This window comes from Apium graveolens, chromosome 3, assembly GCF_009905375.1.
Source record: "Apium graveolens cultivar Ventura chromosome 3, ASM990537v1, whole genome shotgun sequence".
Lineage (NCBI taxonomy): Eukaryota > Viridiplantae > Streptophyta > Magnoliopsida > Apiales > Apiaceae > Apium > Apium graveolens.
Window position 1 is genome coordinate 129,839,698 of NC_133649.1, and position 72,089 is coordinate 129,911,786.

Below are 72,089 nucleotides of genomic sequence, written 5' to 3' on the forward strand. Positions count from 1 at the left end.
CCCTTATGACCCTCTATCGGACAAAAGTTTATTATCTTCTTGTGCAAGATCCAATTTTGATCAATGTAATGAGCCGTGATACACATATAATTAATATTTTGTATTGAAGTCCATGTGTCTGTGGTTATATTTACTCTTTGACCCGACATCTTAAAATATGTGGTCAACCTTTTCTTTTCCTCCAAATAAATTTGATAACAATCTCGTACGACGGTAAAACGAGATGGGACCTTAAAAAGTGGTTGAGTAGTTCGCATAAAGTCAATAAACCCCTCTCCCTCAACAAATCTAATTGGAAGCTCATCAATTATAACCATAGAAGCTAATTTTTGTCTAGAGGCTTTTTGATCAAAAAACCATTTCTCAAGAATGCTCTCATTTTCTCTTATGGGTTGTAAATATAGTTTTGTTTGTTTCGATTCATCACTAAGTGGAAGTTGTTTATAAACTTTAAGGTGTGCATTAAGTGATGATGTGCCATTAGAACTACTATTAGTGCAATATTCCTTACCACATTATTTGCACCTGGCTTTTTTAGTACCATCGGTATCCGTAAATTTGTCGAAATGATCCCACACCATCGACCTTACTTTCATGGGCTGTCTTTTCCTTTTCGCAGATGTTGCTTGACTATTCGGATCATTTGAATCTTTCATCTCAGTTTCAAAAGTTTGGGGGTGCGATTCCGACATTATTCAGTCTTCCGAGCACAAATTTAACTGCAGCATATACAAATTACAAATAATTAAAACTCAGCAAGCATCAAGCAATTCAGAAACAAGAAACAAAGTAGTGAATATTATTGAATATGACATTATTCAGTCTTCTGATTACCATTTACGCGTGTGTATATATTATATATATACACGTAAATTATTAGACATAAAACAAGAAACAAAGTAGTGAATATTGAATGAACAGAAACAAGATACGGTTGATAGTTGATACCTGGATACTTGGATTCTTAGAATGGAAATTGGAATCTTGGATTCTTTGGAATTAGAATTTAGAAGAAATTCGATTAGGATTTAGGGTTTTGATTATTCAAGCAGCGACATAAGCAGCATAACACAGAGTCACATACTTCACTTCGGTTTAGGGCTGAAGTCTGAACATTAACTGAATTATATTATATATATAATATATTTAAAAAATATAGGTATATTTAGTTCGGTTAATTCGGTCAAAACCGAATTAAAATTCTGATAAACCGAACCGAACCAATTTTAATTCGGTTAAAACCGAAATAACCAGAATTTTTAAAAAATTTAAAACCAAATCGAACTGAAATGTACCGATTCGGTTCGGTTTTTCGGTTTCGGTTCGGTTTTGCTCACCCCTACCCTAGATTGTCCACCGCCCTGGCCAACACTCTCACTCGGGGCCTTTCCGAATCCGGGGCCTCGTGCAGGTTGGGACGCCGCTCCCCTAGCGAACCTGCTTGGAAGGCTCCTGTTCCCAGTTCCTATTCCTTGGCTTCCCATCTTTCTCTTCCTATTTTCCTTTTCCTTCACACTCTGTTCACTGCCAGCTTTAACAATCGAGGCTTTCTACACTAAGGTGGCATAGTCTGTCAGCTCTAACACCGCCACTCGGTTCTGTATCCACTGTTTCAGACCAAGCTGAAACCTTCGTGCTTTCTTCTCTTCGGTATTCACAAACTCAGGCACAAATCTCGATAACTCAATAAATTTGGCCTCATATTCTGCTACAGTCATCTTATCCTGTTTCAACTCCAGAAACTTAATCTCCATATGGGTCTCCATAAACCTAGAAAAATACTTGTCTAAGAACAGTCGGGTAAATCTATCCCATGGGATCACAGCATCGGTCTCTAGGTTTCGTTTGGACTCCCACCAGTATTTAGCTTCTCCTTTCAGCATGTAAGAAGTGAAAATGGTCTTGTGTCGTTCCTCAACACCTAGTATCTCGAAGGACTTTTCTATCTCTTTGAGCTAGGCCCGTTCTTTAACGGGGTCGGCCGATCCTAGAAACTCTGGAGGTTTGAGAGAGTTGAAGGCCCTAAAGGCAGTAGCTGCAGTCTATTGGGCAGCATGTGGCTGTGGTGGAATAGGTTGTTGGTTCAGATTTGCTCCTAACAGTTCCATAAATTCATTCATGGGGTTCCCTCCTTGATGGGTATCCTCAGCCTCTTCTTCTATATATTCTTCCTCATCGTATTCATTATAGTCTAGATCCTCTTCACTTTCTTCATTTACTACAGGGTCAGGTTCATTCCATTGTTGGTTAACAGATTCAGCGAGCTGTGCCCTGGTTCCTCTTCTACGGGGTGACATTGTTCTGATAATGAAAATTGGTAAACACAGTTGCAATATTTTATAATTTATTCATATGTAAGCATGTCATTTATTACCTAGCAGGTTTTTATAAAGTGCAATAATATGGACATCATTTTCTTAATAACTATTTAGATATATATTCATAAGATCTCCCACTTATATCTTGGAGACGAAACAACTAGCTGAGTTCATACAAGCCTGATTATAATACATTACTACTTGTCCTGAATACTGGAATGAAAATACATAAGCCGTGTACCCTGAAGGGCTAGGAACGCTATCTACTACTAGCTATCCTATCAAAATTGGTGACAAATCACCTAGCCTTCTTCAAGGTCCATATCTAGTCACTAGTCCTTCAGTCACTGCGCGTAAGGTCACGCACCCTCCTCATCGCTCCTGCCAACATCAGTTCTGCATCAACCACCGGGATGTATCCTCCAAACGATGTCATCCTCATCTGAACCCTGGTACGGAGCTAGATCTCATCGATCTCTCTACGGGCTATGGCTGGGGAAGCAGCTCTGAAATCCCCTGCGTATCCTAGTCGGGTGGCTCTCTCAGTTGTCAGTGCCTGGCATAACTCCACAATGCGAGCAAATGTCGCAGTATTCTCAGCGTTAAGCTGAGCCACCATTCAGTCGTGTACAGCTACATGTATGGTCGTCGGGGGTGGTAGATGTGAATCTGGGTCGCTAGAGGATATGTCATAAGCCTCGTAGATCTGTGGACGTATCCCCTCCTCATCATCATCAGTATAGGGCATAGGGCTCTGAATCCCTAGGGGTGGGGTAGGAGAGCGAATAGTCGGGTGAGGGTACATCTCTACATCCCTCCAGCCTATGCCATCTCCCTGAGTCATCTCAACGCTATTAGCTATGAGGACATGAAGGTCAGTCTCCTCCTCCAGGACATCCTCAGTAGGGTCATCGTCTGAATCATCAATGGGTGGGTTCTCTGGCTCGGGAGTAGGATCATGCTCAGGAATCATAACATCATCAACAGGGTCAACCTCCCTCATAGGCTCCACTGGTACACACAATAGACAAGGTGTTACTAACTTAGAGTCGGAATTCCCTTGCGGGTAAAACTGTCAAGACTACCCGTGTAGCCTGACGATGAATCGACTTGAGCTCTAATTGATTATTTTATTATTCCTATGTCTATGTATTTTATATCCTATTGTTTCCAAGATTTGATAACCTAAGGCTCTGATACCATTTCTGTGGCGCCCCAAAATCCGGGGTCAAGAATCTCGAAGACCACGCTATCTAAACTACTACAACCACACAACTTACACCACAATATATAAATACTCATGCTTCACGACCCCACACTTATCACACACACACACACACTTACAGGTTATTGTCTTGGAAACGAACCATTTATAACTAGAGTAATTTCAACCATCAAGTGATAATTATTACAACCCAAAAGTGATTAAGTCTTACCAGGGAGTAACCTTTAAGTAAGGCTGGTCCGCCGGCCAAATATACGCTTCTTGTTTATAACCTTACATAAGTCATACTTATAAATAAGCCAAACTAAAAATAATTGAAAACTAATCCAGCTTATTCAAACTACCTATGGTAGAACACCAAACAATCTACGGAACAACTGGCCATTTCCTACCCGTTTCCTGGCTGTGGTTCTCATGGTAGGCATCTTGATTCAGTGTTGTGTTGTGTCAATTTAAGAAAACAAGTGAGAGCTATAATGCCCAACATAATAAAGTACAGTATGAAAATGATTGTATGATAACCTACGTAAAACATTATATATGATAATTATGTTTTATTCGAAAATAGTTTTCCCTTGGTGATACACACTTTCTTATGAAAACAGCTCTTTAGGGGATTTTATTATCCAGCGAATACCTCAATAGGAAACCCAGCACCTAAGCTTGGGTTACGGTATTGCATCACAATTCCAATTGGAAGAAATTTGGACACTGTTGGAGCCACCGTATATGATGATCAGTCGTAATACGTTAATAGTAACCTTTTCTACTAGTAGAAGGACGACACCTTCGTATCCCGGTTATCACCCTTGCCGCATTCGGGCTACGTGTCCCATTTTTGGGTATACACATACTTCACAAGTTCCTGAGTACACAGAGTACCTTCGCCTGCAGTACCTTTGGTAGTCCATCTAGCACACATAGTACCAGAGTCTACCCCTCCCTTGTCCTTTAAAAGAATTCTATCAATTTCGAGAACTCGAACCACATCGAAGTTCCCCAAGTATTTTGCTTGTTGATAGAAACAGCTTATCTCACTAAGATATAAGTGTATATATGTATATACGTACTTCCGAGATTTTCGGAGGAAGTACTAAGGATGTGAGTTGACCGTTGTCAACAGATAATTAAATAAGGGGGAAAAGTTTCTCCTTGAAACTATATTCAAAATATTAAATAAGTCGGGATAATATTCACCGACGATCTGAAATTATTCGAATGATGTTCCGAAATCAGGAAGTATATTTTAAATCAGGATCTATGATTTTTAAATCAATAATAAACCCTTTATGAATAATAATTAATTAAATAATAATTGATAAATAAATAAATCTCGAATGAGTTTACTCTCTAAAAGAATATTTAAAATAGTATTCCTCAACTAGTTTATGTCTACGTAGTTAATAATCTTTAATGTTTAATCAGGTTTGAAATAATCGTTAGAGTATACTACTCCCATAATAAAGGAATAGGTATATAGTATTTATTATTCGAACAATAAAATATAGTTGAGGGAATATGATCGTTGGGAAATCGTTTTAATAAAAGTTCGAGGTATTTTTAATGTTTCGTAAGTGGACGTTAAGTCCCTTTTAAAATGTACTATTATGGACTTGTAATCGTCCTATAATATAACCGGAATGAATCTCAGGTTTTCATCTTAAAATCCCGACCGACTCTCAGTCTTATACTCATACGTCACGCTTAAAGCAGAATTAAATATTTTACAATATATACTTATCGTAAAACATCGCTACATTATGCGAAAATTCAATAACTACGTATCATGGCAATCATGGTATTTATGCAATGATAGTAAAACAATCCTTTCACAACACAACAGTAAAATGGAGTTGGGTTCGTAAACTTGCCTGGGTATCTCGAGGTGGAGGATGCTCTAGGTTCCGCTCGGAAATCTATAACCATAAACACAATTCGCTTCGTTAGGTCCCGTTCTAATTTACAGCGAATCATACTCATGTGCTACTTATTATGCACCCTCTCAACTTGTATTACCCTTATTATTCCTTTATTCACATCATGGTCGCTTTATTTTTCTAAGTATCTTAGGTTCATTTTCATTTTCGTCGTCGGCTCCGCTTATGGATTCTACGTTTTCTAGTCGCGCGGCCTCGGCTCCTCTATTTTTATAAAACTGAAAAATCATTATTTTTACTTGAAATTTTTATGGCAGTTAGAAAACTCAATATGTTATTCTCTGTAAAACTTTCATGATTTATGAACACTATTAAGTCGACCCTTTATATTTTCAAAGTTCATAATTCGTAGTAGTTTTTGTCACGTAAATCACTTTTAGTAAAACCACCATAACTTTTGATCCGTATATCGGAATGAAGAGATTCAAGCGCCTAAAAGATCCTTATAACATTGTATATCATAAGCAAGGGTTAGTTTTGAAGAAACTACAGTTTATATCTCCGGGACTTTCTGCAGAAACTTAAAGTTACGATTTGTTGGTTTTAACGGAATTTCATTTACAATCGGGGTTTCGTTTACGCCCTAACTCTTAACACAACCACCAACAATCATCATTTCATCATCAACACACAAAATCCTCTCAAGAACATCATATTCTTAAGGCAACAACAATCAACCTTAAATCTACTTAACTAAATATCAAGATTTCATCACTACCACTTCTAAAACTAGGTTTATAACTACATACTAAATGGATCTTGAAAATGAATCTTAAATAAAGTTGGGCCAAAGATTTTTACCTTTCTTGAAAGCTTGAGATGTGTTCTTGAGGATGGTGGATTCTTGGAAGTGCTTGGTATGATTTTTGGAACGTAAAACCACCATGGAAATCAAGAAACCAAAGAGGAGTTACTATTCATACTATTCACTAGTGGCTTTCTTGATTTTATTTCACCCATCAAACTTTGATAAAAAGAGATGAAAGAATTTTATTACCTTAGTTTTATTGTTAGGAAGCTTGAGAATTAATGGGATGATTTTATCATGGCTAGAACTTGAGTTTTGATTTTGAATTTCTCCCTTCTTTCTTGAAAAGCCGAATGGAAACAATGAAGGGGTGGGGGGTTTTTATGCTTGCTTCTCTTGGTTGCTTCTAGGAAAGGGGGTGGTGATATCTTTCACTTGATTTTTATTCTTCCTAGTATAGAATCCTAGGTTTATTCCTTATTCCAAATCTTGGGGACAAATCTAAGTAGCTTGCTAGTTTACAAGCTAAACTACATGTGTTAGCTTCCTTAGCACACTATTTGGCTAGCTTGCTTGATAATCCTATGGTTAGCTCACTATTTGATGAAGTAACCATGGTTACTTTATTACCATGGTAAGTTAGTGTGTTACATTTCTTTAATCGTTTACACGTTCGCTCGGGCGCTTAAGCGTTTTCGTAATACTTACTCGTAAATGATTCGCGACGTAATTCATTTCGTATTTATTCCTTATATTTTGAATTATCATACTTGAATATAAATCCGTAGGGTTTTAATTTTGTAATTATATTGTGATTCCCGTAATCCTTGATGAGTCATAAATACGGCCATTTTTCAAAGTTCGTTTACTTCGAAAACTAATAGCGTTTACATACACTCATTTGGTACGTATAATCATAATATCAACTCCGAAACTCCTTTTCTCATGCACTACATAGTGTGGGATCAAAAGTTTTTCCCGTCCGTCAGGGTTACTATTCATTAAACGTTTTATAAGGTCTCAAAAATTCGAGTTATTACACCTACCATGCATATGAATGTTATGTCTGCTCAGAATATGAATGCACAATTTGCTAACATGCCATTTGCACCTAATCCTTATTATGCTGCATTTCGTATGCCTCAAATGCCATTTAGCATGCCTTACTGGAATAACATGTTTGCAAATAACATGCATTTCCCTATAAATCAAAATGTGCATGATAATTTTGTTCTAATGACTGGTTTCAAAGGTCCAACTCAAATGACTAAGGTTGAATCAGAAATCCCCAAGTCAAATGAGATCAAACCTAAGAAACCAAATAAGAAAGCTAACAAGGCAGGACCCAAGGAAACTTGGATACCAAAATCAACTTGATTTGATTTTGATGTGTGCAGGGAAATAGAAAGAATCTTTGGTATCTGGATAGTGGTTGCTCAAGGCACATGACTGAAGATTCTACCCTGTTCACTGAGTTCAAGGAGAGAGTTACTGGTCCAAGTATTACTTTTAGAGATGACAGCAAGGGTTATACTGTGGGATATGGCTTGATTTCAAAAGACAATGTCATCATTGAAGAGGATGCCCTAGTGGATGGTCTCAAGCATAATTTGTTGAGTATCAGCCAGCTTTGTGATAAGGGCAACTCAGTAACCTTCAATTCAAAGGCCTGTGTTATGACAAATAAAATGAGCAACAAAGTGGTTCTCATTGGAGTGAGAAAAGGGAATATTTATTTAGCTGACTTCAACTCATCTAATGCAGAATCTGTCACTTGTCTTCTCAGTAAAGCAAGTCAAGATGAAAGTTGGCTATGACACAAGAAGCTGTCCCATCTAAACTTCAAGACTATGAATGAGCTTGTCAAGAAAGAACTGATTAGAGGTATTCCTCAAGTTGAGTTTATTAAGGATGGATTGTGTGATGCCTGCCAGAAAGGAAAGTAGATCAAAGCATCATTCAGAAAGAAGCTGGATTCAACAATTGAAGAACCTTTGCAATTGCTATACATGGATTTGTTTGGACCAGTCAATGTATTTTCCATCTCAAGGAGAAGATTTTTCCTAGTAATTGTGGATGATTTCTCAAAGTTCTCTTGGAAATATTTCCTAAAATCTAAAGATGAAGCTAGTGAAATCATCATCAATCACATAAGGCAAGTCAACAATCATCCTGATTTTAAAGTAAGAAGAATCAGGAGTGACAATGGAACTGAGTTCAAGAATTCTGTGATGAGATCATTATGTGAAGAGAATGGGATTATGCATGAATTTCTTGCAGCAAGAACTCCTCAACAAATTGGAGTGGTGGAAGGAAAAACATATCTCTTATTGAAGCTGCAAGGACAATGCTTGAAGAATCAAAGTTACCAACATATTTTTGGGTTGAAGCTGTGAATACTGCATGCTACACTCAAAATATCTCTTTGGTTAATTAAGCAAAGTGCATGACACCCTACCAATTGTTCAAGAATAGGAAGCCAGCTCTAAATTTTCTTCATGTCTTTGGCTCCAATGTTATATCCTAAGGAATCAAACTGATCAACATGGGAAGTATGATGCTAAAGCAGATGAAGGAATTTTTGTTGTATATGCTGTGAGAAAGGAATATAGAGTCTACAATCTAAGAACCAACATTGTTATGGAATCAGTACATGTTAGTAATGACAGTGATGATGAAAGTGATCAAGAGACAGTGAATAAGGATAATGCAGAAAAATCTACAACTAATGAAGCACATAATTTAACATCTGTCGAGTTACAAAATGCTCCATCCGTCGGGAGACAATCTTCCTTATCCGTCTGGAGACAATCAGCTTCATCCTTTGGGACACATAGTGCATCATCCGTCGGAACATTAAGAGAAGCTGAAAGTCAGAATAGATCACCTACTAAAAGTTCCCCTTTCTCAAATCAAAGATTCACAAACTCAGGGGGAGTTTCTCATAATCAAAACTCAGTCATACATCAAGACAACAATGAGGCCTCTTCATCTATAGCTAATCTACCTCAACAAAGAAAATGGACTAAAGATCACCCTTTTGAGCTTATCATTGGTGATGTTTCTTCTAGAGTTCAAACAAGGAGAGCAACTCAAAAAGAATGTCTATATAGAAGCTTCCTATCCTAGGAAGAAACAAAGAAGGTAGAAGAAGCTTTGTTGGATCTTGATTGGATTTTAGCTATGCGGGAGGAGCTAAACCAATTTGAAAGGAACAAGGTATGGAAGCTGATACCCGAACTTAAAGGAAATAATCCAATTGACACCAAGTGGGTATTCAGAAACAAGATGGATGAAAATGGCATAGTGGTCAGGAACAAAGCTAGATTGGTTGCTAAGGGCTACTGTCAATAAGAAGGAATATATTTTGATGAAACTTTTGCTCCTGTTGCAAGACTTGAAGCCATCAAAATCTTCTTAGCCTATGCAGCTCATGCCAATTTCAAGGTCTATTAAATGGATGTCAAAAGTGCCTTTCTGAATGGAAAATTGGAGGAGGAAGTCTATGTCAGTCAACCTCCTGGTTTTGAAGATCCAAATTTTCCAGGATATGTCTACTATCTTTTGAAAGCACTTTATGGACTGAAGCAAGCACCTAGAGCCTGGTATGACACTTTATCAAAGTTTCTTTTGGAAAATTACTTCACAAGAGGTACTGGTGATAAAACTTTATTCTTTAGAAATGTCAATACCTCTAGTATACTTGTTCAAATTTATGTAGATGATATTATATTGGCTCTACAGATGAAAAACTTTGCAAAAAAAATTCCAAATTGATGCAAAGTAAGTATGAAATGAGCATGATGGGAAACTAACTTACGTTCTTGGTTTACAAGTTAAACAAGTTAGTGATGGAATATTCATTAGTCAAACTAAATATATTCATGATCTTTTAAAGAAGTTTGAACTAATGGATTGCAGATCTGCAAAAACTCCCATGGCCACTGCAACTAAGCTTGAATTAAACACTACTGAAAAGTCTGTGGATATTTCAAGCTATAGGTGTTGGATTTTTAACGCAGCGGGGCATGGTAAAACACTTTTTCACATACAAAATCCAAATAAAAGCATATAAATCGTGAATAAAAATTCGAGGGATCGAATCTAACCTTTTAAAATAATTCGGAGACAACGATCAGAGATCCTTAGCAGTTGCTCCTCAAGTGTGAAGCACTCCACCGGTATCCACCAAGAAAACGACTTTTAGGAGGAGGAGGAGGTGGAGAGAATTTGGTTTTCTAAAACTTTTGGTTTTCTAGGGGTCAGAATAAAAATAGGGTCTATAATAGTGTATTTATAGGCAAAATTTTCAGATGAAATTTTCCCATAAATATTATTATTATTATCCCATTTATTATTCTCATTAATAATTAAAACACCTTTTAATTATTAATCCTTTTTCTAAACACTTTAGAAATAATTCTCTCTCTTGATTTAATTTCCAAAAATTAAATCCTTAATTAATAATATTAAGAACTTTTCTTAATTAATTTATAATCAATTAAATCTCATTTAATCAATTATTAAATTTGCCAATTAATTATTTATTTCACAAATAAATAATTATTAGCCATTATTAATTAATTCCTCCACCATAAAATCATTCTCTTTTTATGGTGTGACCCAGTAGGTTCAATATTAAGCCGGTAGTAGAAATAAATAATAATAAAACTATTTTATCATTATTTATATAAATTCTCTAATTTATTAAATATGATTAATTAATTAATCACATTTATTATACATCGTGAGTGATGCTTCTCAACATATCACGACTATCCGGATAATATGAATTCACTGCTTAGAATACCAAGAACCTGTCAGTGAATAGTTACCATACAATAAACTCCTTCTACCCTATAATGTCCCGATTAAATACAAGGTATGGATCTCGTGTCAAGCCTATCTAATTCAATCACTTTGCTTACCATTTACTATGCGTAGTTCTATGTAAATTAGAAACTCCTTTCTAATTTCATTTACTCTGGCCAGAGATTCCTGAACTAGCATAAGTGGATCAGCCTTGAACATTCGCTTCCTTCACTGGAAGGGGTAGATCCTTTATTGATCATACACTATCTTCGTGTATAAATTTCTATACCCAGAAGAGCCCTAATAATTGTCCCTGGAGACTAAGAACTAAACCAAAGCATAGTTCAGTGTACACAAGATGACTATGATGACCTCAAGTCTAAGGATACTTGTACAACTATCACTATGTGAACAACTGCTGACACGTGAGTGAACTCCATCAGTTGTTCAGCTGTGCGAGTCATGTTCAGTGAACTTATTCCATAATAAGCACCTACATACTAGCTATAGTGTCACCACACAAATGTCTATGAGAACAGACATCCTTCATAATGAAGCAAGCATAGTATGTACCGATCTTTGCGGATTATTAATTACCAATTAGTAATCCTATGACCAGGAACTATTTAAGTTTAGAGTTATCATCTTTTTAGGTCTCACTATTATGATCTCATCATAATCCATAAAAAGCTTTACTCTAAACTATGGTATATCTTATTTAAACACTTAAATAGATAGAGCCCGTAATAAAAACAAAACAAGTCTTTTATTAATATCAATGAAATCAAAACAGATTACATAAAAGTTATTCCTAAATCCTAATACATGATTGGACTTAGGACATTTTCCTTTCAATCTCCCACTTGTACTAAAGCCAATCACTCTGGTATCTAATACCCATCTTATCTTCATGACGATCAAAGTGACTTTCATAAAGTAGCTTTGTGAGTGAGTCTGCTATGTTGTTATGTGTGTCAACTCTAATTCAATACAATATAAGAAATGTTACCACGCTCCCACTAACCCTTTTGTAGACGCATGGTTCATCTACGTTTTTGATAAAATCAAACTCTTTGATTGTCTCATCAAAACGAATGTTCCATCTTTCGAGAAGCCTGCTTTAAACCACATATGGTTCGCAGCAGCTTACACACTAGGTTTTCATTTCTTTTGAAAAGAAAACCATCTGGCTATATGCCAGATCACATAGTCGTAGTAAGCAGCAATCGCAATCAAAATCTGAACTGATTTTAACAGGGCTACAGGTAAAAGGCTTCATCAAAGTCAATCCATTGCCTTTGTTTGAATTCTTTTGCCACAAGCCTGGCCTTATAGGTCTCCACCTGGCCATCTGCTATAATCTATCTTTCGTATACCGTATACATAGATTTCATTCCGGATTTCATGGCACTATGTCATTTCTCTGAGTCAACACTACTCATAGCCTCATTATAGATCACAGGGTCGTCATCATCAATGATCGACAACTCATTGTCATTCTCAATGACAAGGCCATATTACCTCTCAGGTTGGCGAGACACTCTCCCTGATCTATGAATGGGCTGTTCCATAAAAGGTTGTTCAGTTAGAACAGGTGTTTCCACTTGATCCGTAGTAGTTTGTGCTTCTTGAACTTCATCAAGTCCAATTTTGCTCCCACTGTTTCCTTCAAGGATAAACTCCTTTTCCAAGAAGGTAGCATGTCTGGAGACAAACACCCGATGATCGGTGTAAAAGTAATACCCTATAGTCTCTTTAGGATATCTCACAAAACTACATTTTACGGATCGATATTCCAGCTTATCTGGGTCAACTTTCTTGACATAAGCTGGACATCCCCAAATCTTAACGTGTTTAAGACTCGGTTTCCTTTCTTTCTATATCTCATACGGAGTTTGAGGAATAGATTTGGAAAGCACCTTATTCAATAAATATGCTGAGGTTTCCAATGCATAACCCCATAGGAATACTGGAAGATTTGCATAGCTCATCATGGACCGAACTATGTCTAACAAAGTTCGATTTCTCCTTTCAGATACTAATATGGAGGAGTCCACTGGGAGACTATACCATTTACTTTGAGATAATCTAGAAACACTCCATTAAAGTATTCACCACCTCGATCTGATCGAAGAGTTATAATACTATGTTTGGTTGTTTCTCCACTTCATACTTATACTCTTTGAACTTTTCAAAGGCTTCAGACTTGTGTTTCATCAAACACATATCTGAATCTAGATCTATCATCTATGAAAGTAATGAAGTATGAAAATCCACCCATGGCTTGCGTAGACATTGGTCCACATACAACTGTGTGTACCATTCCTAGCAAATCTGTAGCCCTCTCTCCATGTCCACTAAATGGAGACTGCAGTGCCACTATAAAGTGAGATTTTCATCATCCCTTTTCTTTTATTAGTTTGTTCAATCTGAAATAAATTATGTCACATACATACAGACCATTATTTAAAGCACCACGTCCATAAAGAATATTATCTCTAAGAATAGAACATTCATTATTCTCAATAATAAATGAAAATCCAGCCAAGTCTAACATGGGAATAATATTCCTCACAATCGAGGGAACAAAATAACAATTATTTCAAACAATAGTCTTGCCCGTAGGCCTATGTAAATAAAATGATTCTACATCTTCAACAGCAACTCTTGCTCCATTTCCATCAGTAGAATCACCTCCTCTTCCTCAATAGTCCTACTTCTCCTTGGTCCCTGCAACAATTGCAGATTTGAGAACCACAGGCGGTATCTAATACCCAAGTAGAAATTTGATTTAATGACATATTCACTTCTATCATGAACATACCTGAATCAGAAGCGGTAGTCTCACTACCCTTCTTCTTCTTCAATTCTGCAAGGTAAACCTTGCAGTTCCTCTTCCAGTGCCCCACCTTGTTACAGCGAAAGCAAACAACTTTGCTCTTGGGGTCTTCAGCTTTTGGTGGAACCGGCATTTTCTCACCTACTTTCTTCTTCTTGGAAGAGTTCCTCTTCCTTTTCTTAGGATTGGAACCTTCACCAATTAGAAGAACAGAACTCTTCTTAGGGGGAAAATTCGATTCCGCAGTCTTCAACATGTTGTGGAGTTCAGGCAGGCTGACATCCAACTTATTCATGTGAAAGTTCACAACAAACTACGAGAACGAACTCGGAAGCGATTGCAAGACCAAGTCTTGGCTCAGCTCCCCATCCATGGCAAAACCAAGTTGTCCAAGACGTTCAATCAAATTGATCATCTCAAGTACATGGTCATTCACAGATGATCCCTTAGACATCCTACAACCGAACAGCTCCTTCGATATCTCATATCGAGCTGTCCTCCCTGCCACATCATACAACTCTTGTAGATGCATGAGGATAGTGTGAGCATCCATATGCTCATGTTGCTTCTGTAGCTCAATGTTCATGGAAGCTAGCATGATGCATTGAGCAACATTTGTATCATCTATCCACTTACGATACACAACATGTTCATCATTATGTGCATCACTAGCAGGTTCAGTAGGCTTAGGTGAGTCAATCACGTATTCCAGCTTCTCAATCCTGAGAACAATTCTCAAGTTTCGAAGCCAGTCAGCATAATTAGGACCAGTCAATTTGTGAGCATCTAGTATGCTCCTGAGTGATAGTGCAGAAGACATAACGTACAAAGTAAATCTGTAAATGATAAACACATAACAACACTTAGAAAATATTCGATTTCATTTTAAAACACTATATGAATCGGGTCTTTATTCATAAGTGGCTCCCACTAGTTTATCTAATTTATTCAACCCTCTACGTGAAAAATTAAGCATTCATAATGCTAGTGGGAATAGGGATCCTACATTCCATTACACAACCCCGGCTGTGGCACGAAACGCCATGTAATGTTCAATAGGCAGACAACTCTTGTCAATTACATCTTATGTTATTCCCTAATCAAACTTTAGCCTCTTGAATAATTGAGTCACGGCTGTGGCACGACAAACTCAATATTCTAAGTCAAGTCAAACCCAACATTCCGTACAAATGAATCAGTCCCCAAAGGCCCACGGCTGTGGCACGTAACGACCTTTAGATTTTTTTCAATGTACACATCTCTATGTAATAGAAAAGTATTTCTTATTTTGAAATCAAATCCCTCGGCTGTGGCACGAAACGATAATGATTCAAAAATAAGAACTACTTTCTATCATGTTGGAAGGCTATGACCGACACAAGCCCGTTGTGTCATTGGCCAATTACTACTTGATATTATTTAATTTTAGAGGGATTGTATTACATTACAATCATAATCATATTATAAAGAGATTCTTCCTTTTAAATTAAATATTTCAAATCAATAATCAATAATCAGACGATTCCCAGATCGGGTGGAGCATTGTCAAGAGGCGTCACTTAATAACCCTTTCTTATAGATAGAAATCTGTTGTTGACAGAATCATACTTTCTCTCATATCGAAAATTCATATTCAATTACGTGTTTCACAAACACAAGAATCTCATGATTGTATTCATAATATTGTTCTTAAGGTTATGAAACAATTTCACTATACTAGGTTGTCTAACAAACGCCTTATGTTTATTTAAGTTCACCTAAATCTATCATCGCATGATAAACTAAGCATATATCACATATATCAACATGAATAAACATCAAGGTAGGCATGTTATATCATCTAGCACATTATTCTAAGCAATATACATCTCTATGTATCACATGAAGCATTTAAAAGCAACTAAAACAGTCAAAAACAGCTTTAAAACACTTCATGGAAATATAAACAGTTCAAAACTTTTATATAAACTAAAATTGATCACTCCATTAGATCCGTCTCGGAAAAATGAATCCAACGGTATATTGCACGCCTAAAACGGAGTTACGAAACTCCCAGAAAATCAATTTTAAAATCAACAGACGGGCTGTAACGCATTACAGGAACGCGTTACAATCCCTGTAACGCATTCCGGTGATGCGTTACACCCCTTTTAAGCCATTAAAGGGTGTAATGCATTCCGTGAATGCGCTACAGGTGTGTAACGCATTCCCGGAATGCATTATACCCCTATTTTTTTTTCAGCAGCCGTCTTCTTTCCTCGGTTTGCGCGCCTGACACCTCTGTACCGTGTCTGTCTTTCTGTGCTTCTCCGTACAGCAGAAGTAGTACAGCAACTTACAGATGTACAACAGATGAATATACAAACATATATATACTATATATACATATATTTACTTATTTAATTATGAATTTAAATGCAAAAACTTCAAAAATTCATAATAAAAAATCTATACATCATAAAATTATGAAAACAATACCCAGACGATCTACAACACTTGTAGAACCCAGATCAACATTCAAAATTATTATGAGAAACGATTTCTCATCAGAAAAAATTAATCCATAATATAACTTGTAAAAATCATAATTAATTCATACAAGCACATAAAATTCTGAAATTTTTACCACAGATATATATGCATACAACCTATGCTCTGATACCATTGTTGGATTTTTAACGCAGCGGGACATGGTAAAACACTTTTTCACATACAAAATCCAAATAAAAGCATATAAATCGTGAATAAAAATTCGAGGGATCGAATCTAACCTTTTAAAATAATTCGGAGACAACGATCAGAGATCCTTAGCAGTTGCTACTCAAGTGTGAAGCACTCCACCGGTATCCACCAAGAAAATGACTTTTAGGAGGAGGAGGAGGTGGAGAGAATTTGATTTTCTAAAACTTTTGGTTTTCTAGGGGTCAGAATAAAAATAGGGTCTATAATAGTGTATTTATAGGCAAAATTTTCAGCTGAAATTTTCCCATAAATATAATTATTATTATCCCATTTATTATTCTCATTAATAATTAAAACACCTTTTAATTATTAATCCTTTTTTTAAACACTTTAGAAATAATTCTCTCTCTTGATTTAATTTCCAAAAATTAAATCCTTAATTAATAATATTAAGAACTTTTCTTAATTAATTTATAATCAATTAAATCTCATTTAATCAATTATTAAATTTGCCAATTAATTATTTATTTCATAAATAAATAATTATTAGCCATTATTAATTAATTCCTCCACCATAAAATTATTCTCTTTTTATGGTGTGACCCTGTAGGTTCAATATTAAGCCGGTAGTAGAAATAAATAATAATAAAACTATTTTATCATTATTTATATAAATTCTCTAATTTATTAAATATGATTAATTAATTAATCACATTTATTCTACATCGTGAGTGATGCTTCTCAACATATCGCGACTATCCGAATAATATGAATTCACTGCTTAGAATACCAAGAACCTGTCAGTGAATAGTTACCGTACAATAAACTCCTTCTACCCTACAATGTCCCGATTAAATACAAGGCATGGATCTCGTGTCAAGCCTATCTAATTCAATCACTTTGCTTACCATTTACTATGCGTAGTTCTATGCAAATTAGAAACTCATTTCTAATTTCATTTACTCTGGCCAGAGATTCCTGAACTAGCATAAGTGGATCAGCCTTGAACATTCGCTTCCTTCACTGGAAGGGGTAGATCCTTTATTGATCATACACTATCTTCGTGTACAAATTCCTATACCCAGAAGAGCCCTAATAATTGTCCCTGGAGACTAAGAACTAAACCAAAGCATAGTTCAGTGTACACAAGATGACTATGATGACCTCAAGTCTAAGGATACTTGTACAACTATCACTATGTGAACAACTCCTGACACGTGAGTGAACTCCATCAGTTGTTCAGTTGTGCGAGTCATGTTCAGTGAACTTATTCCATAATAAGCACCTACATATTAGCTATAGTGTCATCACACAAATGTCTATGAGAACAGACATCCTTCATAATGAAGCAAGCATAGTATGTACCGATCTTTGCGGATTATTAATTACCAATTAGAAATCCTATGACCAGGAACTATTTAAGTTTAGAGTTATCATCTTTTTAGGTCTCACTATTATGATCTCATCATAATCCATAAAAAGCTTTACTCTAAACTATGGTATATCTTATTTAAACACTTAAATAGATAGAGCCCGTAATAAAAACAAAACAAGTCTTTTATTAATATCAATGAAATCAAAACAGATTACATAAAAGTTATTCCTAAATCCTAATACATGATTGGACTTAGGACATTTTCCTTTCAATAGGGGCATCGTTGGCTCACTTATGTACTTAACAGCTAGTAGGCCAGATGTAATATTTGCTATTTATCTTTTTGCTAGATTTCAGGCTGATCCTAGAGAATCTCATTTAGTAGCTATTAAGAGAATTTTCAGATATCTCAAGGGAACACCAAAACTTGGCATTTGGTACCCTAGAGATTCTGGTTTTGATCTAACTGGTTATTCAGATGCAGATTATGCAGGTTGTAAAATAGACAGAAAAAGTACAACAGGAACCTGTCAATTTCTAGGGAACAAGCTTATGTCCTGGTTCAGTAAAAAGCAAAATTTAGTTTCTACTTCTACAACAGAAGCTGAATATATTGCTGCCGGTAGTTGCTGTGCACAGATTTTGTGGATGAAAAACCAATTTTTGGACTATGGTCTACAAGTGGATAGAATTCCCATTTTCTGTGATAACACAAGAGCAATTGCCATCACTGAAAATCCAGTACAACATTCAAGAACAAAGCATATAGACATCAAGTACCACTTCATTAGGGAACATGTGATGAATGGTATTGTGGAACTTCATTTTGTTCCAACTGAAAAGCAGCTTGCAGATATCTTTACCAAGCCACTTGATGAATCCACATTTTCAAGGTTGGAAAGTGAGTTAGGTATGCTTAATTATTCTTGAATTATTTCATATATTTTTCCAAGTTTTAATGCATCCAGAAACTTAATTGATTTTTCTGTTTTGGATGAAATTTTGGCTAAGTCAAAATTTACATCCCGACGGATGCTCATTATCCATTGAATTTGATCATTCGTCGGAATATTATTTGTTAATTAAAATCATTTACTTTTCTGGATTATTTTATAACCCGACGGATAATTGATTTATCCTCATCCGTCGAATTGTCTCAATCTTAGCCGTTAAAACTCTGAACGTTATCCATCTGGTATACTTATAGTTTATAAGTATAACACGACGGATAAGTGACAGAATTTTCATAGTTTATTTATTTATTTTTAAAACGGCTATTTTGAGCTATTTTGATTGGTTACTTTACTTCACTTTATTTTTTTGACAGTTTATTTATGAGATAGTACAAAAGCAGAATTCATTTTTATTCTACTCTTTTATCATTCTCAAATCAATTACTCTAACTTCCTTTTTTCTCCAAAGTAAATATTCTCTCTGCAAATTTCTCATTCTCTAACAATGGCACCAGTAGTCAAAATCATGTCTCAATCTGGATATATCTATGAAAAGAACAACTTTGAAGCACTTGTGAATAAGGAGATTCCTCAGTCTGGAGACTTTCACAAGATGATGGATTTTGTGAAGAGCTGTAAACTCAGTTATGCTATGCTGGAATCACCCACAATTTACTGTGAAGTTGTGGAGGAGATATGGACAACCGCCCTGTACAACTATACTGAAAGACCATAACTTTCACTCTCAAATGTAAGCAGTTTTGCATTAATAGTGACATTATCAAAGCATGCTTTAGAATTCCAGATAACACTGCTACTGTTCCACACACAGACACTGATATAGTTAACATGCTAAATTCTATGGGCTATGCACTTTCTATTTCTAAGTTAAATGAAATTAGGAGGCTAGGTCTTAGAAAGGAATGAAGTTATCTGTGTGATGTGGTAACTAAAGTATTTTCTGGTAAAATTAGAAATTTTGACTCTGTTAACATTTCTATGCTTAACATGCTTTATATGCTAGTTAATGATAAGTACTTTAATTTCAGTGACTTGATCTTGTTTGAGTTAGGTTATAAGTTAGGAGAAATTAATAAGAGAGGTAGAAGTGTCTATTATGCTAGATTCTTTATGATGCTTGCTAACCATCTTATTGAGAATATTGCTATTGAGAACCCAACCAATAAACTGAATTGTTGGGTTCAAGAAAGGAAAGTCATTGCTGATCTCAACAGGGCAAGTCACCACAAAGAGGTGGCCCTCCATTACTTTCCAATCATGGAATAGGGTGAAAATCAAAGAAACCCTAAGGATAAGGCTGGTGAGATGAGTGTACCTAAGCCTAGACACACCACAGTTTCCCAACAAACTATGGTTGTTAATAAGGAAATAAGCTCACTTCTAGTTTCATCCTCCCAAAAGGATGTTACTATTGAAACAAGCTCCCAACCAGGAGCACAGGTCAAGAGGGTTAGGGACACAAGTTCACCACAGACTTATGCTAGAAAGAAAAGATCTAAAACCCTTGGGGATGCACAGGGAACACACACAGTACAAACTGAAGCAATAGACTCAGTCACTGCACCATCTCAAATTCAGGTTGATGTGGCTCCAGTAAATGTAGAGTCACAACCAAAATCTTTAGTGATAGAAGCACCTGAAACACCAAATTCACCCACACACTCATTGGATGTAGACATGATTAATACATCACTTCTAAATTCTCCATCTTTAACTCTATTGGAGAAGCCAAAAATCCAAGCAAGTGAGCATCATCTTTTAGATGATTTTTTGGCTCACTTGCCAATTTTTTCCGAGTCTATTGAGACATCTGTGCCCAAATTTTCATCAATCTGCACAGAGTCTACAATATTCTCCACTCCAAACTCATTCATTTCTTCTATCCCGGTGGATATCATTCATCCGTCGAGTAGAGATTGTATCCCGATGGATGTGCCTAACAGCAGTCATCCGTCGGATAGCCAAACTACTACCCCGATGGATATTCCTCATCCTTCGGGAGTCTCTGCACAACTTCAAATTTCTTCAATTATCACAAGTGCAGAGGACTTAGTAGTAGTACAATCACTCTTAGGACTGAGGGAATGGAGTGAACCGAGTGAGAGGCTGGGTTGCTCCCAGGCAAAAGGAGAGAAAATGAGTGAACCTATGCAGTCCATTTCTTCAGGACTGGCAAAAGTGAGTGAGGGGAGTCCCACCTTAGATGGTGAAGGTGACGGTGTGAGGGTGGGAATCCAAGGGGAGCCCTTGATGCAAAAACAGAGAGAACATGAGAGAAATGCAGGTACTGGAGAGATAAGGATGGACACCATTGCTAGTGAGTCAATGAATGTCAGTGATGCAGAAAAGGGGAATCTATCTCAGCAAGCACATCAAACTGTCATAGAATCTATCCCCCGGATGCTGAGACATTTACTCATCCTGTTCCAGCATATCAAATTCTAGCTGGGCAGGGCAATGAAGAGGCTAAAAGAATGCTCAACTTAGTGCACACCACTCAATCTATACAAATAGAAAATGATGCCATCACAGCCATGCCACCTAGAGCTGATGATGAGGTTGACTATAGTACTGGTGAATCTGTAGATTTCTTTGGAGATGATGGTGATGATAGTAAAGAGCTCATGGATATAGGGGGAGAAGCATGCACCAGCTCTAGATCTGGCATGCCATCATGGGCATTCTCCAAGGACTGTGATATTTAACACTTCAAAACCACTCTCATCCATCAAATTCAAGACACACATAATGTCTTCAAGCCACAACAAATGCTAGCACCAGGAAGCTCTTATAGGCACATCTCAATTCTCTACAATTGCATCAAATCCAAGGCTTTCAACACAATTAGGATGTCACTTCTATCAAGACTAAGATTGATCAAGTGAAGAAGGATATTTTTGAAAGATTGGATGCTAAACTTCCAGAAGCAACAATGCTTGATATTAAGAGACAGCTAAGAAAGAACTCTGATCTTGCCACTAAATTGGATTCCTTGATATAGATGAATATCTATATCAAGTACAGTAAACTCAACTGCTGCAAAAGATGGTGGCTGCACAATCTTCTTCCTCCACTCTACTTGATAATAACAAAAGGGGGGGGAAATCATTATCTCAAGACAGTCAAGCAGAGCCAAATAGTGAGGGGGAGCATGTGGTAAATGTACAAATCAACCAAGTAATTATTCCAGAAATTACTCTGCCAAAGTCACCAGTATTGGACAACATTGATCTGATCCAAATAGCAGCCGCTAAGCTAGAGTCAAAGTCAATTCTAAGATGCTTGATGTTGCAGCTGTGGAGAAGGAACTAGATGAGAAATGGAGAAAGATATATGCAGAAATTCAATAGAAGTTTGGGCCATTTCAGAAACCAGACAAAATCTTCATTCATCACTCTCAAGTCAAGAATATTTATGTGAATGAAATGAGTATGAATTATCTGGAAAAAGGCCAAACATTTTGCATCAAATCTCCAAAGGCAAATCTAATAATGAAGCCTAAAAGAAACTACTCAAAGTTTTCAGACAAAAATCCTATGGATATTTTGTATGAAACACCTAGGCCAGATGAGAAGAAGCTGTTGGCTAGGTCAATTGCATTTTTCAAAGATCCAGCTGATTCAACACTTAAAAGAAGAATTGCCAAGATTTACAGAAATGGTAAAGAAATCTGTGTGGTGGCTGGACACCCTCAGTTTGTAGAAGCTAACAAGGAAGAGAAGGAAATAATCAGGCAAGAAAAGAAGCAAGCTGCCTTAGATGCTAAGAAGCTCAAACAAAAAAAGGAGCAACCTGATATCTTGGCCAAACTTCAAGCTGTGAAGACTACAACTGAGAATTCTGCACAACCATCTGTGATTGCTGAACCTTAAGATCAGAAAATGCAACAGAAACCACAATAGAAAAGAAGATTCAGATACAAGCTCCACTCTAGAAGAAAATTGGACTTCAGTGATGAGGAAATGGAAGACTACATTCACAAAAAGTCTACAACTTCAACTTAGACATCAAAACCCTCAATGGTATTTGAAGAATTCAAAGTGGTGGATCCAACAAGGAATATCATGGTGAGCCCATAATTCCAAAGGATGATCCAGTAGACTGGGATAGTTTGCCAATTCCTGAACTAAACTTTCCAATCTTCAACAAGCTAAAGAAAACAAAGACTAGAGCAATCAAGAAAGTGAAGCCTGTGACTCTTAGATCCAAGACCCTAACTAAATCTCAACCCACAGTCAATAAGGAGGATCTCTTATACATCTGTGATATCAAGGAGTTCTCTGAAATAAACCTCTACTTGAAAGAATTGGAAGAAGTAAGAGGGATTGATGCATACAGACATCTTCCTGAAAGGCTAATGTTCAAGTATAGGGGAGGGAAAGAGATCACATGGCCACTTCACATGATTCTTCAAGAAAGCCAATCTGTACTGATAAAGGTCTATTCAACTTTCAAGAAGAACTTTGGATTTAATGTGACCGCAAGGAGAATAGTCCTAAAGAAAATAGAGGAGCTAAGGAGCATTAGAGCCAAAGATGCAATTCCAAAAACTATGTATATTCCCTTCACAAGAATGAGGGTGCATTTAAGGCCTTATTGGATGATGGAATTCATGGATGATAAGGAAGTTAGAAGATTCTTCATATTGGATCACCAACTAAGTATCTCTAGAAATGAGATTCTTTTGGAAATGCAAGAAATGTTGGATTTATCTGAAGATGATGAACTTGAATTCCATAGACAACTCCAGAGTCAAATAGAGGAAAACAACGGGAGGCTTGGAAAGAAATCCAGACAATCAAGGAAATAGATTTATCTGCTCAGACTAGAGGAGCACCTTGAAAATTGATTGTGAGAATTCTTTGTATACTTTGCTTTGTTCAATTTTAAGTAAATATTGTAGCATTTATCAGTTTTATCTACTACCTTTCAATCTGTATCATTAGGGTGTTTTGTTATCATCAAGTTTCTCTTAATTTATGGCTACAATTCTAGTAGACATAAATTGGGGGAGATTGTTAGGAATATGTTGTGAACTTGATGATAAATTAAACAAAACACCTTAGTAGATTTAATTTAGTGAATTTTGTAGCACTCGATGGATAATCAAATATAGTCCCGACGGATGATTTAATATAGTCCCGACGGATGACAATTTGACATCTACCGGGTGAGTAGCTTATATAACAAATAAGTATTGTAGCACATTTCTGCAAACAACTTTGTGTAGATTCTGTAGGAGTATATGAGTCATGTTGACTACTAGTGGATATGCAGAATATGTTGATTAATTATAAATATGGAATGTCTTGTAATTCTGTATAAGTGAAATGGAGCCAAGTGACAAATAGCTATCCGACGGATGATCAACAAAGCTACCCGACGGATGATCAACAAAGCTTCCCGACGGATGACAAACATGTACCCAACGGATAATCAAATTCAAATATCTGTTGACAGTGATAACACAGTCACATGCGTTGGGTGTTTGCAAAAGGAATGTGGCAGCCTGTTAAGCAGAAATTTGGGAACAAAGAAGCATTACCATTTCCATGTGATTGTGAAGATATTCAAAGATGCTGGAATAGAGTAGTGAAGCAGCATGAAGTTAGACTAGATATGTTTTGTTTTATTATCTTGTCTTCTTGTCATGTAAACTTGGTGATATATAAACCAAGTGTAGCTAGTAGAACATTCAACTAAGCAAACACATTTTAAAGAGAGATAGAAAAAGTTGTACTTGTCAAGAATTTCTCTGTAGTTTATTTGTTCTACTTGTAAAGCAGCTGTGAGCCATTTTAAGCTACACAGAGTTCTCAAACTGATATATATCTCTGGTGGATACATTCAAATCCACCAGAAAGTTTTAAAAGCTTGTGTTTTTATTACTTTGTGTTTTGATTTATATAATCCTTTCATTCCGTACTATGCAAATCAAACACTTATACATATTCAGTTAGAACAGTTTTATAATCTTGAAAAAGTAGCCAGAATTACATTCAACCCCCCTTCTGTAATTTTTGTTGTATTGGTAGGGAATAACACACTTGCTGAAGCATAGTTCTGGATTTCATACTCAGACAATGTTAAATAAATGTTATCTGAAATCTTGCGCCTCATATAAAAACATCGATTGACAATGCTGGCCAGTGTTTTTCCCATAGCGCAAGCGGATCAAACACAGAATAATTTGCCATGATGTTAACAAACATAGCCCGAATTTGGATTGGCATAGCTGAGAATGTATTTTCTTCCAAAGCATCATACCACTGCTTGTCATTATTTAACAGACCAAGAGCACCACATGCTTCCTTAAATGTATCATATGTAGTTCCATCAATAGTTCGCAGCTGAGTGAAAGATAAAGCACCTTTACATCTAAGTAACAACATTTGAAGATACAATAATTCACCAGTTGTTGCATGAACCTCTGCTAACCTCCCAACCACATCACCTCTTTGTCTAAACTTCCATTTAGCAGTTTTCTTTATCCATGTAAAATGGGTTGGAAAGTCAGAATACGTAAAATTTCGAGCTTGTGGAAATTCACTGTCAGCTACAAACCAAGCCTCTAGTTTACTTTTATTGGAAGTAGCGTTATTGCACACATTCTCCAAATCTGCAGAACTCTGAAAATTCAAGTACTTCTGATCGGGCAAATGTATTGGTAAGCGTTCAATACTTGGAAAATGATGGTGAATGTCAAACCCAAAAATCCTCCAGATGCCTCAGATGCACAAACATATTTACCATCAAGAAAATTCTTTACCTCATCCAAATTCTTCACAGATCTTGTAGTTTGTTCATTCCCTGATTTGTTACTTTTCTTCTTCAACAACATTATAGCAGTGTCATGACCCTTCAAACAATACTTGAAGAGATATTTCAACGATCTTGAACTGTTGCAAATTTCCAGATTTATATGACACTGAAACCGCAACATAAGATTCAAACAATACTTGAAGAGATATTTCAACGATCTTGAACTGTTGCAAATTTCCAGATTTATATGACACTGAAACCGCAACATAAGATCTCGATTGTATGGAACTACAAATTGATTGTCAAGGTTGATCCCTTTTTTGTTGATAACTCAACCAGTGTTACGCCTCCGATAAAAGGAAAACCACAATCGTCAAAATAGGTATTACCATTAAATCTGCAAAAAAAAATTACATGCGTCGACATTAATAATAAAATAGACTTATTACGGAACATATGTATCATTCTATTTATTCACACCTCTTTGAGAAATGACGCATGTATTTTCCTTTCACCATATATGGAGATGTGTATAAGTCTTTACCACAGGGTCCATGCATCATGTAGTTTTTAACAGCTTCATATGCTATTGGATCAGAATTCTTATCTAGTATTTCAGCAGAAACCAACTGGTCAACCTTTTTAATAGAATTAGGTATGCTTTCCGGGCTCAGCCAAATTAGCATATCACGTGTGGCAAACCACGCTTCTGAAATTCAATTACATGCATAACTGTGCAAAATATAAGTAAAGAAAAAATATGTCATTAAATCTATGCATGTGTAGATATGATTCAAAAAATTAAATGTAAAATTGTCGGTGTCCAATAAAATAAATTTACCTCCTATACATTTTCCAAAGTAGTTATTCTTTTTAATCAAATATAATAGCTGATCAAGATTCAGTTTAAACACGCGAGAAACAATATCCGATGCATCAACAGGATCAATATTGGGCAACAATTTAAGCATTTCTTGTATCTCTGGCCACTTTAAGTTGCAAGTCATGGTGAGAAATAAGGGTGGATGACCAATTACACGACATATCGCCAAGGAATCCTTAAAGTATTTAGACATGTATCGTTAAGATCCAGTAAATGAAGCAGGCAGTATAACAGCTTTTCCAACATGCATTGGATCATGGTCTCCTTTACTGAGAGCATCACGTACAAAATTATACAAATCAGCACGGATGGTAGTTTGATGCGTTGAAACCCAGTCTAATCTATATTGTTCAATGGCAGCAAACTGACCTACAACGTATTGTTGCCACAAACGTCCGGCAAGGTGTGGCACTAAACATGAAATTAATGACACGATGGTGAGAATACGCACTAATTCATTACGAATTTTATATTCTAATCACATTGCTTACTTCTAAAAAATACCTTCAGAAGTGCGTATCATAATCTTGTAACAATAATACTCTCTTAGTGAAATATGTCGCCTCTGTGTTGAATCAGGATCAAGGTCTTCATTATCTAAATTCTCTATTTCAGAGTATTTATTGCTTATCAGAGGTATACGTTTATGATAACCCTCGGTTCCCCAAGGAAACAGTAGTGGATATTGTAACTGCATGAAATGTGGATCTGTTTCATATATCCTCTTCAATCCTGTTTATTTGGAATTCACAACCGTGTCTCTAAAACCATCGGTATCTGTATCATCACTAACAATGAAAGCGACAATTTCATCAGATAGAGTAATATGGTTTGGTCTCCTGCTAGAAGATTGAGATGATATGAGGACTAACTTAAACTCATCCAGATCTTCATTTTCAAACCGATTCCGAGCCATGCGAAAAGCTTTGACTAACTCATTGTTCTTGTCTAACATACTTAAAAGTTCATCGACAATATCTGGATCAACATTGTCAGAAGCACCTCCCATTGTATTGATTCTATTCTCAACCTCATTCCGCGTGTCGTATATGTAGAGCTGGCAAAATTTGGGACAAGATCCATCCAGCGGTACTAAACTCCCAACCAAATGATAGTTTTGACCTTGTAAGCGAAAACAATATGGTGAACTACCTCTGTTTATTGAGTTATCAATCTTACCACCAGTGGAAGTGAATTGGAACATGCAGTTGTACACTTTTATGTATTGTTTAAAATTCCTCGATTTCTCACCACCGAGTAACAAAGAAGCTAGTGGTTCTGGTGGCGGTCTTTCTTTTGGCAAATGTATCTGACCATTCCGACAGCATATAGAAAATGTTGGCTCTTTACGCGAACATGATTTATTATTACGCTCTTCGTTCCACATAGTATCACCACATTTATTGCACAACTTTGACGGAGGACCTAGATCCATATATCCATGCCACAAATTCTGATTCAATATCACACCATCCAGGTCATTATGGTACATATCATCAATTCCAACATCTGAATCACTGGACTTTGAATTGTCAATTTCAACCACATTTTCAAAATTTGAAATCAAATTCCTCTTCTTAGGAGATACTTGACATTTATTCTTTCCTGCACTGTTTCTTAACTTTGGTTCATGGGGATTATGACAACTTCTACATAAATGAGACGTCCCAGGTTGGCTCATTCGCCCATGTTCAAAGATGGGATTAGAGTTTGAAGATGCGTCATCGCTATTCACAGAGGACATATCAAGTCCTTTACATTTCACAGCTGCATAGTAAACAAATACTTGAGTACACATCTCCTTTGTTAAAGAAAGTGGGATTAATCAATTACATTCTGTAAAGTTTTAAAAAAAATTAGAAAACAACATATTCTCAAAAAAATGTACTCATGGCATTTGTATACATCTTCTCAATATTAGGACCACGTAATCTACATTTCTTATCTGCAACAAAATACAACAATGGAAATTAATTATTTTCCCATCAAAATAAACATAAAATCTTACAATTTTATTAATAAGTAACACACACATGGTACTGTTCATATCTGAAGGCGTGGAAGATGGTTTTGTGTTCTTCACCGCTACACTGTTATTTTCCACACCTGTAATTCCCGATAAAAATGATTGATGAACAAAAATAAAATAAAATACAGAGTTATTAATATACATTGTTAGTAATGGAAGAAACTGATTAGGGGCGATAATGAAATAGAAAATCATAACAACTTATTTAAAACATAATTATTAGAAGACAACATACAGATGGGGTTTGCAAAAATCTTCTCAATATTGCGACCACGTATTCTACGTTTCACGGCTGCAACCAATAACACAATGTAATGTTAAACATATAGCAAAGGCAACAGAACATACAAACTTCGTAATTTCAGTATCAAGTTATAATATAACGTACACGACGCATTGGTAATATCTGACAATGCAGCAGCTCCTTCCATGTTCTTGGCTGTTGGAGTGTTATTTTCTTCAAGTGTAATACCCGAAATAGGTGAAACTGATACACTGCAAGGAGTGTTATTTGATCCACCAACAGGTCTCAATCCCACACTTCTGCTCATACGTTTCAAATCTAGCAATCAACAAATATCACAGACAATAAAATTATACACAACAACATACATCTGCAAAGAACATTGGTACAGAAAGTGAGCATCTGCACAAAATATTTGTAAAGAAACTACACATACATGTGAAGGAATATTTACTGCTTCTATTAGATGATACATCAACAATAAAGTTAGAATGTTTAAGGGGAATCACGCAAAATATTTGTCTCATTTGATAAAGGCTGTAAAGGAGACCTAATTTCCACTACAAAATGCATATGTTACACATGAGTTTCAAAATTAATTTATGTAACAGATAAGATATATATGATATGAAAAATTTACCAGACGATACTACAAAACCCGGTGTCTGTTGATTTGAAACTGTAACATTGGGACTGAGATTTTCTTGGGCAACACAAATATTTCTACTCTTCACAACTAAGTTCATGAAACGAATATAAGAACATGATTTATATTCAAATCTACATACGAATAGAAAAACAAAGAAAGATACAATACCAGAAGAGTCATGAACATTCAAACTTGGGATGGGCTGCAACACAGAAGATTGATTTGCGTCCTGATTTGATGAATCTCGGCTACGAATCAAACGTTTCAAACCTATGGATAAAGACACAAACCAACCAAATCAGATAACAGTTAACGTGCATAATGATTAACAGGACTTCATTATGAAAACAAACCTGTAAGTGAAGTTCTTGAAGAGGTTGTTTGAGAGCGTGGATCCATGATTAACAACATATCAACAGAGCATAGAACGAATGAAAAGATCAGAGGAGGATGGAGTTATGCAGCAGCCTGAGAGAAACAATTCAAAAAATTCAAACGTACTATTCAGTTGCTACAGTCAAGGAGTGGGTTAAATGTATTTTAGGGTAGTTTCTAAAATGGGTTATAATTGATATAAATGTGAAAGATCCATGGATATGTATATAATATAAAGTTTTATGTGTAAAAAAATAAAATGAGTCATGAGTCATGGGTCCTGGGTCATGGGTAAATTTATGGGTAAATCTTATATGAGTAATAGTAGTCTTTAACATTAAATAGATTTTTCTAGTTCTGATAGTTTAGTTGGAAATTGTACTAATAATATCTCCGAAAAATATCTGAAAAGAATAATAAAAAATTGAAAATTTGACAATTTTTATTGTTTTTCAATAAAAATCTGGAAAGAAAATAAAAAGGCCTGCTGCCCCTGGTTATTGATTTGGCATTGAACAAAAAACAGGATGTGTGCAGCAGCAGCAGGGTTTGGCGTCCTGAATTTACAAGACTCTCCGTCGTGTGGCTCTCGAAATCTTGAAGATTCTTACCACAAATTGCAACAAATTGGCCAAGGCACTTACGGGTATCACCTATAATTTTGACTCTGTTGTTTCAATAATCAAAAAGATTTATTTGTCAATGCGTTCCTTTTGGTTTCCTTCTTTTTAGCCTAGTGTACATGGCCAGAGATTGTATTACTGGAGATATTGTTGCTTTGAAGAAAATTCGCATTGATAAAGAGAAACAAGGGGTATTTTCTTTAACTCTTTATTTATTATGAATTTTTTTGTGTAAAAGTTAAGTGCTCGTCGTAGAGGTGGCCAACCGTGCGGGTTCGGGCAGTCCGGGCCGGGTTGGAAGCGGGTTGTAACCGGGAAAACTGAACACTGAACCGGCACTTGAACTGACCGAATCGGGCCGGGCTGTGCGTGAACTTAAAGGAAGTAACTCGGATTCGGCACTGAAATCGTGTGCGTGCCAGGCGGTTCATGGGTTGGCAGGTTACTCGGTTCACGGGCTGAAAGCTCACGGGTTACCCTTGAATTGATTTTATTTATATCTGCTGTCTGCTGACATCTGCTGTCCATGTGACATATAAGCTCATCATCTCCCCGGGCCGAATAAATGCATCCCTATCCATCATGTCACATAATCTGTTTTTTAATTAAATGTGTGAGAAAACTCGAAATTATTTACATAATTTATTCGAAATTAGTATATCAATATTTATTAAAATATAAGCTCATAATATAATTAATAAAATGTAATACTTAATAATTTTATTATTTTAAGTTTTTGGTTAAAAAGAGGACGGTACCTCTTATAAATTTTATTAATTAAAAAAATTACAAATGATGTGAGAGGACTCCTCTCTAAAAAAACGGAACAAACCGTATCAAACATTAAAAAAATTACAAATCAAATAATATTAAAACATTAAAAAAAATACATTAAATATTTGTTCTACAGCGCGTGACGCACACCGTGCGGGCTGTGCGGTCTGCATAGTTCGTGCGGCTCGTTTCAATTAATTATCTCATTATGTTCTTTTCTTCTTTTTTTTGACCAAGTTTCCCATCACTGCAATTCGTGAAATTAAGTTACTGAGCAAGCTACAACATGTAAATGTCACTAGATTGAAAGAGATTGTGACATCTACAGGTATGTCATTTCTGATGAGTTATATGCAAATTTTGTGTTAACATGTCAATTTCATAGTTGCTTTTGCTTTTTTCCTAAATTTTGTAATTCTTAACGCTCTAAAATGTTTACTATGGGATCTTGGTTGTTTTGTGGTTTCTTATTTTCAATTTGATAAATGTATGGGACTGACACAAGTTGTTTATATATATATATACATATATATGTATATATCTATAATTACAGGCAGTGATAATAACTATAAAGGAGACATTTACATGGTTTTTGAGTACATGGTTCATGACCTGGCGGGACTTGCTCTTCGTTCTGGAACAAGATTTACAGTTCCCCAAATCAAGGTATGGCACGAAAGATGATGCGCGACGATATTTATCATTATCTTTACTAGCTTGCAGTTTGCTGATAGTATCTGTTTGCAGTGTTACATGAAGCAACTACTGACGGGGCTTCATTACTGTCATGTAAATCGAGTTCTTCACCGGGATATTAAAAGTAATTTCTATCTGCACTGTTATTATTACCTTGCGTAATTTAGGTATCTGTTAAGAAACTTTCCCCGTCTAATACTAGTTTTTCTAGGTTCGAATCTTCTCATTGATAACCAGGGAAACCTAAAGCTTGCAGATTTTGGTCTTTCTAGGTCATTTTCTTATGATCACAGTGTAAATCTCACAAATCAAGTTATTACGCTCTGGTACAGGTAGATATTTGAATATGATAATAATTTCCCGTGCTTTTGCTAAATTGGGAAACTCTTTCCAGTTTTTGTCCTCTGATTTTGGCTTGTTTGAGCAGACCTCCCTTGCTTCTTGGTGTTACCAACTATGGCCCAGCTGTTGATATGTGGTCAGTTGGTTGTATCTTTGCTGAGCTTCTACAAGGGAAAGCAGTTTTACCTGGAAAAGCTGAGGTCTGCTTGTCTTAACTTAGTTTTTATATTTTAATGGGCGTAACGTTTTTATGAAGTACACAGCATCAACTAGCGAAAATATCATATATTCTTAGAACCTGCGATGACATGCAGCTTGCAAAACTTTTTCTTCTTTTACTAATTACTAATTAGCTAACAATCTTTTAGTCTTAGGTAATTATATATTTTTCCTACTTGAATGCATTCAAATTTTTTCAACCTCGGTTAGACCATCATTCAAATGATAACTCAACTCTGTTAAGAAACTTCCTCAATGAAATCTTAAATAACTTGAGTACTTGTTTCAATCAACAAATGTGGGCTGGTATATGCTGAATATTATTATCTGTCTTGAGCCAGCAACCACGGAAAAAATAACAAATATACTCTGAACTGTTGTATTCTCATCTTGCAACCGAGTTTGCTAAAGCCTGAAGGCTGAAGCCTGAAGCTGTGAGATCTTCTGAGTGATTAATTGTTATTATTATTTTTTCATACATATCACGCTGCAAGTAAATCTATTTGTGAAGAGGCATCATTTAAAAGATTTTTTGCACAAGCTTTTATGAAAATCCTTTATAAAATTTCCATTATGTCCATACAGTGTCTATGTTGATGAAAGTCTGCTGACTGATCCATAGAAATATTACATTTTAGAAGTTCATCAATATTTAATCCATCACTTTAATGGTATCCCCGTAAAGATGATACATAAGTTTATAGTTCTTGTGGAAATTTTGTAGCCTGACCAATTGAAAAGGATATTTGAGCTCTGTGGAACTCCTGATGAGATTAACTGGCCTGGAGTGTCTAGGACTCCCTGGTATACTAAATTTGTGCCTTCAAGGCCTATGAAGAGGCGAGTTCGGGAGCTGTTCAGGCAGTTAAGTATATGAAATTACAAATGTAATTGGTTTCATCTCATAGCATGAAGGATTTAAATTGCTTTAATTCTTCAAATTTCTTGCGGTTTTGACCGTCATGCTATTGATTTACTGGAGAAAATGCTCACTCTGGATCCGGCACAGGTATTTTGTTTGGTAGTTCTTGATATGTATATTGAATATTCGCAAATCCTGGCCAAAAAACTTAAAAGTCAAATCCTTTGGTTGCGTATTCAGATGAAATCCATTGTAGACTAAGAAAAGCTTCTGTTATTTAGTTATATAAGCATGTGAGGCTACGAAGTAAAAGCAAGCCAACGTGGTCTTATTACTGATCTGGAATATTTCATGCTACTTCTTTTCTCTGAGTTGCTCAAAAATAAATTGTATACTTTAATTGTAAATGGAAGCATGTCGAGTTTTTTATGTGGAAAATTTGTATTGAGAATTTGGTTGAGGATAGATGATTAGTTGTTTAAGGGTTAGCTCGTCCAAACCGCTAGTCTATTGTAGGTAGATTGAATATGAGCATTTCAATGTTAGGCTTCAAGTGATGGTATCGGGAAGTTAAATGAATGCGTGCATATAAATTGATTGCCCTGTTGGGTTTTTAGAAATTTTAGCATCATGCAAGGTGCTATGGTGGTGCATAAGTTCCACATTTCTTATATGGCCTCTCATTTTATTTTTATTTGCTATTAGCATGGAATAGGTATCGTCAGTGAGAAATTGTAATTTAAAGGACGTTTTTATTGTTTATCTTAAAGTTGCCATTTTAAGTGCTGAATAAGTGTCACCTAGGTGATGGTTATCCAGTGATTTATTATCATATCTAGATTTATGTTCTACAATACCTAGTCATTCCGCTAGTTTAATATTTTCTAAGATATATCCCTAGCTTTATATTTTAAGTTATTTTCTCAGTGTATCATTTCAACTTGTGTAGAGAATATCTGCTAAAGATGCGCTCGATGCTGAATATTTCTGGACTGATCCCTTGCCTTGCAATTCCAAGAGGTAACTTAATATAACTTGAACTTTTTAGGAACCATGTTTTCATCTTCAGGTAATGAGGTATATGCTTATTAATAAGTTCATCTCCAGCTGATTCTAGGAAGATCAAATCTGCTTGCTTTTTTTTTTCTTGGACTCGTAAAAGATCTCTCAGAAAATTAGCTGCAATTCGTTACACCATAATTTACTCTGGGCCTATGACAAAATATTAGAATGTTATCTCTTTTCTCAGTCTACCTAAGTATGAGTCTTCACAAGAGTTCCAGACAAAGAAAAGTACAAGTTTCATTGTCTCAAGTATGTCAAATTGTCTTTTTAAGTTATTTTATGCCCCAACATGTGTAGAGAGAATATTTGCCAAAGATGTACTAGATGTTGAATATCTCGAAATAGATAATGTTACTACAAAGTCAATGTCAGTGTCCCGCTTTTCATTTATTACTGATAATACCTGATTACTCATCATATCTACATCTTAGTATGCGTATTTGGTGTCATATTTAACCTCCCTGTTCAACTTCGAACTACGGGTGTGTTTGGTATTGCTGTTGCAGACAGCAACAGCAGCTTTTCGCTGAAAAGCAGTTAAAAAACTGTTTGGTAAAATTTAAAAGCTGTTTTTCTGAAAAGTGCTTTTGGCTTAAAGGCTGCTGTTAGAGAAAGCAAGTCCCCCCATGCTTTTAGAAAAAACTGATTTTCAGCTGTTGCGGGAAGCAGATGCTGATTTCACCGTCAAACCTTACCAAAAGCATCATTATTTTTAATTTTTTGCATCACAACATATACGAATCAAAAAAATTACCAAACAGTCATCTGATTTTTACAACAGCACTTTTTCCAGTAACACTTTTTCTAACAGCACAACAATTTTTAACAGCAATCCCAAACAGAGCCTACAGATGAAGTTTGACTTCAGATTTATCCGAAGTTTAATTGAATACTGTATATATGTATAAAGATGTAGATCTCCTGGTCTTCCACGTATAGAGAGAAAGAGAGAAGCTCTTGAAACTTAATCAGAATAGAGTTCATGTATGCATCATTTGTGGAAATCCATTTACATATGTAGAGAAAGTGACTAACAAGCTGGAGAGGCAATTAAAAGAAAGAAGATGACAGAGATAGAGTATGAATAATTTGTTTAAAAAAAAATCCTTTTACATTTGTAGAGGACTTGCCAGCTAAAGATTCAGTTGCTGGAAAGATAGATGGGAGTATAAATGTATGTATATGAAAGGATTGGAAACATGATTTGGTAATGTGTGGGAGTATAAATGTATGTAACAGATGTGTACATTAAACGATGGGAAATGCAATTTGGTAATGTTTGTCCATAGACAAGCCACACCCTTTTCAAATGTGTGGCTAATTTTTTTCTAAAGTTGCATCTGATGAGTGTATTGGATATGCTAACGAAACATGCATGGCTGTGAAAAGGGCCCCTTCTATTCTCATGTGGCATTCTCGAATGTTTGTTGGGAATAGGTTAAAGAGGGCCAAGACCCAAATATTTCTGTAATGATCCCTTGCGAGTGGTACCTTCCGGCACATGTCTAAATTAATAGATATATTGTGGATTCCATCTTCCGTTTCTTGAGGTATTCATTTCAGTAAATGCAGCTCTAACTTATATTGGAAAGCTTAATTCTGCATGTTTTGTTTCAGAATTCACAATGGTCTCTCATTAATGTAGTTCACTAGTTCTTATACGTTTATCTAAAAGATTGCTCTAGCCTTTACCAGACTTTGTTAAATGATTATATATTTCAGCCTGCCCAAGTACGAGTCTTCGCATGAGTTCCATATGAAAAAAAGACAGCGGCAGTATTAGGACCAGACTTGCATTTTAAAAGAGAACTGGCTTGGAGTGCACTTGGCAGAGGAATAGAGGATAGAACAATAACTTTATTTTGTGTTGGCTTTTCTAGTTGTAACCAGCGTAATAACCTGTGCCGCACGGGTTCGGTTTCTAGATTTTTTTTGTGTATCCTTCAATTATTATATTCTTATTGGTAAATATAACTTGATTGTTTATCTATATTCATATAAGACAATAGATCGAAGATACCAACATTTCTAATATAGCTTATTAAGCAAATTATACATTTTCTTTTTTGTGCTAGATAATTTATATTTACCGAATAAATATAAACAGGATAAGGATAATCGATGTAGGTTCAAAAAAATCATTAAAATTAATCCTTTGAAGAGTAAAGTGTAAACATTAACAGATATGTTGGATGGAGAATATGTTAAATGAAGAATTGAGCAAAATTTTTGAGTTTGTCAAATAAATTATGAGCAAAATTTATGAGATTGTCAAATAAATTATGAGTAATGTGACCTTTTTTTGTTTGGCGAGTAATGAGATATTTTATTATTTAAGGCAACACCAACTTAAAATTACGTTGCTCAATTAATAAAGATTAAAAATGCATAACTAAAATGGTAAAGAATTGTAATAATAATGTTTAACAAAGTAAAATTTACACTATAATTTATATAAGTTGATTTTAATGAAAAATATTATTTTTTAAAATTATATGTCTAGGTTAATATTATATTATTGCCCATGACATAATTTATTAATTAAAGTTGACTTGATGTTCTTAGTTTTCAATCTATTAAAAAAGTCTTAATTTTATAAGATGTCAAATAATTGTCAACGTCACAAGTAATCAATTAAAATTGATATAATTCACCTAGTCTTCAATATATTGAATCTGAAAATTAGCACATAGTGAATCCGAGACCATTCTCACTTTCACGACATAAAAAAACTTAGCTTATTTTATTATAGTGTCTCAAATAATTCGAATACTACATTAACAATGAATTTTTAATGGTTAATAAAAATAAAATAATGTGCGGGTGTATGTATGTAAATTTTTATTTCTTAATTTTAGAGTAAATTATGTTGATCTCTTTTATTTATATGCTAAATATTTTATAAATTTATATGTTTTATCATTATTTACCTCTATTAAGTTAATTGATTACTCCAATAATATGTATTTATAATTATTCAAAAATTACAATGATCTAATAAATAAATTACAATTATTTATATAATGCAGTTATAGTAGCACTATCAAAAATCCATATCTAATTAACTCAATTGATGGTTATGGCATAAAAATAATTTATATATTGTAAATACTAACTATTTATATTGATTGTTTTTAAGAATTCGAAGGAAAATTTGTACTAAAATTGTCATTCAAATCGTTTTCAAATATCTTTCGTTAATGATTCTAATCACTCTTCTAATAATAATGTGAAGCCATTAAATATTATATTCCTAGAATTAAAAAAAAAATATCAGTTGAACTTGTTATAAAATTGATTAAGGGTGTGTTTGGTACTATTGCAAACAGCAACAGTAGTTTTTCGCTGAAAATTAGTTAAAAATTGTTTGGTAAAATTTAAAAATTGATTTTCTCAAAAGTATTTTTGATCTAAAAGCTGTTAGTAAAACTAAGTTCCCATTCTTTTGAAAAAAAACTGTTTTTTCAGTTTTTGCAGGAATTAGATGGTGATTTCACCATCAAAACTCAACCAAAAATATTATTATTTTAAATTTTTTACATGAAAATATATACATATCAAAAAAATTGCCCAAAGTCATCAGATTTTTACAACACTTTTTTACGAGCATTTTTTTCTGACAGCACCACTTTTTTACCATCATTTTTTTCTGACAACACCACAATTTTTAAAGAAATTTCATACAGAGTCTCAATCAAATGGTACAATATGGCATAATTTTATTTTTTTTTCAAAAAAATTTAAATGTTTAAATAATTCAAAGTTGTACGATACTTTCCAAAAATTAAAAATTAGCTTATTCAAATAATATTGATCATTTAAACTATTTTTTTAAAAAATAATACTATAATTTTTCTAAGGATTACTTTTAATAATCATATCAAATTGAACAATTATGTAAAATTTAAAATTTTATTCACAAATATTTGAATATAAATATTTTTAATTAAATCATATAAGAAATCATCCATATTTTTTTAAGAATCATCAACTTCTTACCATTTTCCTAATAACATAAATCAATAAAAAATCTAAATTTGATTTCATAATTTTAGTTTTTTTTAAAGAAATGAAATAAAGTAGTACTTTGCTATTAACTCTTTACAAATTCTCTATCATCGAACATTATTATAAATGTAGTTCTTCTTTAGAAGTGAAATGTGAAAAATAGGTGAGTTATATTGTGGTAGTTTTAACAATTTAACAAATCGTGTGACAGTTCATGTGAAATTTCGAATACTTTTAAAAATAGGGTCAAGTCCGAAAAATAATAATATACTATCGGTAAAATTAGTATGTTTGATGCATTTTATTATTTGAATACTCCTATAAAACCTCAAACACATCTTTTTATTAATATAAGATATCACAAATATTTGACTTTATTAGTAAGATGTTCTCGTCAAGATTTTATTTTAAATTTACTAAATCTAGACAGTGATGATATTTTCGGCTCGATATGTAGTCAAATTTTGAGTATTTTTTAAAAATGTGTCAAGTTTTGAATATTAATTCAAAATAAACTGAGATATGTTGACTCTTTATAACTCTAATCAGTCGAAATATGTAGTACACATATTGATAATTTATTTATAAGCAAATCTATTTTCAGTGTTTTCTTTAAAAAAGTTAATATGTACGTTTTAGTTTTTTTATATTTGAAAGGTATAAAATATATTTTAAAATTAAAAAATAATTAAAAAATAACCTAATAATTTTTTTATGTATTATACCTAACCATAATTTTTAAATACAATTATTTAAAATTAATTTTATAAATATGATTCATTAATTTCATTTAAATTTAAATAAAATGTTAATTATTAACATTTTATGGTAGTAGTATGGAGATATGCAACTGAATGTAAAACTAAGTTCGGTTTCCGAGGTGTATCACTTGTATCAGTATGTAAATACTAGTAATAGACTGGTAGACACGTGCTCTCGGAAATTGATATGCCATTAATCTCAGTAATCTTTAGGGACAATCATCGGGTGCAACCGGGACATGGCTCGTATTTTGTGATAGCATGTGCAAAAAATGCCATTAATGAATAAAATTGACGATGATATACGAGAGGATCACTAATACTATGCAATACAATGCAAAAAGAATGTAATAATGTCCAAATATAACAATTCCATGCATGTTGAAAATGTTGGTATCGTAAAACTCCACTAGATTAGCTATTTGATATCTTAAATTACAATATAAAAAATAAGGGTGAAAAAATGTATTTTAATAATATCCTAGAAGATTTTTATTACACTATATTTTATCCATTATTTATAAACTAACATAATAATTCGAACGAGACACATGTTGTTTTTTAGCAATATCGGAATTTCGCAAAAGTTTAGAATTTTGTAAGGATGGTGAGTATAATGAAATTTTACAATATTGAAAAATTTAGAATTTTAGGAGAATGAGAAACTGAAAATTGAATAACTTCGACCACATTTGAAGCAAAAATGATCGTGTTCAAAATAAACCTAAATATATAGGTCTAAATCAAAAATTGAATAAATTTATGAATTATGTATACATACAACACTATTCCAATTATACCATGATTGTTGACTTATTTGATTTTTTACTGTCAATTTGGTCAAATTACTAAAATATAGTATTTTATTTTCTTAAATTTATATTACGTTACATTCTAACAATATAATTTTTATTGAATAAATACGCATTATAAATTTCATTTGTTTATTTTTCGTATTAGTGTTGACTTGATTATTTGGCATTGTTAATTAATTCTTATATATATTATCAAAGATTTTAATAAGACGATTACTTGAAAATATATTAAATTATTTATCAAATACATGTTATATCTTAATTTATTTATATTTGTCGTATAATGATTGTGTTAGGTCACACACACTGTAGAAGGGGGTTGAATACAGTGTTTACTACAATCAAATCGAATATAAGAACTCAAGTAACAGAAAACAGATTTTATTCAACACAATAAACTCTGTTACAATATGGAACTGTCCTCTCTCAGTGATGAACAAATTATCACGAGAGTTGCTAGGGTTACAAAGAATAATAACTTCGATTAAGATAACACTAATAGTGTAAACCCTATGCCAATGTTTATATACTACACAGTTACAAGATAAGCTCTAATTGATATGGAATATAATTCTATTTCCTAAAATATATCAATCAGATATATTTTCTTCCAAGTATTCTATTCTTCATAGAATTCTTTCTTCATGCATATTTCTTACTGTCTTAGTCTCGATCTTCTTTCCTTTCAATCAGCCGCCTGTCTTATCTGAAAGTCTTCTTAAGTCCTGATATTATCTCCTGATAAATATCTCCTGATAACTTAAGTTCTGATAACTTAAGTTCTGATATTTTAAGTTCTGTCTTCAGTATAAGTGCTGATTTCCAGTTAAATACTGATTTGTCCTGTTAAGTAAGATCTGAAAACTAAACACAAATCATATTAGCCATGACATCACAAATATATCTAACAATCTCCCCCAACTTGTAAATTAGCATAATATACAAGTTCAACAGATATTTGATGATGTAAAAAACATTACGTACAAATGCATGAGAATTTGACTAGATAACTACAACTTACAGTCCTTATAGCTTTACCATCTTAAGGTTTGATAACAGCTTCAGTCTGTATACACTTCAGAATTTAAGCAGTTGTAGATCTTCGACTTGGCTTCAATTTCTGATCTCTTTGATATCAGGAGTTGTTCTGAGATAGTTCTTCATCAAACATCTTTCAGCATATTCAAGTTCATTGACCATTCTCCTTTTAGCATTTATCAATTCAGCTGTATCTTCACCAGTTTGAAAAATAGCTGCTCTGAGATCATTTATCTTAGCTTTTCTTATCTCCTGATCTAGTCTGATCAGATATGCCTTGTCAGACTCTAGATTGAATTCCACAGCCTTATAACCCAGAAAAGTAGTTATGATCTTAGCAGAGTTAGGCTTCATTTTGACAATATCACCTTTGTGATCTCTGTACTTGGGACAGTATGTGCTGTCAGACTTTACAAAATAAAGCTTCTTCTGTCTTTGAATTTGTGACTTTAAATAACATGCAACACTATCTGTTAATCTGTCTTTCACTTGAAGTAGGAATAGAACATGTTCCAGTTCCTCAAAATACTTCAGTGGTATAGCATTCTACCTGATATGGTATACCCTTCCATCTGTCATAAAATATAACAAGATATGTTCTTTCAAAAAGGTATGGTAGATCATTTGTACAGATTCAAGTCGATTCAATCTTTCAGGAGTTGCTCCAACACCTGGTTCACTTAAGGAAGTTGGATCGTTGGTAGTGTTATGTACTCTTCTTTCATCAGAACTACCCAATCCAGATTTATCTCTTGCTTCCTTTCCTGTAACAACTCTTGCTTCAAAACCACTTGTTGCAGTCTTCAAAGATTGAGTCTGTTTAGCTTTGGTGAATCCTGATAGGAGTATCTTTGAAGGTTTAACATGAGCAATGTCAGAGGTTTCCTTTTCCTTATCTTCTGATATCAAGCCAACTTGAGCTATGTCAGAGGTTACTTGCTTCATTGTCATATCAGAACTTGATATATCTTGACTCTGAACAACATGAGCCATGTCAGAGGTTGTTTGAAAAATCTTCTTTTGCATCAGAGTAAGACTAGCATCTTCTTCATCAATTATTTCTTCATCTATGACTGGCATATAAACCTTTACAGGTTCATCAACTTTTTCTTTGTCCTTGGACCTTGGATCAATTTCCACTTGTGATTTGGCTTTGGTTGCCTCAGAATTTGTTTTTTCCTTTATCACAATACCCTTAGGCTTTGGAAATTTCTTTTCAACAACAGAAGCTTTAGATTTTGTCTTGGCACCTTCTGTTTTGAGTCTAGCTTCTTCTTCCTTTAGACTCTCAAAGTCCATTCCTGGATTTTCTTTAAGAAATAATTGCTTCGAAATTTCTTCATCAAGTTCTAGATGTTCACCAGAACTTATCCTTTTACCAGTATCAGAACTTATTCTTCTCCCAGTATCAGAACTTGTTCCTTGACTTGTAATTCTAGCTTTACTTGATAAAAATCCTTTTCCTTGACCTTGACCTCTACCCTTATCAGAGTTTCCCTGGTCATTATTTCCATCATCCTTTCCCTTCAGTGCTTGAGTAGATTTGCATTTGGACTTAATGACTTTCTCCCCCTTTTTGGTATCAGCAGGTAAAAGAAGAGAGACAAGCAATTCCACTGAGGATTGGATCTCATTGAGTTGAGTTTGCTGAGAAGCTTGATTCTTTAAAATTTCATCAATCTGAGTTTGTTGCTTCTCCTGAGTTTTCTCAATGTAGGAAATTCTGTCAAAGGCTGGCTTGAAAAATCTGTTCTTTTCAATTTTCATATTCATATCTTGCTGGATCAAGATTTCTTGAATTTTATTCACCTTGGCATGAGTTGTTGGGTGTTGACCCTGAAGGTGCCTAGTACTCAATGCAGTAACTCTCAGCTGTGCCTTGAAATCATCATTTATCAGCATTTCATCAGCTTTTGCCAGATGCTCAGCAAGAATCTTTTCAGAAGGAACAAAACTAATTGAGTTCCATTCCTTAGTCCACTCCTTTCCTCTAGGAGTTTCACTCCAAGGTACTAGTGCTTCCTTAACAAACTTCTTGATTATATCAGTTTTATTAACTGTTTGTTGAGGTGCATGTCCTGATGGACCAGTTGCATCAGCATCTAAATTAGCAGCAGCTTCACCAGTAATATCTTCATTGGCAGCATCAGAACTTGTAAATCCTGCAGGATCAGCATCCTCTGATAAAATAGCAGTATGTGAGGCTATAGAGGCTTCAACATCATCCTCTAAATTCTGATATGCAGCCAGGTTCTGATCAACATCCAAAATTGGTGTTGTTGGTGGAGTGAGTTGAATTGGTGGAGCTTCCAAGTACAAAACCTCAGGCACAATCAAGTTATGAATATCAATTTCAGCACTTGTACCTGGTTCTTCAGTATGTACTGGATCAACTATAGGTGACATAGGAGGTGTAGGTATTCTGTCTTGAGCAGTTCCTGGTTGTGCAGAAGGAAGTGATCCAATAACAATTGGTTCTATTGAGATCAGAGATTCCTGATCCCCTTCATTAACTGCTTCCACTACATTTTCTGAATCTGACTCAACTATGTCCCTGTGAGCTCTCTGTTTCTTTAATTTTTTCAAAGGTGGAGACACTGTAGGAGCTTTATCATCAGAATTTAACTTTCCAAGCCTTTTGAGGGGCCTAGAACTCCCAGTTACAGTATCTTTCTGAGAAGAAACCTTCTCAGCTTCTACAACAACAGGTTCTGATATTGGAACCTGTTCCTCAGTTGTTTTCTCAAAACATCAAAATTTAATCACAACATTCATCACGAAATAAAATTAAAAATCGATGAAGTAAAGATTAATAAATTGTAATTAAAAATGCACATTCACATAATTTGAGAAACAAAGAACAAATCTTGTAATTAAAGAAAATTTCATTGATATATCAGATGATTACATTTGATGAAATTTATCAATTACATGCAAAAATTACAAGATAGTCCTATTCTTAGAATCCTAACATCAACAGCCTTAGTCCTAGTCTAAGAAGCCTGAAAAAGCTGATGGTGAAGAGAAACGGATGGATGACAATTAATTCTTCTTCCTACTTTCAACAAAGAGAATAGCAAGACGAGTGATTTACTCCTGCTATTTAAGAATACGAAGATGAGCTTCTCTTTGGAAAGACAACAGATCATTTGTAATGTTCTCTGGAAGTTGAATCCAGATGATAAATGGAATGTTGTTGATAAGATATGAAATCAGAATTCCATTTCGAAAGATAGTCACAGTTTCTGTGCCATAACAGTAATACCAACTAAAATATGCCATTGTTTGAGAGAAATGAACATATATGGTTTTACTGATGAATGATCAGTCATTTAAATAGGAAATGGAATACTAAGGGATGTGAGGAATGGTAAAAAATTACAAATAAAAATAATGAACCCTCGACTCCCTATGAAGATAGGGAATTTTTACTTCTCATTCACAGACTGATGTGTAATAATAACAGTCAGTAAAAGATCTAAAGCCAGAGTTAATGCGCACGGGAAATAATAACAATTACTGTGCGCATGCAGGTTTTTCAAGACATACACGCTAACCACTAACCCATAATGATTATGACTGTTTTATCTCACATAAACCAATATTCTGTAAAAAGATAATCGTTCAAGTAATGACCAAAAATAAACCAAGTAAATAAATACTGCCACGTCAGCATCAGAACTTAATAATTATCAGGATTTAAAAGTCATCAGAATATGGCTTCTTAACTCGAAAAATGAATGTTTATTCCTGTAATTCTTCACACAAATACTGATATGGTTTTATCAGAACTTAATCATCAGAACTTGTCCTCAGAATTTATGCAATCTGACACATAAACTGTTCATCTAAAACAACATTTATCACCATAGTAATTTTCATCATTCATATGGAGTGTAAGTGTGTGCATTAAGCTAAATATCAGACAAAGAGTAAAGTCTGATTCACTTCAGTACATCTTAGAAATAAGGCATAACTAAGAACTTTGCTCAAAATCTGTCATTATTCTGAAGTCTACTTTAGAATGAGTTCATGCATGAGTCCACCTAAACTGTTTTGTGCTCATTTTATGCATCTTTTGAAATTCCTTTTTACAGTGGCTTCTCCGTGTATGTGAGTCGCGACTGCTTTGAAAGAGATATGTCCTAAGCCCAATCATGTGTGAGGATTTAGGAATAACTTTTATGTAATCTGTTTTGATTTCATTGATATTAATAAAAGACTTGTTTTGTTTTTTATTGCGGGCTCTATCTATTTTAAGTGTTTAAATAAGATATACCACAGTTTAGAGTAAAGATTTTTATGGATTGTGATGAGATCATAATAATGAGACCTAAAAAATGATAACTCTAAACTTAAATAGTTCTTGGTCGTAGGATTACTAACTGGTAATTAAAAATCCGCAAAGATCGGTACATACTATGCTTGCTTCATTATGAAGGATGTCAGTTCTCATAAACATTTGTGTGGTGACACTATAGCTAGTATGTAGGTGCTTATTATAGAATAAGTTCACTGAACATGACTCACACAGCTGAACAACTGATGGAGTTCACTCACGTGTCAGCAGTTGTTCATATAGTTATAGTTGTATAAGTATCCTTAGACTTGAGGTCATCATAGTCATCTCGTGTACACTGAACTATGCTTTGGTTTAGTTCTTAGTCTCCAGGGACAATTATAAGGGCTCTACTGGGTATAGGAATTTGTACACGAAGATAGTGTATGATCAATAGAGGATCTACCCCTTCCAGTGAAGGAAGAGAATGTTCAATGCTGATCCACTTATGCTAGTTCAGGAATCTCTGGCCAGAGTGAATGAAATTAGAAAGGAGTTTCTAATTTACATTAAATAAAACTAAGCATAGTAAATGGGAAAGCAAGTGATTAAATAAGATAGGCTTGACACAAGTTCCATGCCTTGTATTTAATCGTGACATTGCAGGGTAGAAGGAATTGATTGTACGGTAACTACTTACTGAATAGGTTCTTGGTATTCTAAGCAGTGAATTCGTATTATCTGGATAGTCGCGATATGCTGAGAAGTATCCCTCACGATGTAGAATAAATATGATTAATTAATTAATCATATTTAATGAATTAGAGAATTTATATAAATAATGATAAAATAGTTTTATTATTATTTATTTCTACTACCGACTTAATATTGAACCTACAGGGTCACACCATAAAAGAGAATGATTTAATGGTGAAGAAATTAATTAATAATGACCAATAATTATTTATTTATGAAATAAATAATTAATTGGCAAATTTAATAATTGATTAAATGAGATTTAATTGATTATAAATTAATTAAGAAAAAATTCTTAATATTATTAATTAAGAATTTAATTTTGGAAATAAAATCAAGTGAGAGAATTATTTCTAAAGTGTTTAGAAAAAGGATTAATAATTAAAATGTGTTTTAATTATTAGTGAGAATAATAAAGGGTTAATAATAATAATATTTTATGCTGAAAATTTTCCCTATAAATATACTATTATAAACCCTATTTTTGCCTCAACCAAAAGATTTACAAAACCCTAATTCTCTCCACCTCCTCCTCCTTCATTACATCGTTTTCTTGGTGGATACCGGTGGAGTGCTTCACACTTGAGAAGCAGCTGCTAAGGATCTCCGCTCGTTGTTCTTGGATCGCTTTTAAAGGTTAAAAATCGATCCTTCGATTTTATTTATGATCTGTATGCATATTATATGGATTTTATATATGTAAAATTATTTTACCATGCTTCTGTGATAGATAAAATCCTTCAATGGTATCAGAGCATAGGTTGTATGCATATAGATCTGTGGTAAAAATTTCAGAATTTTATGTGCTTGTATGAATTAATTATGATTTTTACAAGTTATATCATGGATTAATTATGACTGATTAGAAATCGTTTCTCAGAATTATTTTGACTGTAGATCTGGGTTTTACAAGTGTTGTAGATCGTCTGGGTATTTTTTTCATAATTTTATGATGTATGGATTAATTATTATAATTTTTTGAAGTTGTTTTAATTAAAATTCGTAATTAAATATATGTATAAAGTATATATATATATTTAGTTTCCTGCTGTTATTAAAGCAAAAGGACTGTACTGTTGTTTGGTTTGGCACGGCGTTCGGTGTTGTCTTTTGCGGCGGCTGTCAGTACTGATAATAAAATAAAAAAAAAACCGGCAGAAGCTGTGCTAAGCGCGTGAAGGGCAGACTCTGGGGGGGGGGTGTCGCGCATTCCGTGAATGCGTTACACAGTGTAGCGCATTTACGGAATGCGTTACATGCATTAAAGGCTAAAATGTGTTGTAACGCATTACCGGAATGCGTTACAGCCCTTGTAACGCGTTCCTGTAATGCGTTACATCCCAACTGTCCACATTAAATTTGATTTTCTGGGAGTTTCGTAACTCCGTTTTGGGCGTGCAATATATCGTTGGATTCGCTTTTTCGAGACGGATCTAATGGAGTGGTCAAATATTTTTTATATAAAAGTTTTGAACTGTTTATATTCCCGGAAGTGTTTTAAAGCATGTTTTAATTATTTTAATTGCTTTTAAATGCTATAATAAATTCATACATCCTTATATAAATGTGTGACATGATAATTTATTGCATGCTTACTTGTTTATTTATTTTTATATATGAGATATATTCCTATGTTTACCATGCGATGATAGATTTAGGTGAACTTAAATCAATATAAGGCGTGCTCTAGAAAATCTAGAATAGGAATCGTTTCTTGCCTTAACAATAATATAAATATTATGAATACAATCATGAGATTCTTATGTTTATGAAACACGTAATTGAATATGAATTTTCAATATTGAGAGAAAGGATGATTCTGTCAACAACAGATTTCTATCTGTAAGAAAGGGTTATTAAGTGACGCCTCTTGACAATGCTCCATCCGATCTGGGAATCATCTGATTATCGATTATTGATTTGAAATATTTAATTTAAAAGGAAGAATCTCTTTATAATATGATTATGATTGTAACGTAATATAATCCCTCTAAAATTAAATAATATCAAGTAGTAATTGGCCAATGACACAACGGGCTTGTGTCGGTCGTAGCCTTCCAACATGGTAGAAAGTGGTTCTTATTTTTAAATCATCGTCGTTTCGTGCTACAGCCGAGGGCTTTGATTTCGAAATAAGAAATACTTGTCTATTACATAGAGATGTGTACATTGAATTAGAATCTAAAGGTCGTTATGTGCTACAGCCGTGGGCCGTTGGAGACTGATTCAATTGTACGAAATATTGGGTTAGACTTGACTTAGAATATTGACTTTGTCGTGCCACAGCCGTGACTCAATTATTCAAGAGGCTAAAGTTATATTAGGGAATAACATAAGATGTAATTGACAAGACTTGTCTGCCTATTGAACATCACATGACGTTTTGTGCTACAGTCGAGGTTGTGTGATGGAATGTAGGATCCCTATTCCCACTAGCATTATGAATGCTTAATTTTCACTTAGGGGGTTGAATAAATTAGATAAACTAGTGGGAGACACTTATGAATAAAGACCCGATTCATATAGTATTTTGAAATGAAATTGAATATTTGCTAAGTGTTGTTATATGTTTATCATTTATAGATTTACTATATTCGTCATGTCTTCTGCACTATCACTCCGGAGCATACTAGATGCTCACAAGTTGACTGGTCCTAATTTAGCTGTTTGTTTTCACTGTAACAAGTTGGGGCACTGGAAGAGGAACTGCAAGGTTTACCTTGCAGAATTGAAGAAGAAGAAGGGTAGTAAGACTACCGCTTCTGATTCAGGCATGTTCATGATCAAAGTTAATATGTCACTAGGTCAAATTTCTACTTGGGTATTAGATACCGCCTGTGGTTCTTACATCTACAATTCATTGCAGGGACTAAGGAGAAGTAGGACTCTTGAAAAAGATGAGGTGATTCTACGTATGGGCAATGGAGCAAGGGTTGCTGCCATATCTGTAGGATCATTTAGTTTACATATGCCTACGGACAAGACTATTATTTTGAATAATTGTTATTACGTTCCCTCTATTGTGAGGAATATTATTTCTATTCCTATGTTGGATTTGGATGGTTTTTCATTTATTATTAATTAAGAATAATGAATGTTCTATCCTTAGAGATAATGTTCTTTATGGACGTGGTATTTTAAATAATGGTCTGTATGTATGTGACGTAGAGCATGATTTACTTCAAATTGAACAAACTAATAAAAGAAAACGAGATGATGAAAATCTGACCTATTTCTGGCACTATAGGCTAGGTCATATTAGTGAAAATAGACTGCGGACATTGCATAAGGAAGGGTTACTTGACCCCTTTTGTAACACCCCCAAATCCGGGGTCGGGGATCCGGGTTGTCACGGTCTTTCTTTCCACAATATCACTTCACTTAATTAATAATACTAACCTTATGCTGTGACCCCACACTAACACACACCACAACCCGTTATAGTCTCAGAGATGAAATTTAAATAAGTACAAGTCTTTGAATCCACAATTTAAAAGTTATTACAACCCAAAATGATTACTTGATAAATTTACAGTTAATTGCCATTATCTGCCACAAGTTATAATTATACATAATTGATTCTCAAAAGTAGATGGTCTGATCTGCAATAGATCTACCTCTGCAGCTATAGCAGCTACAACATCAACGGGAAGACGCGGAACGCTTCCCACGCGCTTGCGCTGGGTCTGCTGGAGTCTGGCAATCTCTCCTAACTGTTGTTGTGTGATGAAGAAATAAAGCAAGGGTGAGCAGCAAGCCCACCAAAATAATATGTATAATGATTTACAATATATGAGCCTACTCATAATACTCATGAAAGTCTTGGTCAAAAGAAATGAACCAAGTTGATATCTTAATGCGATGAAGTCGCAAAATATTCAGTATATATATATATACATATATACTTTTCAAAATATTGGAAGTCCTCTTCCATGCATAATATACACAAAGTCCCAGTGTATAACTGTATAAAAAAATATCGTTGCAAGGTGATCTCATATATCTAACCTTGTCTCAACGTTTTTCTGAAAATCTTTGTCATTCATAAGACAATTATTAATTAGATATAAGTTTAAAAGATGAGGTTACCAAATACCCCAATATACTTATATCTTTCCCAATACTACTTGAACTACCACCGTTCAAGTTATAATCAGTTTCAAAAGTTCATCACATAGATGAGACTACAAGACAAGATTTGAATAGATTCAATCTTTGAAATATTATTGAATGAAATAAAGTTACGAGATACTTTATTTAGTCCCGATATATATATATCCACATATATATATCTCTTAAACATTTCCTGGAACCTCTGTTATGTAAAGTATGAACAGAGTTTAAAACATCCAATGAATTTTGGAAAGGAAGAGAATTTTGGCATAAACCCGATATCTTGCTGATCAGGCAAAGATACCAATAAGTAACCTTTTCTACTAGTAGATGGACGAATTCCCCACTGGTCATCACCCTGGTCATAATTAAGACCTATGCTGGACTGCCACTCAGCCACCTATGCATTTGATGGACTCCCACTGAGCCACTTACACAATAATAGACCGTACCTCGGCCTGTCGCTTATGCCGACTCAATGAGAGGGGCTTACTTCCCGAACTTTGGGCAAGTAATCAATTCATTTACCAAATCTGCAACCTTGTTGCGAATATAAAATACACCACAGAGCCGGATTTCCCAGGTTTTGAGCGGGTATTTAAATCCCCTTTAAAAAGGAAGATCTTAAATATAAAAATGAGTTTTGGGATCCGCTCTGACTTTTAAAAACCATTTTGAAGACTCGAAAACACTTTAAAGAGTGTTTGGAGTAAGGCTGATTTAATGAAGTAAATCAGTCCCCAGAATATTAGAAAATATCTGAATATTATTAATTAAATAATATTCCCATGAAGAATAGTCTTTATAAAAATAATTGAAGTAGAAGTATTAAAATTTATACTTGAAACGAGTATTAAATAACCAAAGATATACTTATATGAAAGTATTATCTTTATTTGAATAATCGAAAATAAGTTTGATTATTAACACCTTATTCTTTAATAAAATAAAGAATATATTTCAGCAAATAATCGGAGTCATAGATCCTCAAATGAATATTCAATTAATATTCAATAAATAATATAAACTGAGTCATAAGCCTTCGAATGAATATTCAAATAATATTCAATAAATAATATAAAAGAGTCATAAGCCCTCGAATGAATATTCAAATAATATTCAAATAAATAAATAAAAGGAGTCATACGCCTTCGAATAATATTCGAAATAATATTCAATAATAAAATAAAGTTAAAGTTATCGAATAAACCTTATTCGATTAATAGTTTGGAAAAAACTATAACCACATATATATAATATATATATATATATATATATATATATATATATCCATATCCATATAAACTCTACTCGGGATCCTCGACTCCCGGTTTTGGAAAATATTTTCACCTTTGGGTCCCTATACTAAGGGTATATGCAAGATACCGCTATCCTCTAGCATAGGTATTATCAAATGAACCAACAGATATATATTTCAAGAATATGAAACAGGCATGCATATATACCATATCACATGCTACAATATATCGCAAGAATTTGCTAAATAACCAACATGCATCTATCGCAAGATAATGCATATACAAGTGTATTCATCACAACAACAGTATAACGGATAGAATACTTGCCTGAGCGACTGGGGGTTACGAATGGCTCGGGACGAGTCTGGTAACCTATAAGCAACAAGTAAGTTGGAATTAAACCAAAGTCACTTGTAAATCTATACTTTAACTAACTTAGACTCTAACGCTCGTTTTGCGCTCACTGATTCGCTTAAGTCACTCGGGTACCCTCGGCTCCACCATTTTTAATAATTTAACCTTTACGAGTTTTAAGGCGATTCCTTCGCGAGTGTCTTCCCAACTGCCTAACACACTTACCATAAATGTTTCATACATTAATTAACCCTTTTTGGTCTTTAACCTATGTTTCAAAGTAAGGCGAGGGAAAAAGTTTCGTCCGCGAAACGCCGTTACTTAAAACGGTCGTTTCTCCTAAACCGTAAATCGGAATCGAACGAACTACATATCAAAACGAAGCTCGTAACATGAGCTATCTAAACATGGCAGTGGTCACAATTTAGCAGGGGGTTCTCGGGTCCTAATGCTATGCACAAAAACAGTCCAAAGAAAATCGGACGTTACGACGGCTATGTTTACGCGATTTCCCATTTTTTAAACTATCCACAATCAACACAAACCATCCTCAAATCCAACACACAACAAACACCCATCCTTATCACATCATAACAACCCCAACCAATTCAATTTAACCATTCATACTTATGCTTAAACTTTACTTTAATCATTCTTAAGTTTCTTTAAATCAAAACCACAAAATTACCATTTCATTTCACTACCATTCCAAATCTCAAACTCTAATCATAACAACAACTACAATAACATCCTACTCATCAAAATCACCTTATAATATATATGAACCTAGGGTTTGAAAATGGTATACCTTCCTTGAAGTGGTGGGTTGAGCTAGGAAGCCTTAAGAAGCTTGGAGAAGCCTTAGGAAAGCTTGGATCTTTAAGAAAAACAAGAAAAAGTTCAAGTTAAAAACTTGAAAACACTATTCATTGTCTTCTTCATTGATTAAATGGAGAAGCTAGAGAAAGAATTAATGGCTTAAACTCATGATATAGCCATAACTAAGCATAAAGATGGTTAGGGAATTTTCTTACCAATTAAGGATGCTTGGATCTTGATTATGGAATTTTTTTTTTTTTGAAAAAGGCAAAAAGCCGAGAGCTAATATGAAGAACAATGCCTTGGCTGATTTTTTGATTTTTGATGAAATGATTTGCTAGTTGGTTGGCTTGGTTTTGTTTTTGATTTAGCAAATTACCACCTTGCCCTTGAATTTGTGTGGTCCTTAATCAACCACACCTCCCTTCTTCCCATGTCATGCTTACCTCATCCTCATGATGTCATCCTTCCTTCCTTGTCTTCTTTCTATTGGTTGGATGACATCACTCCCATTAAACCCTTTGATTAGCTTCCTAATCGTTTGCCTAATGACCGCTGATCTGTTGTACGGTTCGCTTAACTTTCGTTCTCGTTTATCGTTTGAAGGATCATACCCGGGATCTTATTACTTAGGTTCCCTTAACCTTTCTCAATACGTTATATTCCTTTTTATGATCCTCTATTATAATCCTTTAATTTAAATCCTTTTTATCCTGTTACCTTATACTCAATTCTCTCCGTATCTTGTGGATTTCCGGGAAAAACCAAAGTGTTCGGAATTGGGTTCTGACGATATTTACATACACTTATATACTTCATATAGTACTAATAAAATCCCAGAATATCCATATCAGAACCCCTACATAGTGTGGCATGAAAAGTTTTCTCATTCAGCAAAAACACTATTCATAAGGGTTTCAAAAATTTCCCAAAAATTGGGGTTATTACACCTTTGATTTTGAATCATATCCTACATGCGAGTCTTGTCTATTGGGTAAAATGACCAAATCTCCATTTAGTGGACATGGAGAGAGGGCTGCAGATTTGCTAGGATTGGTACACACATATGTATGTGGACCAATGTCTACGCAAGCCATGGGTGGATTTTCGTACTTCATTACTTTCATAGATGATAGATCTAGATTCGGATATGTGTATTTGATGAAACACAAGTCTGAAGCCTTTGAAAAGTTCAAAGAATATAAACATGAAGTGGAGAAACAAACCAAACACAGTATTATAACTCTTCGATCAGATCGAGGTGGTGAATACTTGAATGGAGAGTTTCTAGATTATCTCAAAGAAAATGGTATAGTCTCCCAGTGGACTCCTCCATATACTCCACAGTTAAATGGGGTATCTGAAAGGAGAAATCAAACTTTGTTAGACATGGTTCGGTATTATATGTTAGGTCACACACACTGTAGAAGGGGGTTGAATATAGTGTTTACTACAATCAAATCGAATATAAGAACTCAAGTAACAGAAAATAGATTTTATTTAACACAATAAACTCTGTTACAATATGGAACTGTCCTCTCTCAGTGATGAACAAATTATCACGAGAGCTGCTAGGGTTACAAAGAATAATAACTTCGATTAAGATAACACTTATAGTGTAAACCCTATGCCTGTGTTTATATACTACACAGTTACAAGATAAGTTCTAATTGATATGGAATATAATTCTGCTTCCTAAAATATATCAATCAAATATCTTTTCTTCCAAGTATTCTATTCTTCATAGAATTCTTTCTTCATGCATATTTCTTACTGTCTTAGTCTCGATCTTCTTTCCTTTCAATCAGCCGCCTACCTTATCTGAAAGTCTCCTTAAGTCCTGATATTATCTCCTGATAAATATCTTCTGATAACTTAAGTTCTGATATCTTAAGTTCTGTCTTCAGTATAAGTGCTGATTTCCAGTTAAGTACTGATTTGTCCTGTTAAGTAAGATCTGAAAATTAAACACAAATCATATTAGCCATGACATCACAAATATATCTAACAGATTGTCTTTATATATTAGATATTGATCAAATTTTTATCTAAATTGTACTCCCTCTGTCTTTTTCATTTCTTTACACTTTTCTTTTTGGGATGTCCCATTCATTTCTTTACATTTCAAAACTTTCCAAAAATAGTTAATGGGTCCCTCCATTTCCCCACTTTTTCTCCCTTTTCACACTACTTTTACCCCCACTATCGCCCTTTTATACATTAAAAATCAATGGATCCCACCACTTCACCCACTCTTCTTTCTCCTTTTCACTACTTTATACATATTTCTTAATCTCCGTGCCCAATCCTTTTGATAACAAATCAAAAGGACGGAGGGAGTAACTTTGATTATTTAGAAATACACAGTTAACTAAATCAATATATAAGAGCGAAAAACATGACTAAATAAATTATTTCATGAATTGAAATAGGAAGCTGAAATTTTACTGTTTAGCGACACATACATTTTAAATATTTGTTAAAAAATATAAAAGACACAGTGCCATAATGGTATTGTAGTGTTAGAACTAACTAGTTTTTTAATCCGTGCAAGGCACGGGTTTGTTCAAAATATGAATAAACTATGTGATAAATAGGTTACATAATTATTGATCTTGGCGAAATTATGTATTGTGAAATTAATTATCTCTGAGGAGTTTGTGTCGTACGATTAATAATCCTAAAAATTTGCTCGACTAATTTTTTATATACATGAAAGTTCGATATTTGTTATATATAAATACATTTAAAATTTTTAGTATTATATCACATATATTTTCCGATCTAATATTTGTGTACGTTTGGTTTCAGTCGTATGATGACAACTATTCTTTCTTATAATGATTTATTATAACATTCTCATAAAAATATTTTGTGTTTGTCACCCTAAAATCTTCGTATTGTGGGATTAATAATCTCCGAGGAGTATGTGTCGTGAGATTAATGATCACACAAATTTGCTCAACTGTTTTTATTATATACATTAACGTAATTATATATGTTTAAAACTTTCAACATTATATCACGTATCTGTTTCGATCTAATATTTGTGTACGTTTAGTTTTGGTCGTATGATGACATGTTAAGTAATGAATACAACACAGCCTGTGGGGTGAATGTGTTTTGGATATTTTTAAGTCTTTTTGAATATTTGTTAGTTGGTGAACAAAACAGATAAGAAATGCAACAATATTATGTTAACTGAAAATAAACAGTGCACGCAATGTTTCAAAACTCACTTAATTTTGTATTAAAATCAAGCTAGTGTTTTGCTACAAATCCTGGGTTCTTTGTAAGTAAAGAACTCAGCTTCTTCCATGAGAGAGTTACAAGAAATTTTAGATCTGTTTTATATATATTAAAAGCAAAGGACCAGTGTTTACTTTATAGATTAGTAAACACAGGTTTACACAGCATACAATAAAATGTACTAAACCCTACTTTAAGTTATCTCTAAAGTTTTCCATTTCTGGCTTAGTGTATCTTTGCAAATCCTGTGAATCTTTGACTTTCCTTTGTAAGTTAGTCTTGACCTTTGATTTTGTACTCTTCAAACTGCTTTTGTAGACTTTTCAATTTAACTGATTAGATCGTTTGTTGATTGATAATATTGGATATTTAATTTGTCTGCATTCTGTACTTGAGCTTCATATCGAGATCTCCAATTTGATCTATAGAGAACTGACATCTCGATAAGTATAATGGCTTATCGAGATCTCTTAGTTCTCTATAAGTGTTTTGACTTGTCGAGGTCTCTTAGTTCACTATAAATGAACTTGGCTTGTCGAGGTCTCCAAATTTCTGCATGTGGAAGTGACTTGTCAATATCTCTGAGATCTCTATAAGTATATTGACTTATCGAAATCTCTGATCTCTAATGAGAATTTTGACTTGTCGATATCTCCTATTTTCATATCTTCATTTTGACTTGTCGATATCTCTGAGTTCTCTAGTGCAAAATTGACTTTTCGATATCTCAGATATCTCTGAGTTGTTCAAGTAACCAACTCTAATTCTTGAGAATCTTCCAACCTTGATGTTAATAAAATATCCATCCTTGGTAATTCTGCTCATCCCCCTTGCCTTTAGTTCTTCGGATCTTTGCTCAAACATTTCTTTATCTTCAACATATTTCATTGCCCTCTCCTCTCTTTCAGCCTTTTCTTTTGCTCTTCTTTCTCCCCTTACTATCAACCATACAGCCAATACAGACCTCCATGCCATTATACCGGTATCCTTATCCTTCAATAATCTTATTACCCTCTTTATCTCTGTGGTTGAAAATATATCCATTAAATTTCTGCCAAGTAAGGTGTAGGATCCATCTTGATAGTAGATTCTTACTTCCCTCAATGATACAACTCAAACTTTAACCATTTCTTCAGCTAATTGTTGAAAGTAGTCTTCATCTGTGATGCACCAGTTCATAGGTAGAAAATTTTGATTGAAATAATTCCGTGTTGGATATATTTGAGATGTCATGTCTAATATGTTTCATGTTTAGTTTTCAGATCTTAACTAACAGGAAATATCAGTTCCTACTGAAATCAGAACTTACTAGAAGTCAGGACTTAAGGATATCAGGACTTAGATTATCAGAAGATAATATCAGAATATGGATATCAGAACTTAAGTACCGGAGGACTAACAGTTAAGGAAGGAAGCTGATTTACAGGAAAGAAGATCGAAACTAATACGGAATAAGATATGCATGGAAAGAGTTCGAGGACTAGAAGAATTATATATGATATCTGGTTGATATATTTTAGGAGACAAGATTATATTCCATATCAACTAGAAGTTATCTTATAACTGTGTGTCTATATAAACACAGACATAGGTTTACTCTATAAGAGTTACGATCATCGAGAAGATCATATATTGTAACCTAGAAGCTCTCGTGATATTTGTTCATCACTGAGAGAGAACAGTTCCATTATAACAGAGTTTGTTATATCGAATACATTTGTTTTCTGTTACTTGTGCTTTAAATCGATTTGATTGTATTCTACACTGTATTCAACCCCCTTCTACAGTGTTGTGTGACCTAACAAGTGGTATCAGAGTTTATCTGTTAACACACATACAGTAAAGATCCAAAACAATCATGTCTGAAGAAGCATAAAATCCAACCAAGCCCGCTAAAACTGAAGAAACTCCAAAGACTCAAACCCATAGTCGATATGAGACTATCAGGGTTCCCATGCTGAGACCGTCTGAGTATCCCATATGTAAAGTGAAGATGGCTATGTTTCTGGAAGCTATAGATCCAGAATACCTTGACAGAATTTATGAAGGACCATATAAGCCAACCAAGCTCTCTGTTGTAGTTGCAGATCAGCCAGCAAAGACCATACCAAAGGAGAAAAGTGAATACACAGCTGAAGATATCTCATCTATTGCCAAGGATGCAAAGGTAAGGCATTTGCTGCATAGTGCCATTGATAATGTCATGTCAAATAGGGTAATTCAATGCAAGACTGCAAAGGAGATATGGGATGCTTTGGAGACAAGGTGTCAGGGAACTGATGCAATCAAGAAAAATAGGAGGACTATACTCACTCAAGAGTACGAGCACTTTGACTCAAAAAGTGATGAGTCATTAACTGACTTATATGACAGGTTTGTCAAACTCTTGAATGATCTGTCACTGGTGGACAAGGAATATGACATTAAAGATTCAAATCTGAAATTCCTTTTAGCTCTTCTTGAAAGTTGGGATTTGAAAGCTATTATTATAAGAGATAACTATGCTCTTGATGAAACTACTCTTGATGAAATTTATGGAATGCTCAAGAATTATGAACTTGAGATGGATCAAAAAAGCAAGAGACATGGGAGAAAGTCAAGAATAGTTGCTTTTAATGCTGAGGAGGAATCCCCCAAAGTGGCTGTCTCAAAGAAAGGAAAAGGAAAGGCTCTCATCATAAAGTCTGATTCAGAATCATCAAGTTCTGATGATGATGATTTAGAAACTGAAAGTCTACCTGAAGTAGATGCTGATGAAGAGATGATGAAGCTGTGTGCTCTTATGGTGAAGGGTATCACAAAGATAGCCTACAGGAAATTCAGAAGGGGAAATAAGTTTTCCAGGAAAGGAAGAAGTTCTGATAGGAAGGGTTTCAGAAAATCTGAATGCAAAGGAGGAAAGTCTGACAGAGGAGATTACTCAAATGTCAAATGCTACAACTGTGGTGAGAAAGGCCACATATCTCCTGACTGCAAGAAAGGAAAGAGTGACAAAGTCAAGGCACTTGTCACAAAGAAGAAAAGCTGGACAGACACCTCAGATTCTGAAGATGAGGAGAACTATGCCTTGATGGCAAATGCTGATAGCAGTTCTGATGCTGCTGAGTTAAAGGTACCTCAAACAACATATGCCTTTCATATTGATGATATTACTGAGTTGAGATTATATCTGTTGTGCATATGTTGTGTACTTGATGATTATATAAACAAAACATCTAAGTAGAATTTACTTAGTGAAATTATGTAGCACTCGACGGATAAGAATTATAGTCCCGACGGATAACTCATTATAGTCCCGACGGATGATTAACTTATTATCCATCGAGTGAAGTAGCTTATGTAATAATAAGTTTGTAGCACAGTTATGTATGCACCTTTGTATAGAATCTGTAGTAGCATATAAGTCATGTTGACTTTAACTAGATATGCAGAATAGGTTGATTAATTGTACATAAATGATGTCTTGTAATTCTGCATAAGTGAAATAGAGTCAAGTGCCAAAATAGTTACCGACGGATGATTAGCAAAGACATCGACGGATGATCAAATGACTATCAACGGATGTTTAATATAGCAGTCGACGGATGATCAACTAAACCATCAACGGATGTTGTGAAAGTCGACGGATGATCATATAAAAAATTCAAACAGCAGTTGAACAGTGAAAGCTGACACACAGCCGTCGAGATGTATACAAACACACTGTGGAAGCCCATTAACTGGGTAATAGGGGACGAAAAGCAGCAAAGCTTAAGACTGATAGTTTTTATATTTGTTCAGTCTTTTTGACTTTGTAATCTTGGTATTATATAAACCAAGAGAGTAGCAAATAGAAAAAGAACTTTGATAGCTGAAAAACATAAACACAGAGAAATCTTTGTAAGCAGAATCATTAGCATTTCCTGTATTCTCATTAGTTCAATTTGTAAGCAGCTGTGAGCATTCCTGCACACAGAGTCCTCTCGATATATTATATATATCTCTGGTGGAATTGTTTAAATCCACCAGAAAGTTTTTAAAGACTCTTGTTTTTAATTACTTATGTTTTGATTCAATTAAGTTCCTATTCCGCATTGTGCTAATCAAAACATTATATCTATATTCGAGTTGAACATTTTTATTTCAAGAAAAAGGTTCAAGAATTCCATTCAACCCCCCTTCTGTAATTCTTGCTATATTGTTAAGGGACTAACAATTGGTATCAGAGCAAGCTCTTAATCTACAAAGAGTTTAAAGATCAAAACAATTTAGCAAGATGAACAAGAAAGATGTTGGAGTCAAGATTCCTTTTCTTGATAAAGATAATTACCATCATTGGAAGGTAAAGATGCATCTTCATATGCTTTCTCAAGATGAGGCCTATGTGGACTGCATAGAAAGAGGCCCTCATGTTCCAATGAGAGCTGCAACAGGAAATGAACCATCTATTCCAAAGCCAAGGCATGAATGGTCTGATCCTGACATTGAACAAGTCAGGAAAGATAAAAAGGCCATGAACATTCTGTTCAATGGTGTTGATGCAGACATGTTTAATAACATCATCAACTGCAAAACTGCCAAGGAAGTTTGGGACACAATACAGATAATTTGTGATGGCACTGAGCAAGTAAGAGAAAATAAAATGCAGCTCCTGATTCAGCAATATGAGAATTTTCACAATGAAGAAAGTGAGTCACTCACTGACATTTTTAGTAGATTCCAAAAACTACTAAATGCTCTTAAGTTGCATGGAAGAGTCTATCAGACTAAATACTCCAATCTGAAATTTCTCAGATCTCTTCCAAAGGAATGGAAACCAATGACAGTCTCATTAAGAAACTCACAAGATTATAAGGAGTTTACTTTGGAGAGACTGTATGGCATTCTGAAGACCTATGAGCTTGAGATAGAGCAGGATGAAAGAATGGAGAGAGGAAAGAAGAAAGGAGGATCCATTGCACTAGTTGCTGATCTGGAAAAGGAGAAGGAAATGAAGATGGAAGCTGTAGAATCAACTTCAAAGGTCTGTGAGAATAAGGGTAAGGGGCTAGCTGCAGAAAGTGAAGAATCATTAAGCCAAGATGACATGGAGGACATTGATGAGCACCTAGCATTTCTTTCAAGGAGATTTGCCAAGCTCAAGTTCAAGAAGAACTTTGGAGCAGCCAAGCCAAATAGAAACATGGTGGATAAGTCAAAATTCAAATGTTTCAAATGTGGCTTGGCAGGGCATTTTGTAAATGAGTGTAGAAAGTCAGATTCTAGTAAGAAAAGGTTTGAGTCTGTGGATTATAAGAAAAAATACTTTGATCTTCTCAAACAAAAGGAAAGGGCTTTTATTACACAAGAGAATGACTGGGCAGCAGATGGTTTGGATGAAGATGAAGATGTCAGCTATGTCAATCTAGCCCTAATGGCCAAGTCTGATGAAACAGAGACAAGTTCCTCAAGCAATCAGGTAATCACTACAAACCTTGCACATTTATCTAAAGCTGAGTGTAATGATGCCATAAATGACATGTCTACAGAATTGTATCATTTACGTGTTACACTTAAGTCTCTCACTAAAGAAAATGCTAAAATCAAAGAAAACAACTTGTTTTTAAGTGAGAGGAATAATGTGCTTGAGTCTCAGTTTGTTGAGTTTGAGAAACTAAAAATTGAGTGTAAGATTGCCAAGGAGGAATTAACTGAGTCCTTGAAAAAGGAAGAAATTTTGAAGAAGCAGGTCGAGCGTGAACAAGAGGTGATTAAAGCATGGAAAACATCCAGGGATGTTCATGCTCAAATCACCAAAGTTCAAGGAATTGAGTCTTTTTGTGATGAAGCCTGGAAGAAGAATAAAGAGAAACTAGAACCAATTTTGGTAGATGAGTTGTTGACAGATGTAGACTCAATGGATGATGAGAACTATCCATCGGATAACAAAAAGTGTTATCCGTCGAATGATGAAAATCCTCATCCGTTGGCTGTAAGCAAACCCATTAACAAAGCCAAATTAATCAAGCTAAATGAAAAGTATGGGTCTGTTTCCAAGAACTTTATTTCAGGAGAGTCAAGTCAAGCTAAGAAAGGGAAAAAGGCTAATATTGGTCACATGACTGTCAAACAGTTAAGTGACAGACTTGAGAAAATTGAGGTAAAAACAGAGACTAAAAGGAAAAACAATAGGAATGGTAAAGTAGGGATTAACAAACACAATAACTATACACCTGATAAATATGCTCCTAGAAAAATCTGTGTCAAGTGTGGTAGTGTAAATTATTTTTCTGTTAATTGCAAATCTGCCATGCCTACTCCCATGTCTGTTTAGTCTCAATTTCCCAACATAAATGCCATGCCTCCCATGCCTGTTAATGCTATGCCTACACAGAATATGAATGCAGAGTTTGCTAATATGCCATTTGCACCTAATCCATATTATGCTGCATACAATATGCCTCAAATGCCATTTAACATGCCTTACTGGAATAACATGTTTGCACCAAGCATGTCATTTCCTGTTAGCCATAATATGCATGATAATTCTGTTGCATTAAATGGTTTCAAAGGGCCAACCCAAATGACTAAGGAAGAATCTGAAATTCCCAAGTCAAATGAGTTAAGACCTAATAGCATGCCATTCCCTGTTAATAATAATATGCATGATAATTCTGTTGCAATGAATGGTTTCAAAGGTCAAACTCAAATGACCAAGGATGAATCTGATATCCCTAAGTCAAATGAGATAAAGCCTAAGAAACAGAAGAAGAAAGCTAACAAGGCAGGACCCAAGGAAACTTGGGTACCAAAATCAACTTGATTTGATTTTGATGTGTGCAGGGAAATAGAAGGAATCTTTGGTACTTTGATAGTGGTTGTTCAAGACACATGACTGGTGATTCTATCCTGCTCACAGAGTTTAAGGAGAGAGCTGGCCTAAGTATTACTTTTGGAGATGACGGCAAGGGTTATACTGTGGGATATGGCTTGATTTCAAAGGATAATGTCATCATTGAAGAGGTTGCCTTAGTGGATGGTCTCAAACACAATCTGTTGAGTATCAGCCAGCTTTGTGATAAAGGCAACTCGGTAACCTTCAACAAAGAAGCCTGTGTTGTGACTAATAATCAAAAAAACAAAGTGGTTCTCACTGGTGTGAGAAGAGGAAATGTGTACCTAGCTGACTTCAACTCAACTAAAGTAGAATCTGTAACTTGTCTTCTCAGTAAAGCAAGTCAAGATGAAAGTTGGCTATGACACAAGAAGCTATCCCATTTAAACTTCAAGACCATGAATGAGCTGGTAAAGAAAGAACTAGTAAGAGGCATTCCTCTAGTGGAGTTTATAAAGGATGGACTGTGTGATGCCTGCCAAAAAGGGAAGCAGATCAAAGTATCATTCAGGAAGAAACTTGATTTAGCAATTGAAGAGCCTCTGCAACTCACATGGATCTGTTTGGACCAGTCAATGTATTGTCAATTTCAAAGAAAAGATTTTGCCTAGTAATTGTAGATGATTTTTCAAAGTTCTCTTCGACATATTTCCTAAAGTCTAAAGGTGAGGCTAGTTAAATCATCATCAATCACATAAGGCAAGTTAACAATCATCCTGATTTCAAAGTTAGAAGAATCAAGAGTGACAATGGAACTGAGTTCAAGAACTATGTCATGAGAGCATTTTATGAGAAAAATGGAATCTTACATGAGTTCTTAGCAGCAAGGACTCCACAACAGAATGGAGTAGTGGAAAGGAATAACAGATCACTTATTGAAGCTGTAAGGACAATGCTTGAAGAATCAAAATTACCAACATATTTCTGGGCTGAAGCTGTAAACACTGCATGCTACACTCAGAACATCTCTCTGATTAATCAAGCAAGATGCATGACTCCTTATCAATTGTTCAAGAACAAGAAGCCAACTCTAAACTTTCTTCATGTCTTTGGCTGTAAATGCTATATTCTGAGAAATCAAACAGATCAAAATGGGAAGTTTGATGCTAAAATAGATGAAGGAATTTTTATTGGATATGCTGTTGGTAAAGCATATAGAGTCTACAATCTAAGAACCAATTTTGTTGTGGAATCTATACATGTTGTGTTTGATGATAAAAAGATTGATGGACTGAAAGATGGAGATTACCATGAGAGCCTCAAATTCGACAATGTTGAGATGGTCAGTGATGAAAGTGATGATGAGAGTGATCAAGAAACAGTATCTAAGGATAATGCAGACAAATCTACCACCAATGAAGCACAAAACTCAACATCCGTCGAGTTGCATAATGCTTCATCCGTCGGAAGGCAATCTGTGTTATCCGTCGGAAGACAACCTGCCTCATCCGTCGGAAGACAACCTGCCTCATCCGTCGGTACTCAAAATTCACCATCCGTTCGGTTATCAAAAGGAGCAGGAAGTCAAGGTAGATCACCCATAGAAAGTGCCCCTTTCTCAAATCAAAGATCCACAAACTCAGGGGGAGTTTCTAGCAATCAAAACTCAATCACACATCAAGACAACAATGAGGACTCTTCATCTAAAGCTAATCTACCTCGACCAAGGAAATGGACAAAAGATCACCCCTTTGAACTGATTATTGGTGATGTTTCTTCTAGAGTTCAAACAAGGAGAGCAACTCAGGAAGAATGTCTATACATCAGCTTTCTGTCAAAGGAAGAACCAAAGAAGGTACAAGAAGCCTTGTTAGATCCTGATTGGATTTTAGCTATGCAAGAGGAGCTAAACCAATTTGAAAGGAATAAAGTATGGAAGCTGGTACCCAAGACTAAAGGAAAGAATCCAATAGACACCAAATGGGTATTCAGAAACAAGATGGATAAAAATGGCATAGTAGTAAGGAACAAAGCCAGATTGGTTGCTAAAGGCTATTTCCAGCAAGAAGGAATAGATTTTGATGAAACATTTGCTCCTGTTGCAAGACTTGAAGCCATCAGAATCTTCTTAGCCTATGCAGCCCATGCCAATTTCAAGGTCTATCAAATGGATGTCAAAAGTGCCTTTCTTAATGGAGATTTGGAGGAAGAAGTGTATGTTAGTCAACCTCCTGGCTTTGAAGATCCAAATTTTCCAGAGTATGTCTGTTATCTACTGAAAGCACTTTATGGACTGAAGCAAGCACCTAGAGCCTAGTATGACACTTTATCAAAGTTCCTTTTGGAAAATCACTTCACAAGAGGTACTGTAGATAAAACTTTATTTTTCATATTTGTTAATGACTCTAGCATACTTGTTCAAATCTATGTAGATGATATTATTTTTGGCTCTACGGATGAGAAACTTTGTAAAAAGTTTGCCAAACTGATGCAAAGTAAGTATGAAATGAGTATGATGGGAGAACTAACTTACTTTCTTGGTTTACAAGTTAAACAAGTTAGTGATGGAATATTCATTAGTCAAACTAAATATATTTTTGATCTTTTAAAGAAGTTTGATCTAATGGATTGCACATCTGCAAAAACTCCCATGGCCACTGCAACTAAGCTTGAATTAAACTGTAACACCCCGAAATCCGGGGTCGGGGATTCGGGTTGTCACGAGTTCCATTTCCCTTATCAATACTTAATCTTAACAGTCAACCAACTACTGCGTACTGTGACCCCACAATATACACACACACCACAAGTTATAGTCTCAGAGATGAATACCAAAAATAACACAAGTCATTTTATTCCACAATTATAAGTCATTACACCTCAAAAGGGTTTCTGAATAAATTTACATATTCTTTGCCATTATTACAATTCATAATATACATAATTCTGGTACATCAATAGTTGAAAACCTAGCCTATTGGTAGTTCCTACCTCAGCTACGGCGGCATCAACGCCTACAGGAAACTGCAGAACGTTTCCTAGCCGCTCGCGAATTGGGAGCTTGATCCTGTTCATCTTGTCTATCTATTGTTGTGTGATGAAAGAAAAAAGCAAGGGTGAGCAACAAGCCCACCGAAATAATATGTATAATAATTAACAATATATGAGCATTCTCATAGTACTCAAGAAAGTCTTGGTTAAGAAGAAATGAACCAAGTTGATATCTTAACGCAACCAAGTCGCAAAATATTCAGTATATATATAATATATACTTTTCACAATCTTTGAAATCCTCTGACATGTATAATATACACAGAGTTCCAGTTTATAACTGTATAAAAATATCGTTGCAAGGTGATCTCATATATCTAACCTTGTCTCAATGTTTTTCTGAAAATCTTTGATATGCATAAGATAATCATTTACTAGATATAAGTTTAAAAGATGAAGTTACAAGATACTCCAATATACTTATATCTTTTCCGAATACTACTTGAACTACCACCGTTCAAGTTATAATTAGTTTCAAAAGTTCATCACACTGATGAGACTACAAGATAAGACTTGAATAGATTCAATCTTTGAAATATCATTATAAATAATGAAGTTACGAGATACTTCATTAAGTCCTAATATATATATACATACCTATATATATACACATTTCATACACTCCTTGAAAACCTCTGTTATGAAAATTATAAACATAGTGGTAATATCCAATGAATTTGGAAAGGAGAAAACCTTGGCATAAACCTGATATCTTGCTGAACAGGCAAAGATACCAATAAGTAACCTTTTCTACTAGTAGATGGACGAATTCCCCACTGGTCATCACCCTGGCCGCAATAGGACCTTATGCTGGACTGCCACTCAGCCACTTACGCATTTGATGGACTCCCACTAAGCCACTTACACTTTCATGGACGCCCACTGAGCCCATGTTGCTTATGCCGACTCAAATAGATGAACTTACTTCTCGAACGATGGGCAAGTAATCAAGATGTTTCTCAAAACAGCAACCTCGTTGCGAATGTAAAATACACCACTGAGCCGGATCCCTCAGGTTTTGAGCGAGTATTTAAATCCCCTTCGAAAGGAAGATCTTAAATATATAAATGAGTTTTGGGATCCGCTCTAACTTTTAAAAATCATTTTGAAGACTCGAAAACATTTTTAAGAATGTTTGGAGTAATGCTGATTGAATGAAATAAACTAGTCCCGATATATTAGAAAATATCTGAATATTATTATTTAAATAATATTCCCATAAGGATAATCTCTATATAAATAATTTGAAGTAGAAGTTTTACAACTCATACTTGAAATGAATATTAAATTACCAAAGATATACTTATACGAAAGTACTATCTTTATTTGAATAATCGAAAATAAGTTTGATTATCGAAACATTATTCTTTAATAAAATAAAGAATATTATTTAATAAATAAGCGGAGTCATAAATCCTCAAATGAATATTCAAAATAATATTCATTAAATAAAATAAACGGAGTCATAAGTCCTCGAATGAATATTCAACTAATATTTATTAAATAAAATAAACCGAGTCATAAGTCCACGAATAAATATTCAAACTAATATTCATTAAATAGAATAAACAGAGTCATAAGTCCTCGAATGAATATTCAACTAATATTCATTAAATAAAATAAACCGAGTCATAAGTCCTCGAATGAATATTCAAACTAATATTCATTAAATAGAATAAACAGAGTCATAAGTTCTCGAATGAATATTCAAAGTAATATTCATTAAATAAATAAGCGGAGTCATAAGTCCTCGAATGAATATTCAGAATAATATTCATTAAATAAAATAAAACTATCGAATAAACCTTATTCGATTAATAGTTTTGAAACTATATCAATATATATATATATATATATAAATATATATATATAATATACTCGGGAACATCGACTCCCGGTTTTAGAAAATTTTCACCTTTGGGTCCCCTATCCTAAGGGTATACGCAACTACTGCTTATCTCTAGCATATGTATTATGCAACTTATAAGCATTGAAATCAACAGATAGATAACCAGATTACGAAACAGACATGCATATATATATATATATATACCATATCAGCATGCTTCAATATATCGAAAAATTTGCTACTTAACCATCATGCATTTATCACAAGATAATGCATATACATATATACATCACAACAACAGTATAACGGGTAGAAAACTTGCCTGAGTGCTCCCGGATAGACTTAAGCTTAGAGTGGGTCCGATAACCTATGAACAACAACATAAGTTGGAATTAAACCCCGGTCGCTTAAGAAACTAGACTTTAACCAATTGAACCCTAACGTTCGCTTATGGTCACTCCAACGCTTAACGAATCACCTAAGTCGTTCGAGTACCCTCGACTCCACCATTTTCAATAAATTAACCATTAAGATTTTTAAGGCGATTCTTTCGTGAGTACCTTACCATCTGCCTAATCCACTTAAAATAATTGTTTCATATCCCAATTAGTCATTTAAAGTCCTTAACCAAGGTTTCAAAGTAAGGCGAGGGGTAATGGTTCGTTCGCAAAACGCCGTTACTTAAAACGGTCGTTTCTCCTAAACCGTACATCGGATTCAAACGAACCACATATCAAAACGAAGCTCGTAACATGAACTATCTAATCATGGCAGTGGTCAAAACCTAAAAGTGAGTTCTCGGGTCCTGATGTTAAGAACAAAACAGTCTAAAGTAAATCGGATATTACGAAGGCTATGTTTACGCGATTACCAATTTTTATCCTACTCCAAATCAACCACCAATCAACCACAATTCAACCATACAACCAAACTCCATACATACAATGCTACAACAGCCCCAACAACTCAATATTTCCAATTTACACTACTTCCCAATCATGAACTAAAAGCTTACATAAGTTCTTTAACTAATCAACAAGATTTACAACTCCAAACACATCACAAAACCAACACATCTCTAAATAAACAATAATCAAGCTTCTCATGAACCATTCCAAACACAAAAACTCTAAATATACAAAATTAGGGCTAGGGTATGAGATTATACCTTTCTTGGTGAGTAGAAGTAACTAAGGAGCTTGGAATCACCCTTGAAAGTCCTTACCAAAGCTTAATCTAAACAAAAACTCAAGAACAAAATTTCAAGTTCTTGAAAAACACTATTCACCAAGAACTTTGATGAATTGATTAGCTATGTTAAACATGGAATCTTGAGCTTAAACTTATGGCTCATCTAAGTTATGAATTATGGAAGCTAAAGAAACAAACCTCTTGAATTATGAAGGTGTGTAGCTTGATTTTTGAAATTTTTCCTTTGCTTTTCATGGAAAAGCCGAGAGCAATAGATGGGGGAAGAAGAGAAATGAGTTTTTTTTGGTTGCTTTTGATTTTGGTGTTTGTGAAATGAATACTTGGTGGAGATTGCTTTGATAAAGTGATGACATCACTTGGATGACCTCACCTCCAAGCCACATGTCTTTCCCTTAAGGTTTGATGATGTCACCTTATCTTTTAACCACTTGTTTTAGCTTTTCTTGGAAGCTTCCTTCCCATTCTACTTGTATGTGCTTGTGTAATAACCCCAATTTTTGGAAATTTTTGAAACCCTTATGAATAGTGATTTTACAGATTATGCTGAATGAGAAAACTTTTCATGCCACACTATGTAGGGGTTCTATTATTGATCTTCTGGGATATTATTAGTACTCTATGTGGTATATAAGTGTATGTAAAGATCGTCAGAATCCAATTACGAACACTTTAATTTTTCCCAGAAATCCACTAGATACAGAAAGATTTGAGTATAAGGTAACAGGATAAAAAGGATTTAAATTAAAGGATTATAAGAGAGGATCATAAAAGGAATATAATGTCTTGAGAAAGGTTAAGGAAACCCAAGTAATAAGATCCCGGGTATGATCCCTCAAACGATAAACGAAAACGAAAGTTAAGCGAACCGTATAACAGATCAGCGGTCATTAGGCAAACAATTAGGAAGTTAATCAAGGAAGTTAAGGATGATGAGGTCATCCAACCAATAAGGAGAGGACAAGTAAGGGATGATGACACAATAAGGTGATGTAAGCATGACATAGGAGGGAAGGAGGTGTGGATGAATGATAACCATACAAAGTTCAAGGTTATTAAGGTAATTAACCAAAATTTAAACAAAAACAACCAACCAAAAAATAAATCAAAGCAAAAAACACAAAAATCTCTCTTTCTTCCAAGCTTGCTCTCGGCTTTTCTTCTTTTTCAAAGAAGAAATTTCCAAAATTCAAGATCCAAGGCTTGTTAATTAGTGAGGTAATTATCTAAGGTTCCTTGTACATAGATATGGATATCCTATAAGTTTAAGCTTCTAATTACTTCACAATCTCTTCCAATAAATCAAGGAAGAAGATGGTGAATAGTAACCTTCAAGAAATAACTTTGGTTTTCTTGATTTTTTATGAAAGTTCAAGGTAGCTTAAGCATAGATCAAGGCTTCCATGGGCATTCCAAGGATCTTTCATTGATTAAAAGCTTCAAGGAAGGTATATCATCTCCAAACCCTAGCTTTAGTTTTGAGTATTTAGGAATGGTTATGATGGATATAGGATATGTGAAGCATGATGCTTGTTTGTTTAAAGTTTGGTTGAATTGTAGAGGATAGTTGGTTTTGTAATGTTTTGGAGTTGTAATTCTTGGAGTATTGATTAATGAACTTAAGTATAGCTTAAATTCAAGTTTAAGAATAAGTATAAATTGTTAATGTTGAGTTGATTGGGGCTGTTATGATGTAGTATGGATGGAGTTTTGATTGGGTTGTGAATTGGGATTGATTGGTGGTTGTTTTGGAATGGTTTAAATTTGGGAAATCGCGTAAACATAGCCGTCGTAATGTCTGATTTACTTTAGACTGCTTTTGTTCATAACATCAGAACCCTTGAACTCACTGTTAGGTTTTTACCATTGATATTTTTAGATAGTTCATGTTACGAGCTTCGTTTTGATATGTGGTTCGTTTAATTCCGATGTACGGTTTAGGAGAAACGGCCGTTTTAAGTAACGACGTTTCGCGAACGAATCATTACCCCACACCTTACTTTGAAACATAGGTTAAAGACCTTAAAGGACTAATTGAAGTATGAAACATTTATGTAGGGTGTAATAGGCAGTTGGTAAGACATTTACGAAAGAATTCCCTTAAAACTCGTAATGGTTAATTTATTAAAAATGGTGGAACCGAGGGTACTCGAGTGACTTAAGTAAGTCGTTAAGCGCGAAAGCGAACGTTAGGACTCTAAATGGTTAAAGTCTAGTTTCTTAAGCGACCGGGGTTTAATTCCGACTTATGTTGTTGTTCATAGGTTATCGGACCCACTCTAAGCTTAAGCCTATCCGGGAGCACTCAGGCAAGTTTTCGACCCGTATAACTGTTGTTGTGATATATATGTGTATATGCATGATCTTGCGGTAAATGCATATCGGTTATTAGCAAATTTTTGCGATATATTGTAGCATGTGATATGGTATATATGCATGCCTGTTTCATATTCTTGAATTATATATCTGTTGGTTAAAATGCTTATTAGTTGCATAAAACCTATGCTTGAGATAAGCGGTATTTGAGTTACCCTTAGTATAGGGGATCAAAAGGTGAACTTTTTCTAAAACCGGGAGTCGAGGCTCTCGAGTATAATATATATATATTTATATATATATATGAATAGTTTTTTTAAAACTATGAATCAAATAAGGTTTATTCGATAACTTTATTTTATTAATGAATATTATTTTGAATATTAATTCGAGGGCTTATGACCCCATTTATTTTATTATTGAACATTATTTTGAATATTCATTCAAGGACATATGACTCCGTTTATTTTATTAATAAATATTATTTTGAATATTCATTCGAGGACTTATGACTCCGATTATTTACTAATTAATATTCTTTATTTTATTAAAGAATAATGTGTCAATAATCAAACTTACTTTTGATTATTCAAATAAAGATATTACTTTCGTATAAGTACATCTTTGATTATTTAAGATTCATTTCAAGTATAAGTTTTACAACTTATACTTCAATTATTTTTATAAAGATTATTCTTTATGGGAATATTATTTAAATAATAATATTCAGATATTTTCTAATATATTGGGACTGATTTATTTTACCAAATCAGCATCACTCCAAACATTCTTAAAAATGTTTTGCGAGTCTTCAAAATGATTTTAAAAGTTAAAGCGGATCCCAAAACTCATTTTTATATTTAAGATCCTCCTTTCGAAGGAGATTTAAATACTCGCTCAAAATCGGAGGGATCCGGCTCTGTGGTGTGTTTTATATTCGCAACAAGGTTGCTGTCTTGATAAAAGAGTTTTTGATTACTTACCCAA

At 34.4% G+C, this 72,089-nt stretch overlaps 2 protein-coding genes across 10 annotated transcripts; one reads left to right on the forward strand and one right to left on the reverse strand.

Moving 5' to 3' along the window:
* Positions 1 to 25,026: 25,026 nt before the first annotated feature.
* On the reverse strand, positions 25,027 to 26,748 carry LOC141714577 (uncharacterized). The gene is made up of 5 exons (XM_074518091.1): positions 26,514 to 26,748; positions 26,153 to 26,381; positions 26,009 to 26,069; positions 25,593 to 25,838; positions 25,027 to 25,539 (listed from the first exon to the last, which is right to left on the reverse strand). The coding sequence occupies exons 1-5, from the start codon at positions 26,746 to 26,748 to the stop codon at positions 25,027 to 25,029; spliced, it is 1,284 nt and encodes a 427-aa protein (XP_074374192.1).
* Positions 26,749 to 30,320: 3,572 nt separating this feature from the next.
* On the forward strand, positions 30,321 to 49,197 carry LOC141712747 (cyclin-dependent kinase C-2-like). 9 transcript variants are annotated; one of them, XR_012571700.1, is made up of 11 exons: positions 30,322 to 30,498; positions 30,585 to 30,666; positions 31,487 to 31,577; positions 31,803 to 31,915; positions 31,997 to 32,069; positions 32,157 to 32,277; positions 32,373 to 32,487; positions 33,231 to 33,515; positions 34,318 to 34,388; positions 35,871 to 35,983; positions 36,156 to 36,453. XR_012571700.1 is itself a non-coding variant. In XM_074515789.1 (10 exons), the coding sequence occupies exons 1-10, from the start codon at positions 30,380 to 30,382 to the stop codon at positions 48,836 to 48,838; spliced, it is 987 nt and encodes a 328-aa protein (XP_074371890.1). In that variant the 5' UTR covers positions 30,321 to 30,379; the 3' UTR covers positions 48,839 to 49,197. The 9 variants fall into 9 exon arrangements, 4 of the variants coding, with proteins under 4 accessions (XP_074371890.1, XP_074371889.1, XP_074371892.1 ...); XR_012571698.1 differs by having other exon boundaries at positions 30,323 to 30,498; positions 33,231 to 33,370; XM_074515789.1 differs by lacking the exons at positions 35,871 to 35,983; positions 36,156 to 36,453 and adding an exon at positions 48,777 to 49,197 and having other exon boundaries at positions 30,321 to 30,498; positions 33,231 to 33,370.
* Positions 49,198 to 72,089: the final 22,892 nt, after the last annotated feature.

What these genes read in the sequence shown, in the direction of transcription:
- LOC141714577 (XM_074518091.1), bottom strand. Translation starts at nt 26,748, where the DNA reads ATGTCTAAATACTTTAAGGATTCCTTGGCGATATGTCGTGTAATTGGT. An exon ending in CTTTGGAAAATGTATAGGAG is followed by an intron (nt 26,382 to 26,513) that starts GTAAATTTATTT and finishes ATTGAATTTCAG; the next exon opens with AAGCGTGGTTTGCCACACGT. An exon ending in CATTCACCATCATTTTCCAA is followed by an intron (nt 25,540 to 25,592) that starts GTATTGAACGCT and finishes TTGAATTTTCAG; the next exon opens with AGTTCTGCAGATTTGGAGAA.
- LOC141712747 (XM_074515788.1), top strand. Translation starts at nt 30,380, where the DNA reads ATGTGTGCAGCAGCAGCAGGGTTTGGCGTCCTGAATTTACAAGACTCT. An exon ending in ATTGGCCAAGGCACTTACGG is followed by an intron (nt 30,499 to 30,584) that starts GTATCACCTATA and finishes CCTTCTTTTTAG; the next exon opens with CCTAGTGTACATGGCCAGAG. An exon ending in TCTTCACCGGGATATTAAAA is followed by an intron (nt 32,070 to 32,156) that starts GTAATTTCTATC and finishes TAGTTTTTCTAG; the next exon opens with GTTCGAATCTTCTCATTGAT.